This window comes from Engraulis encrasicolus, chromosome 17 (genome assembly GCF_034702125.1).
Source record: "Engraulis encrasicolus isolate BLACKSEA-1 chromosome 17, IST_EnEncr_1.0, whole genome shotgun sequence".
Taxonomy (NCBI): Eukaryota; Metazoa; Chordata; class Actinopteri; order Clupeiformes; family Engraulidae; genus Engraulis; species Engraulis encrasicolus.
Genome location: NC_085873.1, coordinates 12,783,006 through 12,855,094, shown reverse-complemented (window position 1 = coordinate 12,855,094; position 72,089 = coordinate 12,783,006). Strand labels below are relative to the sequence as shown.

Here is a 72,089-nt window from a genome sequence, read left to right as displayed (position 1 = left end):
CCAGCCTTGGGAGAGAATGTAATGGGAAACAGAGTCGCCACTTCCCCGGATGGTACTGCACTATAGGGGCGCCAACGGAGGCGTGCAGGCTCCATTCAGGGCTGTGCTCTTTCGACAGCGACCCCTAGGCGAGCTGTAGGCACGGAGCAACCGGAGTGAGCAGGCTTTATGTATGAGGCTTTGTGCTGTGTGTGTACCTGAGAGTAGCAACCAGCTGATAGCTAAGCTAAGCTATGTTTCGGACCACCAGACGTTGCTTGTTTTGAAAACAAGCAGAAAAAAATTACTCGACATGTTTTTAGATAAATGGGTCGATATAAACCTTTGTGGGCAACGCCTTCTTTCGACGTGACGAAACACAGAAAGGCTTTCGTGATTCGCTCGTTTCTCTGCATTATTGATGTAAATTGGGAAACACCGGGAAACACAGCCAGGAGAGTTGACGCACCGCTATGAGAGCCTTGCAAGTGAGTTTAACTTGGGGTGACCGTCCGATCTTCGAAAGGAGTGAGTAAAACTGAGTTTTATCGGAAGTTGGCCTTTAAATGGTGGCTCTGCTTTGCATGCATGTTGTCTCTTCAGGAGGCCTTGGACAACCTGATGCTGGAGGGGGATAACATCGTCTCGGCGGCTCGCAAGGCGATCCTGCGTCACGACTACTCCGCTGTGCTCAGCATCTTCCCCATCCTGCGGCACCTCAAGCAGACCAAGCCAGACTTTGACTCCACTCTACAGGTGTTGTATAGTAGGGTCAATTGATATATACACGAGATGACGTTTTGACCACTCCTTTGTAATGGCTCAAGTCAGATCACAAGCATTTTTAGCCCGTATGTGGATGCCATCCATCGGGTACAAGGAGCTACCCACAGCATTTAATGCTGCCCATTCACAAATGTTATCTTTTTCATGAACATTTACCACCACCGTCAATTTCTAGACTTGGTCATTTACCCTTTTCATACATTAAAATGTGTCTCTTCTCCATTTAATTTTGAAAAATCAGTCATCTTTGTAATTTTCCTTAGTCAAACTAGTAAATATGAGTTAATTACTTCCACATGATTGCTGTCCAGGGCACAGCTGCCAGCACCAAGAACAAGCTGCCCACCCTCATCACCTCCATGGAGACCACGGGAGCCAAGGCCCTGGAGGAGTTTGCAGACAGCATCAAGGTCAGACGAAAGTGTCACTACAGTATTTACTATTGGTAACACTATAATAATGTCTGCTTATAAAGCATTAATAACACTTAGTAAATAATTAACTAATAATGCACAAAACGGATGTTTGTAAATTACTAGGAAATGTGAACAAATGTTTGTAAATGACTAGGAAATGTTATGTAAATATTTTATATTCATCAAACATTTATAAATTGCTTGTAAATGAATAAAATACTTTGTTATAAGGTATGTCAAATCTGGAATATATTATTTTTGGATATTTTATAAAGCATTAATGCAACTTAGTTAATAATAAAAACATTTAATGTTTTGTTCATCATTAGTTAATTATTAACTAAGTCGTTACTAAGCAGACATTATTATAAAGTGTTACCTTACTATTTACTATACTATATACTACCATAAGGGGGCGCTGTTGTGCAGTACATTAACCCCAACCCTAACACCAAGGCCCTGGATGAGTTTGCAGACAGCATCAAGGCACAGCACGCTACCCCTAACTTTAACTTCCACTCCTTGGAGTAGTTTGCGTCTAGGAGAGACAACATCAAGGTCAGACAAGGACTTGACTACAGTATTCCTTAAAGTGATACTGTCCTATTTTTTTTACACTTCCTCTTGAGTTAAATGATAGGGTTTTACCTTTCTCCTGTACTTTCAACCGTTCTCTGGGTATGGCAGTTAGCCGCCAGCTGGTCTCATAGGACCAGGCGGGTGTTAGGGGAGCCTAGGGGGCACTGAGAAGGATACAGCTGAGAGGAGATTTGCTCAGTTGCATTCTAGAAGGCAATATAAGAAACTAAAGTATAGCCTCCATAAGGGCACGCTGTGGCGTAGTATACTAATGCACCTGGCCATATAGTGTACTAGCTATGCCCATGGATACCCAGGTTCAAAATCAGCCTGGGACATTTCCCAACACTACCCCATCTCTCACTCTCTATATGCCGAATAAAGGCTCAAAAAGTCCTTAAAGGCCAACTTCCGATAAAACTCAGTTTTACTCACTCCTTTCGAAGATCGGACGGTCACCCCAAGTTAAACTCACTTGCAAGGCTCTCATAGCGGTGCGTCAACTCTCCTGGCTGTGTTTCCCGGTGTTTCCCAATTTACATAAATAATGCAGCCTTTCTGTGTTGTGGCACGTCGAAAGAAGGCGTTGCCCACAAAGGTTTATATCGACCCATTTATCTAAAAACATGTTGAGTAATTTTTTTCTGCTTGTTTTCAAAACAAGCAACGTCTGGTGGCCCGAAACATAGCTTAGCTTAGCTATCAGCTGGTTGCTACTCTCAGGTACACACACAGCACAAAGCCTCATACATAAAGCCAGCTCACTCTGGTTGCTCCGTGCCTGCAGCTCGCCTAGGGGTCGCTGTCGAAAGAGCACAGCCCTGAATGGAGCCTGCACGCCTCCGTTGGCGCCCCTATAGTGCAGTACCACCCGGGGAAGTGGCGACTCTGTTTCCCATTACATTCTCTCCAAGAACTGGAGGACTGAGCCAATCAGAGACGCGTTTCTTCGAGAGCAGGAGGAGTGAGCCAATCAGAGACGCATTTCCACGAGAAACACGGAACACTCTCTCGTTTCTCCACAAGCCACCTTGCCAGCTTGCAAAAACGTCTTGAAACAAAGCAACCAGAACGTTTTTTAAAACAGGACCAACGCGTAACACATTCAATAACAATTGGGAACACGGCAATATTAATTAAATGACGTTGAGAGGCCATCTTTAAAAGAATTGTGGGAGAATTGTTTCCAAGTGAATGGTTTGTGCATTGATGTGCTATTCAATAATGTTTTAATTGTGAAATTCTTCACGCAACTCAATTTCACTATTTATTTTTTTAGAATGACCCTGATAAGGAGTACAACATGCCAAAGGATGGAACCGTCCATGAACTGACCAGCAATGTGAGTGTGACGTTATCGCTACTGTACTTCTTAATGTACGTGTATATCCAGCACCCTGAATTTTTTACCACCTGCCAAAATGGCTAGTAGATGTAAATCTTACTATCCAAACACACACTCACTAATGGGTAAGAGTGGCTAGTAAGTTGGTCTTTTGTACAGGCCAAACTGAAAATTCACCTGCCGGCTGGTTGTTTGGTGTCAATTTAGAGCCCTATGTAGATCTATGAACCATAATAACATGGGTGGTTCCTCTTCCTGTCTCCCCACAGGCCATCCTCTTCCTGCAGCAGCTGCTAGACTTCCAGGAAACAGCTGGAGCCATGTTGGCTTCACAAGGTAACGCACAACAACGATGACAGTAGAAGTAGAAGTCTTGAGGTTCTCCTTTCTATTCACATATCTAGTGGCATTGTTTGTTGTTTTTGTGTTATTCTTATATGTAAGTAAATATTTATAATGTTAGTATTTAATGTTTACAATGTAAATATTTAGAATTACTTACTAAGTAATAATTTTCAAAGATGACTATTCCTCACTCTGTATAATGCACAAGATTGTTCCATCCCGTTGATGTCAACTATGGTTCATTCATTCTGTTAGCATGTGATCTCATGCTAATGTTGCAGTTGTAACACGAGAAAGCATATTTCACACAAATGGAAACGCCCATAATGTCTTCCCATCTCAAACATGTGGTCAAATTCATCAGCCTTGCACAGGAACCTGTGGCATTTCTATTTTATTCACAGCCTCTAAAAGAGAACGGACATTTGGCCACCAAAGTGGCACTTGTTTCTCTGTTGTTGTTGGGTTATTTAAAACTTTTTTTTGGTATGCTCTTCCTCTCTTTCACTCTCACACCACCCTCTTCCTTCAAACTAACATCCTCACACCTGTCCTGTTTCCTTGTGAAATGTTTGTCCTCCTGTTGTCTTTCGTTTCAGCACGGTGTCATCTCTTCTGATGTCATCGTGTCCACTTGCTCTGCCTGTTTGTTTGTCTGCTCGCTTGGTCATGCATCTTCCCACTTCACTGTTGCTTGGCTCCCACCTCCGCCCATAAGCCTCTGTGACGAGGCAGTGACTTTGAATGCTTGACTCTCTGCACTAACCAAACTTTTCTAACCTGTTTGCTCTTTGCTTTTCTCTCCTTTCTCTTGATTCTCTTTCTCCCTCTCTCTCTCTCTTTCTCTTCCTTTATGTCCGACTTGCTCTTTTTCTGTCTCTCTTTTCTTTCTCTGCTTCGCCTGTGTCCTGTAGTCCTCGGGGACACTTACAATATACCTTTAGACCCCCGAGGTAAGCAAAGAAAGCCACCCAGGTTGAACGCACGCGCCCAGTAAGGGAAGGCATGGGACTAGTTCTTCGCTCTGGGAAAAGATAAACCAGCTGTGTTGTTTGGCCTTTGTATTAACTTAACTGAGCTTGACTGTACAAAGAAAGCTTATTAAAAACAGTTTGTCAAGTTATGTTGATGTATGCCAATGAAAGGGATGAAAAAAGAACAGTGAGTGATGATCTCTTTTTCTCATTATGCCAGACTTCGAATGCTGGACATTTCAATGCATTGGAAGCAGATCTAAGTTGCATCCCGTGACAGACGTATAGAAACCACTTCTTTCTGTCTGAAACAGGAAGTCTTTTTACCTGCTTCGCTTTAAAACAGATCCCATCCAGCTGTGGTCCAATTGTTAAGGAGTTGGGCTTTAGATCAGAGGGTTGCGGATTCGAATCCCACCCTTTCACTTCCTATCACACTCCATGGCTGAGATGCCCTTGAGCAAGGCACCTAACCCCACACTGCTCCAGGGACTGTTACCAGTACCCTGTTCTTAAATTAACTATAAGTCGCTTTGGATAAAAACGTCAGCTAAATAATCTTATCTGGCATCACAATGTAAAAGACCAGAGATGAAGCGGGTGCTGCTGGGAGACTGTAATATTGATTTGTTCAAGGAAGAAAGCTACTGCAGTCTTTGCAGATGCTGGATTTATTCAAGCTTAAATAACACTGGCTGAAATGTTGTTTGCTTGAATAAATTGGGCACCGGCAAGGAGTGTGTGCTGTAAGCTTCCTTGAACAAGGACGGATCCCGCTACCTGCGCCTCGAAAGTTATCTGGTATGCGTTGGCTTCCATCTGCAAGATTGTAATGCTAAACGTGTTCATTTGCAGAGACAAGCTCCTCCGCCAGCAGTTACAGCTCTGAGTTCAGCAGACGACTCCTCAGCACATACATCTGTAAGTGAAGTGTATATTTGCAGCAAAAGCTACCCTACTACTAATACATTTTTTTTACATTTGTGACTATTTTCATTTTTGTGCCACATCACCGTTGTGTATTGAAAACACCATTGTAGACTGTCTTACATGTGCGTCTTTCATTCAGGTAAAGTTCTGGGCAACTTACAACTGAACCTCCTCAGCAAATCTAAAGTGTATGAAGACCAGGCCCTCAGTGCCATATTCCTCCACAACAACTATAACTACATCCTCAAGTCTTTGGAGAAGTAAGCAATCACACTGCCGTAGAACAATGTGCAATTTACATCCGTAGTTACTGTAGGCCTCTATTACTTTTCCGAATCTTGAATCTTTATCGGGACAGACATTGCCATACTGTTGATCATCACCAGCCGTAGAGAATTTTATTTTTTCCCTTGTGAATTGAATTTGTTGTAATGTTAAGGCAAGCTAAATTCATTTCATTAATTCCAACTTCTTTAATACTAATAACTTTAGTTTTATAGCACAAGTCACACACTCCATGTAAAAACATTTGACTTTTCTCTGTAACTTATTTTTCTATATCTGATCCCCAACAGGTCTGAGCTGATCCAGCTGGTGGCGGTGACTAATAAGAAAGTGGAGAGTTCTTATCGGGAGCTGATACAACAGCAAATTCAGGTCTACCAGCGCAGGTAAATAAAAATGAAAGGGGCACAAGGTAGGATGACGTAGTTTGCGCTGTGCCTGTGGCATGTCTGTCTCAAAATCTACAACGTAAGGAAAAAATGCTGTTCAAATAAACTCACTGTGAGAATGTTTTTCACCACGGAATGCCAGCAGTTGATCCAAATCTGAATACGGCATGTAAAGCGATTTTTAAAAAAATGAAAAGTGTTTCCCACGACACTCCTTCGGACCGCTCTGCCAAAAAGTTGCATGTGGGGTTTTCTGACAGTGGACCAAAGTGGTCGCGAGAGTTATCGTTCACTTACTAAAGATTCACATAGCAATTGGCTGACTCTGGAAAGTGATTAACCAAACTTAATCCTACCTGGAAAAAATAATACATTTGTGTGCTCTTAACCTCAGTTTTCCATTTTGCTTCCATTACCTCTCTAGTAGCATTTGATCCAATACTGTAGTATCCAACTAATGTTACTCTTTGCAAGTTATGGTCATACTTTTTTAAAAACTTATTTGAGCATACATGTATGTGAACATACACTGATTTTCTGTTCTGAGACTGTTGGCTAACAAACTGTTCAAAATTCTTTGTTCCTTTGTCCTGTCAGCTGGTACAAAGTCACAGAGCACCTGACTGATCGGAACATGCCCGCATTTCAACCTGGCACTAAGGTAGGCTCTATTACTCAAGACTGTATTAATGGCATTATACGGCACAACAGTAGGGACAAACTACAATTAAGTTGTAGTTGTGGTGTACTAGTAGACTAATGGTTAACAATAGTGCCAAGCTGTAAACATTAAAGGAAAAAGCATCCACCTGATTTGTAACATGAACACGTCAAGACGAATACCTGAAGAAACTCTGATTTACCTTCTATTGTGTGTTTTTTCCAGTTAAAAGACAAAGAACGACAAGCAATCAAAGACAAGTTCAAGGCAAGTTCTTTATGTGTAGATTTAGCCATTTATTTTGTTGTTGTCATGCTTGTAAATCCACAACAGTCATATTCTTTTCAATGATAATCAAACAATCATAATGCATTCATTGAGGAATCATTCATGGATACCTCACTCTCACCATCCATCTATCTCTCTCTCTCTCTCTCTCACTCACTCACACACTCACTCACTCACTCACTCACTCACTCACTCACTCACTCACTCACTCACTCACTCACTCACTCACTCACTCACACACACACACACACACACACACACACACACACACACACACACACACACACACACACACACACACACACACACACACACACACACACACACACACACACACTGCCTCGTGTGACCTGTCAGGGTTTCAACGAGGGTCTGGGGGAGTTCCAGAATATCCAGAAGGGATGGAACATCAATGCACATAACACACACACATGCGTGCGAGCGCACACACATTACTAACTAACATGACCTACCTGTGTGTGTGTGTGTGATCGCTCAGGGCTTCAACGAGGGTCTGGAAGAGCTGTGTAAGATCCAGAAGGGCTGGGCCATCCCAGATAAGGAACAGCGAGACTTCATACGACACGCCCAGAGGAGAGTGGTGTCAGAGGCGTACAAGGCCTTTCTACAGAGGTGAGAGGACCAAGGCCAAAAATATGCAATCCTCAGCACAACGGGTGTTTATGCTGTTTAGTTATCAGTGATATGAGTAAGGTTTGGTTACGAGTTGCCAAGATGCTCCATTCATAATGTTTATTAATTTTGACTCGTCAAAAGTGGGCGTGGCTAAGCGGCGGGTAGTCAGGGTGACGTAAGCCTGCCCTGTTTTTTCGATTGGCCAGGCTTAGCCGTTTTGTTATTTTCATAAACTACAACAATCAAACGAAATAAAAAATTTCTTTCACATTAACACGACCAGGAAAACATATTATGAACTGTTATAACACATAACCACGCAAGAAGGTTTAAAAAAATTGCCATGGCCTCTTTAAAATTTTATCACTGTATAAGACACGCCCAGTGGTGAGTGAGGCATACAAGGCCTTCCTCCAGAGGTACATAGTATATTCAATAGGTAATTCATGAATATGAGGAGAGAGGCGTCCCAGATACAGTATACAAGGCATTTCTCCAGAGAGGAGGGGATGAACATTCATTAATCAGATCAACAAAATTAAAATCCAATCCAAAATATTTTTTTGGAGGGCAGTATTCGAGGCGAACAAGGCTTTACTGCAGAGATGAGTGGCCGTGTTCTTGACTTTTTTGTGTGGTGTCCAAAGCCTAAAAGGCATTCCTGAGGTGATGGGGGGACATTATTACCAGTTTTCCACCTACACCCGGCTGTGCTGTGCCGTTCTGTGTTGTGCTGTGTTGAGCTAAGCAGGGCTGTCGAATCAGAATGGTTTGCTTTTCCCTTCGGAAACGTGCAGCCCCCAAGAATGTGGCACCTAAGGTAGCTCCTAAGGGACCATCTGACATTATGGAAAGCTAAAAAGTGTCTACACCAGCGAAAAACATTTGCAGAGCATTTTTTCAGTTTTCCTTGTTCTATTTTGCACTGTTTCCACATGCACTTCTGCAGATAAAGTGAGCCAATGATGAACACATGATATTGATGGTTGAAATGTACCCTCACTGGCATGGGTTACTGTTGAGGATATCCAGCTCAGCTGCTTTTCTTAAGCAGCGGTTCTCAAACTTTGTTTTCCTGCGCACCCCCTTGTATATTTGAATGGTTCGCTTACAGCCTAACTGCCACAACCCACTGCACAACTTTGATTAATATTAAATATAATTATTGGGATTTCATTCGTTTGACCAGCATTGTGGACTTCGCACAATCACATGGCATATTTTTGCCTACGAGGGTATACCTGTAGATAGCGAGCCACACTGTAAAAAAATCATGTCAAATTTACAGTGAAAAATCGGCGGCTTTGGTTGTACAGTGACAATGTATTTGGCTTTATGGTCAAGAATGTTAACATCTACAAAAACAACAGTGCTCTCACCCATCCGCCTCATCTTCCTGACACCATCACTGAGGTACCCTGACTGTGGTACTGATCCCCTCCCCATCCCACACCATCTCTGAAGTACCCTGCCTGTGGTACTGCTCCCCCACCAGAGTACTATGTGACTGCAGTAATCAGGTATTTGGCAAGTGCAGGCAATAATTGAATCATGGCATATCAGCCCATAGTACTCAGGTGAGGGGAGTCGCTGATTAACAGACTGATTGGAATGGGCAACTTTTTGCTGGCAAGAATGTAACAAGTTAGAATGTTTTATACTCAATATCATCACTGTCTTACATGGCGTAAAACTTAAGTTTAAAAAAATATATATAACAAAGAGAAAATAAAGAATAGTCTACAAAATTCAGGTGCAATGTGCTATTCTTGTGCTTTCGTTGACAATGATCAACAATGTTGGGGAACATAACAGGCTACATGTCACTCTCGGGCAGAAACTCCACTTTTATTATTTTATTATCTCCACAATTTTATTCATTTATAAATCACTATTTTCTAAATAAACATTTCAACATCAAAGTTGGTTAGCCTATTAAATAGGCTAACTTATCAAATATATGTCCATGGAGACTCACCAGTAGAGCTGATTTATATTTTAATAACAGATATAGTAATACAAAAGAAGTGGAAATAGGAATGTGGACAAAACGACAAGACTATACTTTGTCGGAGAAAGCAACTCGCAACTGCAATCGTTTTACTCTTTCTGCCTACATCCGTAGTTTGTTATGGTGCCTTTTTTAAAGTCCCGGCGTGAAGACATGGGGGGTGAGGTCACGCCTCTTGACCAATCAGTGGGCTGGTTGTCAACATACTGTTCAGCTCACTTCAGCCAGCCAGCTGATTTTAGAGCTGAGTTGAGCGCAAGTCGAAATGCAAAATGTTGGCGGCTGAGTTGAGCTGTACTGGGAAAATATGTGCAGTGGAAATGACCCATAGGTTATCTCTGAGAGACTGGAATAGACTTCTGGTTAAAAAAAAACCTTGTCATTTATATGCATCAAGTGTAAGATTATAAATTGTACTTTGCATGGCATGGCACTACATCTTGCCTGCTTTTCCTTCACAGATATGCCAACATCTCCTTTACAAAAAATCCAGAGAAGTATCACAAGTATCGCCCGGACGACGTGGAGGATATGATCGAGAGGCTCTTCGACACCTCGGCTTGACGGCCTCCATAGGTTGCCATAGAAACCACCCCACCGCTTTTTGCACATCGCTACGCTAACGTCAACCTCCAGCCTGTATAGGACACCTTGGAAATCTCCATTTATGTGTTTTGTCTTGCTTTATTTTCTTTCATTTTCTTTTTTGTATAGTCACTATTTATGTAAATTCCACATGTGCCCTTTGGTTCAATACACTAATTGAATAAACACAGAGATGATGATTCCTGGTGTATTACATATTTATTGTTAATGTAATTGATATGATAAGGGGTGTTAGAGTACAAAGAATGCACTCCATAATTTCCAACACTAGAGGGCAATAAGAGTCAACTGTAACCCTTAAACACAATCTTATATTAGTGATTAAGGTGTACTTGATCACTGACAATGTTTTGCAAGGAAATTGAAGCATTAAGAATAAAGAATAAATTAATGCATTAAGAGCATTAAGACCCTTTTGGTGAAGAGACATCAAAGCTTAGAAATGTCTGACTGACTTTCTCAAATAACATAAGGATGTTTCATGGCATTGTTCCTGTATGGCAGTCATTCTCAAACTTCAGAAGGCCAAGGCCCAGTTTGAAATGTTAAAGAATTCTGAGGCCCACCAAACCATATAGCCCACTATAATATAATATAATTTATTATATGGTTGTGAGGTCATCGGTTGAATGCTCCATTCATTTCAACGGGGCTCCCCAACGTTCGCACGTCTGTTATTTTTCGATAACGGACGGGTTGGTCTATAACAGACCGCTGTCAATGGCAACAAGACTTTTCACTGCTAAAGCGACTTTTCAACAAGACTCTAATCAGCTGCTGTGATAGACAACACCTGTTGTCCTGGCTACCTAGCTGTTGCCTAGCGGTGTTCCACAACGGCACTGTTTTGTTTTGCGCAGCAACAATCTTAACATTAAAAAGGCCTAAAGAATTGTCCCCGCCATGTGTGAATCATTTAAGTATATCCATATAATAAGCGGGTTAACTTTCGGCGAGTCGGTCGCTTTGTGGAATAGCAGCACTTCAGAGAGAACAAGACCCCTCCGCTCCGCGTCGGGGTCTAAAGATTCTCTCTGTCGTGCTGCTATTCCACGGTAGCGACCTTCTCGCCGAACGTTAACCCTTAGCCTACATAATATAGGCCTAATATAATATAATATAATATAATATAGGCTAATATAAATATAATGTAATGTAATATAATATAACTATAATATATAGTTGTGGCCACTGAAATGCTGAATATGGAATTAGCGTGGAATAAGCCAGCATGCACAGCTCAGAGAAATATGCATTAGTCTGACATAGGCTACAGTAAGCTTAATAGGCTACTAAATGCACCATTTAAAGGCTATAGTAGGAAATAGCATACTGTAGCAAGCCAAAACGGCAATGTTTCCCCTCACAATCGACTAAAAAATTATTTGAAATATACATTTTACACATAGCCTAGGCCTACATCAACACCATGAAAATAGGCCTAGGCCTAGGCTACACCATATCACGAGGGCAATATAAAATGTAATTCTGTAGCCTACCTCGCGGGTTACTCGCGCTAATTAATTCGCGGTAGAAAATTAAGCTCAGGCTACCTCCGCGATTGAAATGAAACAATGTTTTAAGTTTATCATAAATCCTGCCTAATAGTAGGCCTACAGCACAACACATGAGAACACCAAATAAGAAAGTGCGTAAATATTATTTTTTCTAGGACCTCTCTAGTCGCAGCCCACAGTTTGAGAATCACTGCTGTATGGTAGGCCTAATGTAGGCCTACAATATGGCAGGGTTGGACTGGACCCAAATACCAGCCCAGGCATTTCAGTCTTAGAGCAGCGCCTCAAACAGGACCACTGATAATTGGGCCATCAGCCCCTGCATACGGTACCAGATTGATAGGTCAGCAATGTAATATTCAGGAGAACATGCCCTGTACACTTTCAAATACAAACAAGTGGAAGGAGAAGTTTTGCACTAACCCTATTTCCTATATTCATTTTTCAGTTTGTGTTTGTGCTTTGTAAATGCCATCTAGTGTAAAATTCCAAATAAATTCTGAAACTTAATTTTTTTATATTTTATAAATATGTTCCATAATATGCCATTATTGCAAAATGCAGCCTTCTGTCTGGTCGCTTGAATAATATTACAGAAGTAGTAAAAAATTATTACAACCGTTTAATTGTTTAAAGGACAATTGACAATTTTAGGTGAACAAGATAATTTTATTTCATTGATAAAAGAAGACAACAATCAAATGTATAGATCATTTCTCACAACATATTGATAACATCACACATTGATCATGTTTCCATTCATAGATGATAGAAAAGGCATAATTTGCTGATATACCTCAGATTACAATTGTAAATAGGAATGTAAAACACACTGTAGGCCTATTACATTAGCTGAGAAATTGTAAATTAAAACAGCAGATTACATTTTATACTATAATAAGTAGGCCTAGTCTATAATTGATGTGAGTTTCCACCCCTCAGATTGTTAATACTGTTAAGGCAAAATATATACTGGTAAAACAAATATTTTTCATGATAATTTATAGGCCTAACTGTTTGCTGCATTTTGGCTTCAACATATTTACCTTTTATTATAATTGTATATAAATATCTTAAAATAATAATAACCTGCATGTGAATATAAAACATAATGAATTCGACGTGTAGAGGCCTTCAGCAACTGTGCTGAGTGCAAGACTGAATGTGCTATATACAGTAGATGCAGTGTGGTCCATTTAACATGTATAACCACAGAGCTGTCATTTGTTATAGGCCTATCCTTAGGATATAGTGCATTCCCCCCCTTGTTTTGCTCTCAGACTCTTAATTTCTTCCTGGAGGTTTTTAACCTCCTCCTCTTTTTCAGACATCCAGTATGTGATAAAAGCAATATCATTGGCCATTTCTCTTTCCCTTTTGATCATTTTCTCTTTCTCCCTGATTTGCTGTGCTAGTTGGAAAAGAGCAGATGTATAGCAGGTGCGATTTCCATCAGCCAAAACTTTCACCTTCTGTAGAAGACCAGTCACCTCCTGAGGATTAACTGCTATATTGTTGACTGCATAGTACCGTTGACCACACTGCTGAAGAAGAGACCTCAGGGCAGGTCCAGCCCTGCTGACATAGTCATCAATGGTCCGTCCTCTTAGGGAATCTTTTCTGGTGAATACCACAATGGAATATTTTCCAACATCAGCACCAAATATTTCTGTTATTTTTTGCACTGTTTTCTGTTGCTCTTCGGTGAATCGTTCCGTCAAAGAAACCACAACAAGGAAGACATGAGGACCTGGAGCAAGCATAGTTACACATTTCACAGTCTCTTCGACAACTGTGGCTTCAGAGATTGATGTATCAAAGAAGCCAGGAGTATCAACAACACTGACATTAAAGCCATAGGAATTGGCTGCCCTTTTTGAGCATCTTATAGTTATTGAAGTGTCATCTGCTTCTGATCGAAATGCTTCTTGTCCAAGAATAGTATTTCCAGTTGCACTCTTACCAGATCCAGTTTTCCCCACCATTACAATGCGCAACTCTAACAAAAAAATATAAAGTACAGAATGTGAATGTACAAAGTACTGTAACAGTTTCCTATTATCCGTACCATTTCATTCCCTATTGCATATAAAAATGTTTTAAAACAGTCATAATTTAACTTGGAAGTCTGTGAATGTATTCACATGCTTTTGCATTAATGTCTAAAACTATTAAATTGTTGTGTCGTGTCTATCTTTTTGTATCGTTATAAAAAATAAAAAAGGTGAAGGCAGTTTGGTGTGATCGCTTGCAGAGGTAAGATTTGTAACATTTCCCAAATAAATATGTAGGAGGCAAGAGTATTGTTGCGCTCTAGATGTTTCAAAAAATAACTAGGTGGGTGGACCCAAAAAAGTACAGTACAAAGTTGGAGCAGGTTTGCACACTAAACAAGACACTAAGGTCAAGCAAGGAGTCATTTTATTGTAGTCAGAGCATGGTAGAGCAAACGTTTCAGGCTGTTGCCAGCACCAGTGCTCTCTGACTTAAATAAAATAACTCCTTGCTTGACTTTAGTGTCTTGTTTAGTGTGCGAACCTGCTCCAAATAAATATGTAGCCTATTGTTTTCTGCAACATACTACATGTAGCCTAATTGAGAGCTGTGAACTGTTCATTCATTTTTAGAATATGGACACCATGAATACAAACTCATCAGAACATAAACAGGAACTTCAACTTATCCTTGTGGGAACTTCTGGCTCTGGACGAAGTGCAACTGGAAATACAATTCTTGGTGAAAGTAAATTTGATGATTTGATGTCTGATCAATCTGATACAACAGTGTGCCAAACGGAGAGAAAAAACATTCATGGGTTTGATGTCACTGTCACTGACACGCCTGGGTTGCACTGTACAAGTCTGTCTGAAGAAGAGGTCATCAAACAACTACAGGACCTCACCTCCAACCTGAAGCAGCCATATGCGTATCTTTTGGTCGTCAGTGCTGGCTCTTTCACTCAGCAGGATATTCAGACCATATCTAAACTGGAAGAGATTTTTGGGAATTCCTTTCTGTCACATACAGGCATTGCCTTCTCACACAGTGATGGCCTACATCACTGGTCTCCAAACAACGGCCCGCGGGCCAACTGCGGCCCGCGGGCAGCACATTTCTGGCCCGCCATGAGGTCCTTAAAAATGAAACCATAAATGCGCCTATTTGTGGCCATGCGCGATTTTCGATCACAAAAACGTCAGTTATCTCTCCTAAGCATTCACAAACAGTTAAATCTTATAATAACAGTCTCATGACAGACATTGACAATGAGGGAAAATGGTGAAGTGCAATCTGTTGTCTCCTAGACATCTAGAGAAGCCGTTATTCATCATTGCGTTTACCTCGGTCATCAGACCATTCGCAATTGTGCGGTATCGAAGCACTCTCCTCTCTTCTGGTTGAAAATGAGGACAATTCTCTCCTTCCCTATTTTTATGTATTTAGCAGGCCAGATACATTGTGTCTTTTGTTTACTCACATTTATGTGAAGTTTGGATGACAATTATCCCGTATTTTGGAAGTATCATTTATGCAAGGTAGTAGCCTACATGTAGAGACGTTAACGCAATTCAAGCTCCAGAGAACAGTCGTTACCAAAAGAAGGGAGGACAAAAACGAAACCAGTTCCTTTAAAATGTCTTGGAAATATAGAGCCAGGTAGAAGATTAGCTGAGTACTCCTGAAGGTCAAACTTGCTGGGTGCAGCCTGCGCGCCGCGGTGAGCCGCGCCCTTTCTATTAAACCTGGAGAGTCATGAGGCGCGAAGCGCACAGTTATTTAAGCCAAGTCGGCAGAGTTTTCTCAACTCTCTTCTGTTTGCAAATGTAAACGATTCTCCTTTGCTTCTATTGTATGTTTTTGTTATATCAGTTTTGCTTTGTCTTGCACTCGTAATATTCAAGGTCTGGCTGACCGTATCATTTCTGTATCGCACGTGTATAACTGTATCGCATTCCTAATTTAGCCTATCTGAAGGCGCCACGGGAGCATCTGAGAACAGTAGGCTACCTTGCTCCACCCTACCCCTAACCCGAATTTCAGAAATGTCCAGGAAACATACGTAGGCTAGTAGTTAGGCAGAATAGGGTTTAATATTCCTGATGGCCCACCTCATCTCCCCGACAGCCCCGACGGTGCACGGTGCTCATGAGCGTGTTTCCCTTTGTTCAACCAGAAGAGTCTTGAGCGCTCAGTTATGCAGTTAGAGCACTCACTCTGTCCTCTGTTAAATCTGGACGATTCTCCTCCCCTGCACTATTTTTGTGTATTTGTGATATCACCCTCTTTGCATTTTAGCTGGCGTACTGTAGTAGCCCATTCTAAATGTGGAGGATATTTTTCCCCCGTAGTTTGGTAGGGGCGCGTTATGCGAGATCAGTTGAGCAGAGAATGCATGATACATCGGGAATGCGTTGGAGGAAAACTAATATGATTTTCGAAAACGACCGCAATAAAGAAATATATAGACGAGCATTCCTGGAAACTAACTATTTCATCTGCCTGGGTGCCACCTGTTGCATGGGCTTGCGTCTTTTCTGTTCTGTTCTGAAATGAATTTTGTTCCTCGATCGAATTGGGATTTTAGCGCACATTGACCTATATTTGTTTTAGGTCTTGTCATGTAGCCTAAATCTCTCTCCCCCTCCCTCCCTCCGTGCCGTGACTGAAGTGGCTCTGCTGGAGAGCACGTTCAGCAGTTGAACATGCATTCAGCAGTTGAACGTGCTCTCTCTCTCTCTCTCTCTCTCTCTCTCTCTCTCTCTCTCTCTCTCTCTCTCTCTCTCTCTCGTTAACCTGTCCACAGTTGGTCTTTATTTACATTCCTCCCTGGCACTATATTGCAACAGCTAATATTTTAATATTTCAACAGTGTTTCTATTATTTATTTTTATTTTTATTATTTTTTTTTTTTTTTTTTTTTGGGGGGGGGGGGGGTCTGGCCCGCGGCCTCGCTTGCTCTACATTATTTGGCCCTTGGGAAAAGTTAATTGGAGACCACTGGCCTACAGTTCAAAACCCAGGAGGAATTCATTGCAGGAGGAGGGAAGGAGTTACAACATCTGATTAGAAAATGCAACGGCAGGTACTATTTTTTCAACAATACTTCTGCAGAGAGTTCATCAGACATGGAAAAACTGATAGGAAGCATGATGACAATTGCAAAGGTGAATGAAACGACACCAAATCAACCCAGAATGCATCAAACTACAGGTAGGCCTAATCATGACGACCGTACAGTAAGTAGGCTAACTAAGTTTAACTTTAAATCAGATGTGGAAATGTTTTATTTTATTTTGTATTTGTGATTTGACCTCTATAATTAGCTTATCTTATTTCTCATAGCGGTGGCAGAATAACACAGAAAAAGCCTACTGACGACCTTCAGGAGTTAATGATGGAGGAGGAACAAAATGGACGTGCGGATTCATTTGTCTGTGAGGGGATTTTTCAGATGACTAAAATATAGTCTTCAATAAAGGAATCAAATGATTCATGCATGTAAATGAAACATAAATTAGTAGTTTATGTACTTAAAGTGTTAACATGATCAAATAATAATGAAATATTATTGACTGTTTACATAATCAAAACTGCATCCTTAACTATTAAATTGTTGTGTCGTGTCTAACTTTTTGTATCATTATAAAAAATAAAAAAGTAAAACTGAATGTCAACACACACAGTCCAATTTTGCTTTTTTATTTCCCAGTTTTCGAGTTACTCACTCTTTATTAGACTTATACAAAGTTAGACACATGCCACATTTAAATAATAACATGGGTCACATAATACACCAATCAAGTCATGATAGGATGTGTAATACAACATAATAATATAACATATAACCATGACATGGTATTCTAGGACCTAGAATGTAGGTTAAATCCTGGTTCTCTATGGATCAGTGATGCGCGGGCCGACCAAAAAACAAGACACACCCGACCGCTTTTTCCCCTAGTCCGCCCGCTTGCCCTGTCCGCAAGAAATATTCATGAAAAATATTGACCCGGCCCGCTTCCCGACCCGCCTTTGAAAATAGTAGCCGTGCGTCTTTATGAACACCCTAGCGTCATTGGCAAAGCGCGATCACGTCAATAAAGGTCTCAGCATGGTTTACTTCCGAGGGGTCTGGATACACTTCACATCACAGAAAATGCTGAGCTGCAGGTAAGTTCGCTTAAATGGTTGATAGGGAACAGGTAGGCTATGAAAACACCCATAGTGGCAATGTAGCCTACACCACTTTGTCTTCTTTTGGTTTGGTAGGCTACCGAAGTTGAGGGACAGGATGCCAAGGCCACCCCCTCCTTCACCAGAGACCAAGCGGTGAATTTGGGAGTTTGGGAAAGATAATCGCGTCACATGTGTTGCACAAACCACAAACGCAACCTGCGCCGCCTGGTGCCACTGTAGGAACTGAAAGTGTGATTGTTGTGTATTGTGTTAACTGCAAGTCCCAAGATGCTTTGTGTGTTCGATTGGCAGAGATGCTTTTGTATTGTATCCGAAGACACTTGGGTAATTTGGGGAGTCTGGGAAATGAAGAAGTAAAGTATTGTCTTTTCAGTTCGAGCTCGTATGTTTGTGAGTTATTCCAGTAAGAACCCATTCTTGAAATTACTTGGTTTTACACTGGTGGCAGCGGTGCTCTACTCACGTTCGAGTTTCGTCTGAAGTTTTGTTGTCAATTTGGTAATCCGACGTAAATCAGCCCAGATGTCCGAGGAGCGAGCTAACGTTGCCGGTCAACCTGCCGGAGGTGAGGCGGCCCCTCCACCCCTGCCTCCATCGGCTGGACAGAGGAATGAAGCGGTACCGCAGCCAGCAGTACGGGCACGGCAAGTGGCGCCAAAAGCGCGGGATGTTCCCCTTCCCCCTCCGTTTCAGAATGACGGCACGGAATCGTTCCAGTTATGGGCCAGACGCTATGAGGTAATTCAACAAGCACGTTACAGAGACACTACTGTTGATTTGGATTTAGTTATGGCACTGGAGTTGCCTACCAGATTGCCACCTGACCTTTTCATTGTGTGGGATAACCTGCCCTCTGTCACAAGAAATTCGTTTGCTGCTACAAAGAAGCACTTGCAAGAGGTTTTTGGCAGAACGGACGTAATCGCGTCTTTTCAGGCTTTTCCTAATTCACGTTGTAGAAAGCCGAATGAAGCCATTGACGTGTATGCAGCCGATGTGTGTAGGCTAGTGAAAGAAGCATTCCCAGATTTCGAACCAAATGCCTCTGAATATATGACACTCACACGGTTTTTGGCTGGTCTGGATCAAGACCTTCAGATTAAATGCCACGAGAGAGGAGTGAAAACATTCAAAGAGGCGTTGGCCATTGCAACCCAGGCAGAACATGCCCGTCAAGCTGTTAAACTGCTACCCCCAAATCCATACACAAGCAACAGTTCTGCCAAAGCTCAGTCTGTCAATACAATCTCAGAGGATCCTGCAACTCTCCACAATGTGGTGAAAGACCTTACAGACACAGTTAGACACTTAAGTAAGGATTTAACTGACTTGAAACTCACAATCAATGCTCAACCCCCCACTCAAAAATACAACACATACTCACCTTCCCGTGCCCCAAGGTCCCCTTCCCCACGGCACAGAAGCCCTGAATACTCAACACCAGCCCGGCAGGGTCGCGGTTTGTCACCTACCCGTTACCGTCAGCCATCCCCGGCCCAATATCATAATCAGCCTGCGCGTTATGAGGTAGACAGCCGTCATCAGGGTTACTATGAGCCTCGCAGTCGTGGCAGGGCATACTCCCCACACAGGATAGAGACACCAAGAGACAACCGCTACTACAGATACTCACCTGAGCGCCATACTGACTACTACAATGACATGCCAAGACCTCACTATGCGAGACAGGGTGGTGACCTCATGCGCCGTCGCAGCAGCCCAAGCCCAGTGCGCAAGCGCGTCTCATTCCGTGATGACAGGAGAGGTGAGCAGCAACACCACCAAGAGCATCAGGATGACCACCGGCAGGAAAACTACAACTAGCTGATGCAGTGGGGCATTCATCAGCTAGTATACAACTAGCCCCTGAAGTTGGATCACTCAATGTGCCTGTTTGTCATGACTCAATGGTGCCCCCTTGTGGTGGACAGAATTCACATCGCAAGGATGCTACTGCTTACATTAGGGGTACAGTGGAGGGCACAGACATGCACATTCTGTTAGACACTGGCTCAAGTATTTCATTTATCAGTGAGAATGTCAGAATGGCCATCCCATCTCTGAACAGACGGCCTATCAATAAAAACCTGATCCTATCAAAATCTGTAACTGGGCAGAGTTTGGACACCCTAGGCACCGTAAATATTTCACTGCGCCTAGGTCCACTGCATCTACAGCATGAGGTACAAGTCATTAGGAATGTAAGTCAGAACATGATACTCGGCTGGGATTTCCTTCAGCAGCAGGGCGCTGTGCTTGACCTAGGTATAGGTGTGTGTCGCCTACACAGCCACAGTCTACCTCTGCTGTGCGCAACAGACATGGTGCCAGACAGCTGCACAGCCCTGGTTGCAGAGTGCACCACTATACCACCTTACTGTGAAATGCACTGTGCAGTCAAACTTACACCTCCTACTGCTAACCTGACTGTCCCTGCTGAATACAGTGGCCTTCTAGAGCCTTATCCGACTGACTTGAATGGGCTTGCAGTAGCCCGCACCCTGGCAAAGGCAAATGAGGGTTTCACTGTTGCCCGGGTTCTGAACCCTACCAATTCCCCCATTGAGCTCCACCCTGGTATGCAGTTGGGTCAGTTCACCCCCACGACAGAGGATGACATTAGCACAGATACTCAACCTACAGAGAATGACATCAGTACAAGTGCCCCCACTGTTTGTCAGGTGTCGACACCATTGTCACCATCACAAGCCTTACCATTCGCTGTGAAATGTGGCAGCCTTTCAGATTCACAGTCTTCTGAATTAAATTCCCTGCTCTTGTCTTATTCTGATATATTCAGTAAAACTCCAACCGACTTTGGGAGAACCAATTTGGTGCAACACAGAATCAACACAAACGCCGCTTCACCCATCAGAAAGCGTGCCTATCGTACCTCTCCTCATATGCAGTCTGTGATTCAGGCACAAGTGGAAGACATGCTGGCCAAGGACATTATCGAGGTCAGTCACAGTCCATGGGCTGCGCCTGTGGTTATGGTGAGAAAAAAAGACGGAAGCTGGCGTTTCTGTGTTGACTACAGGGGTTTAAACTCAGTGACAGTCAAGGATGCTCACCCTCTTCCCAGAACAGATGACACTCTAGATGCACTGAGTGGTGCCTCTATGTTCAGTACCATGGATTTGTCCTCAGGCTATTGGCAGGTTCAGCTTGACCAGCAGGACAAGGAAAAAACAGCCTTCACAACTAGCCGTGCTCTCTACCAGTTTAAAGTAATGCCAATGGGATTAGTCAATGCACCCCCCACATTTCAGCATCTTATGCAGCTAGTACTACAGGGCCTGTCCTGGAGGACATGTTTGGTGTACTTAGACGACATATTGGTGTACAGTAAGACCTTCACCGAACACCTGCTGCATTTGAAAGAGGTGTTCGAACGACTCAGAACTGCCAACCTCAAGTTGAAACCCTCCAAATGTGACTTTGCGCAACCTCAAGTGACCTTTCTGGGACATGTCGTGTCTAACACAGGGTTAAAGCCAGACCCCAAAAACATTGACAAAGTACTTCATTGGCCAGTCCCAGAAAATCCTACTGAGGTTAGGGCATTCCTCGGGCTCTGCTCTTATTACAGAAGATTTATACACCAATTTTCAAAGATTTCGCAACCTCTACATGCCCTTACGCAGAAAGGAAAGTCTTACTCATGGACTGAGGTAGAGCAAAAGGCTTTTGACACACTCCGTCATGCCCTTACGCACACCCCCATTCTTGCCTACCCAGATTTTTCCAAGGAATTTTTGCTTTTCACTGATGCATCTAACTTCGCAATTGGATGTGTGCTCTCACAGCTAAATGACAACAACAAGGAACATGTAATTGCCTATGGCAGCCATACCCTCACGGCAACAGAGAGACGGTGGTCAACATTTGATCGGGAGCTTTGGGCAATTGTGTGGTCGATACGGCACTTCCGTCAGTACCTCACAGGCCATTCATTTCGAATCATTACAGATCACAAACCTCTCCTTGGATTGAGGAAGATGGCCCTGGATTGTGATCCCACAGGACGGCGAGCAAGGTGGGCACTTGAAATAGACAGTTATGACTGGACTATTGAACACAAACAGGGCCTCAAACACAGCAATGCTGACCCCTTGTCACGACGCCCATGCAGGGCTGATGAACTCATGACTGCAAGCAACTCCAAGGCTGCGGATTCTGTCCTAATACAAAGTCAGATTGCTGGGAAGGCCAATACCACTACATCGTTAAAACCTACAGCTCAAACACTGGCAGTGCACCCTGTGACAGTGAGCCTCCAACATGATGAGCTTCTTGGTCTCGGCCTGGAGAAAACCACTCTGGCCGATGCACAGAGACATGATCCAGTCTTGCAGGCAGTGTGTGAGTGGGTTTCCGGGGACAGCAGACCCCCTTTTGCACGACTACGAGGAAAGCCCTTCGAACTACGCCACTACTGGAAAGAATTTCCAAGGCTGGTCATGGTGGACTCCATCCTGTGCCGCAGAGTTCGCCATCCACCAGGTGACCCTGTGTTCCAAGTGGTCATACCGAACCAACTGCGGAAAGAAGTATTTAACATGCTGCACGGCCACTCGCTGGCTGGTCACTTTGGCAGTAAGAGAATCATTCAAAATGCAGAACCACGTTGTTACTGGCCACACATGAATCGGGATCTCACAGAGTGGAGTCTTCAATGTAAGGCTTGTGAGGCCCGCAGACCACCAATCCCACATCTGCAGGCCCCAATGCAGAACATAGTGACATCAATGCCTTTTGAAAAAATCGCTGCTGATCTAACTGAACTGCCAGTCAGTCACAGAGGCAATCGTTACATACTTGTTGTGATGGATTATTTTACAAAGTACATGAACTTGTATGCACTCCCTGACCAGAGAGCGACAACTGTGGCAAAGTGTTTGTTTGAGGACTACATCAGCAGGCATGGAGTACCCCACAGTCTCCATACTGACCAAGGACGCCAGTTTGACTCGGATCTGGTCAAAGAGCTGTGTGCACACCTTGGAGTTCACAAAACCCGGACATCTGCTTATCATCCTATGTCAGACGGTATGGTGGAGCGAGCGAACCGATCTATTAAGGATCAGCTGGCCAAATTTCTCTACACAAAAGGGGGTGAATGGGATGATCACCTACGCCATGTTGAATTCGCATACAACACAAGTGTGCATACCTCAACTCACCACACACCTTTCTTTTTGACCCATGGCAGAGAAGCTCGCTTGCCTGCAGATGTCATTCTTGGGGACTTACCAGCATCCTCTAATGGTACACCTGGAAGCCCTAGTGAATATGGAGCGTCTCTCAGACAAAGACTTTATTCAGCTTTTAACATAGTGGAAGACAGCATTGCTGTGGCCGGGGCTAGACAGAAGCAGTATTATGATCGCCACATGAGGCACAGTGCTTACAAGCCAGGCGACCTGGTGTGGCTCAATCTCCCAGCACTGGCCAGACAGAAGTTGTCCCCCAGATGGACTGGGCCTTTTAAAGTGCTACAGCGTTTGGATTCCCACTCCGGGGAAATTGGGGTGGATTACAACATCCAAGACCAACTCGACCCAAGGGCAAAGCCTAAAGTGGTTCACTATAATCGCCTCAAACCCTACCGCTCACCTTGGTCCGAAGACTCAGCTCCCACGACACCGGAGAACAACCAAGCTAATCGAGCAGCAAGGCCACAGCTCACAGCCCTTTCAGCATCACGGCCATATGCTTACCGCGTTCCAGATACAGCCGCCAGCCATCCTGCACCTCCAGATGGTGCACCAGATACACCAGCAAGCCACCAGGCAGCTCCAGACCAGGCCCCAAATGCAGCAGCAACACCAGGTTGTGCGCCGCCAGCGCAGCCAGCTACACCAGGCCGTGCGCAGCCAGCGCACCCAGCTACACCAGGCCATGCGCAGCCAGCTACACCAGGCCGTGCGTTGGATCCAGTGCCAGTGGCAAGGCTCCCTGCATCACCAGTCGGTGTTCCAGAGACACTAGCAGACAATCCTACAACCGAGGGACACGCGTCTCACGAGCAGACAACCAGATCAGGTCGTATTGTCCGTCTTCCTCAACGTTATAGGGACAACACCTAGATGTTTAAACTATTTACTTTTGTCTTGCTATCTGATTGTTTTGGATAGGGACAGCATTTAATTGCATGTGTACATGTGATGTGTTTTCTTCTGTCTGAGCATGTTATTTTTGTCGTTTCAGAGCCTGTTCCAAGTGAGTTCAAGAGCACAAGGCCGTGACAGTGCTATAATTACATAATAGTGATTATTATTGATTTTTTTTTGTATGTGTAGGACATAACGGTTATTTTGCTAAACTGTAAAACGAGGACGTTTTAATTTCAGAGGGGGGAAGTAGTGTAGGAACTGAAAGTGTGATTGTTGTGTATTGTGTTAACTGCAAGTCCCAAGATGCTTTGTGTGTTCGATTGGCAGAGATGCTTTTGTATTGTATCCGAAGACACTTGGGTAATTTGGGGAGTCTGGGAAATGAAGAAGTAAAGTATTGTCTTTTCAGTTCGAGCTCGTATGTTTGTGAGTTATTCCAGTAAGAACCCATTCTTGAAATTACTTGGTTTTACACTATTATAGTCAACGCTTGTCTTTCTAGCGCAAATTATCATTTAGCCCAGTGGTTCTTAACCTTCTCAACGCACCCCCTTACCTGTGCCCAAAACAAGCCGCGCACCCCCAACCCAAACTTCTACAGGTGAATACGCACTAAAAATGATTGAAGTGATTCATAACAGTGAATTGTTTGAACAATGAATTACTTGAGACATTAATCAATACCTCAATACCTTTACATGTTTAATTTGGTCTTGATTTGGCCTAATTACAATGTTCACAAGCAGAATTTTAGTCACAACCTCAACACAAACAAAATTCCGCGCACCCCCAGAAATCTCTGACACGCCCCCAGGGGGTGCCCGCACAGCAGTTTAAGAACCACTGATTTTAGTCCACACAAAGCGTGAACTTTCGTAATCTTAGATGACTGCAATGTAAAGATCCATACATGATCCATACACGTAGGCTGCAGAGCCCTTCTCAACTGATTGACAGTTGCACTCACGATGCTATCGCGACATGCCCTGTCCAACAAAGCCTAGTCTATGTTGAATAGTAGGCCTAGATAACATTTTCTCACAAATTATTATTTTCTAGTATGAGCATTTCGATCATAATATGTTTGTCTGTTACCCAGACTACCAAGATTGCTCTTCATACAATGCTATTTTATTATTTAGGCTATTTATTAGCCTATTTATTTATTTTAAGTGGCGAGGGCATTGTTCTTCCACTGTAGGCTAAAATACTCAAATGAGCACTGCATTCAAAGGGAATATGCTATATGTAATGGGAAAGGCTGCGCTCATGTGCCTTTTGACTACACGTTACCGTAATGACGTCTGAGCTGAAGTCCTCCTGACACACTACCGTAAGGATGTTACACCCACGGCGGGTGGTAATCAATTAGTGATCAGGAGAGCTTTTATTCTTTGTTTAGGCTGTGCGACCGTGATGAGTGACACTGGTTGTGTTTGACCATTCGCTTGATCCGATCTGATTCGGTTTGTGCTCCGCGTTGGAAGTGGAGCTGGAGATAACCTCATTGTGTGGAAGGTATGTTGAATCTTTGTGCGCCTATCTGTTTAGCGTGTAAGCGTATGGATCCTAACGTGAGTTGTTTGTGCCAGGGGTAACTCACTCAGCGCTTTCTCTGCTTGTGCTCCGCGTTGAGAGGCGGTTAGGGACTGTACGTTATTTACCGGGGGGGGAGGGCTGGCGCGCTGGAAGTCCGGTCCAAAAAAAAAATCATGGCCCTCCCCCACCACCTCAATTTTTTCCCCATGGCCCTCCCCCCACTTCAATTTTGTTTTCCCATGGCCCTCCCCCTACAGGTACAAAAATGTAATTGCTAAATATCATTTTTGGTGCTGTGATATCCTACGGTGGCTGTAGCAATCATCACACTGGAAAGGTTGTCTCATTTGGCTTCGTGCCGTTTAATGTTTCACTCACACATTACAGACAACAACCTAACATGTCTCTAGCCCGTGGCTTGATCTTGACTAGTGAAGTAGTGATACTTCTTCTCTGTACTGACTTATATAGGTTCCCATAAGCACTTACATTAGTATAGGTAGGTAGCTCCCCCTAGAGGTGTTAACCATAAATGTTAATATATGTAGTCAAACTACCACATCCCTCCCCTCTAGATTAAAGCTATTTAATTACTCTCAATAGCAATTTACACTAGACATTTTCACTTAACATCCTGGAACCCTTAGTTAACCCTTAACTATCAGTTACTCACTATAATTTCTTTAACACATGTGTCATACATATTCGTTTTCTTTTTTCAAAAACAAAGACAACACAAAACACTCTAACTAGGGATTCGGGTAGACTGCCTCCTCCCTGTGATGTTCCAGGACGCATTCTTGTCCATTTGCTGGGGAACTCACTCCTAACTATGAGTAAAGTCTTTTAAGTACTCTGGAGCTTTTCTGGTACGCTGAGATCTTCTCACAGCTGGAGATTCAACTGCAGGTAAAGACTCAGGCTGCTCCACAGTCGCTTCTGCTGCAGTGCTGCGGTCAGTAGAATCCGTGGAGACCGCTACCTCAGGTGCTACCTGAAGTGGTGGTTCAACGACGTCGTCCTCAGGTGAGGTGTCAGGCAACACCTCCGGTGTCGTCGCTGGTGGGGTGCAGCTTCTGCCACGCACTTGATCGATGTGTCGCCTCACAACTTGTCCATTACCTAAGGTAACTTGGAATGACACAGGGCCTGTTTTCTCTGTTATTTCTCCTGGTACCCAGGCTGGTCCTGATCCAAAGTTGCGAGTGTAGACCAAGTCTCCCTCTCCAAGTATTCTCACTTGAGCATGCATGTCATGATAACTCTTTTGTTTCTCTTGTTTGTCATGAACTCTTTTTGTAAAGTCTGGATGAATTAAGTCAAGAGTTGACCTCAGCTTCCTACCACACAACAGCTCGGCTGGTGACTTGCCAGTTGTAGATTGGGGTGTTATGCGATAGCTGAACAGAGCTCTGGACATTCTAGTTTCAATAGAGTCTCCTGTCATTTTCTTCATGAGTGACTTGAACGTCTGCACGGCCCTCTCGGCTAAGCCGTTAGAAGAAGGGTGGTATGGCGCAGTCGTGATATGACGTATGCCATTCTTCTCAGCAAACTCTTGGAACTGTTCACTCGTAAAACAGGTACCGTTATCAGAAACTATGATCTCTGGTAAGCCTTGTTGACTAAAGCTCTTTCTCAGGCATTCTATGGTAACAGTAGATGTTGAGTTACTCACAGAATATGCGTCGATCCACTTTGAGTACGCATCCACTATGATCAGGAACATTCTTCCCATCCATGGACCCGCATAGTCGATGTGGATTCTCCTCCATGGTCCATCCGGAACTTCCCAAGGGTGTAATGGGGCTACTGGAGGATTGTTACGGTTCTCCTGGCAGATCAGGCAATTTTTCACAAGCGCCTCCATCTCTGCATCGATGTTTGGCCACCACAGGTAACTTCTTGCCAACCCTTTCATTCGGGTCATACCAGGGTGTGCTTGGTGTAGTTGCTTGAGTAAGGATTTGTGTCCAGGTGGTGGAATGACAACGCGTCCTCCCCACAGGATACATCCTTCTTGGGTACTGAGCTCATCCTGGCGTCGGACGTAGGGAATGAACTCAGGACTGTTCACCTTTGGCCAGCCTCGCAAGATGTATTCGCGCACTCTTGCCAGTACAGGGTCTTTGTCCGTCCACTTCTTTATTTGCTGTGCGTTCACCAGTGGCACGCCGATGTCCTCAAACAACAGCACTCTCTCCTCCTCCTCAGGCGTGCTTTCTCTCCTTCTATCCAAGGGTAGCCTACTGAACGCGTCCGCGTTGGTATGTTCTCGGCCCGCCTTGTAGATGATGGTGTACTCATACGCTGCTAATGTGACTGCCCATCTCTGAATCCTCGGAGATGTCATCTGGGGTATGGCTCTCATTTCACTGAATAGTGAGATTAGTGGCTTATGATCAGTCACTATTGCGAACTGTCTCCCATAGAGATATTTATGGAACTTTTTCACTCCGAAAACGACCCCAAGGCCTTCCTTGTCTAACTGGGAGTAGTTCTTCTCAGCTGCACTGAGAGTTCTTGAGACGAACCCTATGGGTCTCTCTGAGCCATCTGCCATACGATGAGAGAGTACGGCTCCCACACCGTAGGGTGAAGCGTCACACGCTAAGATGAGAGGCTTGTTTGAGTCATAGTGTACTAGCACACTACAAGACTGAAGTAGCAATTTGGACTCTTCAAATGCTTTCTGCTGCTCGGCCCCCCATGACCATTTCTCTTCTTTCCTGAGCAGGGTATGTAGCGGCGCTAGCAGCGTGGAGAGCTTTGGGAGGAACCTATGGTAGTAGTTCAACAAGCCAAGGTAAGCTTTTAACTCACTAACATTTTGTGGCTCGGGCGCCTCCGCAATGGCTTCCACTTTCTCTGTCAGAGGGTGTAGACCACTGGCGTTGATCTTGTGGCCTAGGAATGTCACCTCTTTTCCCATGAACTCACACTTGCTTCTTTTCAACCTCAGGCCGCTTTTCTCCAACCTCTGAAGTACTTCCTGCACCGTTTTCAGGTGTTCCTGTTCATTTGGACCTGTGCAAAGTATGTCATCCAAATAAATGGCAACATTTGGAATGCCCCCTAAGATGCCCTCAATGGTTCTCTGGAATATAGCAGGACTGGAAGCTACTCCAAATGGTAAGCGTGTGTAGGTATACAAGCCTTTGTGTGTATTGATGGTTACATACTTCCGCGATTCTTCATTTAAGACAATCTGTTGGTATGCATGACTCATGTCAAGTTTCGTGAAGTGTTGCCCCCCGTTCAGCTGGGCGAAGTGGTCCTCGACTTTGGGAATTGGATACTGATCCACCCGCGATGCTCTATTGACAGTGAGTTTATAATCTCCACATATTCGAATGGAGCCATCCGGCTTTCGCACTGGGACTATGGGCGCGGCCCACTCTGCAACCTGCACTGGCTCGATTATCTTGTCATCCAGGAGCCTCTGTAGCTCACTTTCGACCAGTGGCTTGACTGCATAGGGTACAGGTCGGGGTTTACAGAATCGTGGTTGAGCCTCCCTGTCCACATTAATCTTCGCTGTGACACCTTTGAGCTGTCCTAACCCTTCTTTGAACACCTCAGCGTGTCGTTCGAGGATCCCCTCGAGCTGCAATTTGGGCTGCAATTCAACCTTGTTCACGATCTCATTCATCATGGACAGTTCTTGTAGCCAACTTCGCCCTAGTAGATTTGGTCCTTCTCCTCCCACTACTACTACAGGTAAGTTCTTTTCTTTGTTTTCATGCTGCACTTTCACTTGTGCTATGCCCAGTACTCCTAATTTCTCTCCTGTGTATGTTTTTAATTTTAGCGAGCAGGGCTTTAATTCTGTGGTGTCTGTTTTCTTCCACAGTTGTGTGTATTGCTGTTTGCTTAGTATGGTTACTCCACAGCCTGTATCAACTTCAAATGTTACTTTCATTCCATTCACATCCATGATGCGTTTGATAGGCGCTACCTTGGTCAGCTCTTCTGACATGTTGTAAATTGTGTGAAAACTTGTGTCCTCTGTATCACTTTCTCCCTCCCCTCTAAGTTGATTCGCTCGCTGTTCCTTTCCTGGGCCCTTGCTTTCGCCTTTTTGTCCCTTGAACGTTGCCTTTTGCACATGTGAATTGCCTGCCTTTGATCTACAAGCCTTCTTTATATGCCCACTCTTGCCAGAATTATGACACAGTTCAGTGGCAAACTTGCATTCTGCGGCATTGTGCTGGCCTTTGCAGCGATAACAACTGGAGAATTTGCGTTGCATTTTGTCAGATACTGCGTGGACACCTACGTGAGTTTTAGGCACACGTGCATGCAGTGCTGAGTCCTCAGCTAGCTTTCCTTGCATCTCTCTCACATCTTTCGACGCTGTTTCAATAGCTTGGCACACTTCCAAAGCCTTTTCAAAAGTTAGTTTCGTTTCAGACAAAAGTCTCCGTTGCATACGGTCATCATTCACTCCGCACACTAATCTGTCTCGTAACATTTCAGACAATGAATCTTTGTAGTCACAATGCAGTGCTATTTTCCTCAATTCAGCCACATACTCAGCTATTGACTCACTGCTCTTCCGTATGCGTGAATTAAATTTAAATCTTTGCACAATTTCACTCGGTGTGGGGTTGTAGTGCTTCTTGAGCTCAGCAGTTAGCTCGTCATACGTTTTTGCTTTTGGCAAATCCGGACTGACTAAATTCCTCAGCAAGCTATAAGTAGTTGCACCAACGCTACTTAAAAGTACAGCCTTTCGTTTTTCTGGCTCTTTTATGTCATTAGCTTCGAAGAAAAAGTCCAACATTTCATTATATTCTTCCCAAGACTGAGTTGCATTATCAAAAGGGGTTACCGATCCGATTACGGCTGCCATCTTTACTTGCACTTGCCCTTGTCCTACTTGCCCAACTTGCCCTTCTTGCCGCGGCGGTGGGGGTGGTGGAACTCGGCGCGGTGGGGAAACGCTTTCCTCTGGTGAGTTGGAACCGCGGTTTTCCTCTGAGCTCGCACCTTCACTCATCTGGGAGTTTCAATCCTTGAAATCCTCGTCGCCAATTGTGTGATATCCTACGGTGGCTGTAGCAATCATCACACTTGAAAGGTTGTCTCATTTGGCTTCGTGCCGTTTAATGTTTCACTCACACATTACAGACAACAACCTAACATGTCTCTAGCCCGTGGCTTGATCTTGACTAGTGAAGTAGTGATACTTCTTCTCTGTACTGACTTATATAGGTTCCCATAAGCACTTACATTAGTATAGGTAGGTAGCTCCCCCTAGAGGTGTTAACCATAAATGTTAATAAATGTAGTCAAACTACCACAGGTGCTCTTGTGTGAGAAGACCTTGCGCCATTTAACCCCGACGCAGGGCGCCCTCCAGCTCTGTTTCGCTATCCTTGTCGACTTAAACATTTGGTCATGTCAGTGCATGGCAATTGTCACAGAGAGATGTGCACGAACAGTGTAGCCTATTAACTGTTCTGTTCAACTTTGGACCGAGAGATTCGAGGCGGCTGCTCAACTGCGGAATCTCGAAGTGAACCCCCCACCCTCTCTTCTCTCTCGCTCTGCCCGCATGATTGACAACCTATAGCCTACTCTAGGTTGACCAAGCTGCGTGAGCGGTCTCACCTGCAGGATGACTAGAGTTGGTGGGATTACAGGGTTGAAGTTGGCGTATGGCTCCAAACAGTAGCCTAGCTCTAGCCTAGACTATTTCAAAACGTGTTTTTATTTTCCCAAAAGTAAACATTCTTGTGGACACCGATGAACAATTAAACAAACCGCTGCATTTTTAGGGTGGCGCGCTCCACTTTGACAGCTGATAATGCCGGTTCGAAGAAAATAGACTACATTTCACTTCGAGATTCCGAAGTTGAGCAGCCGCCTCGAAGCTCTGTCCAAAGTTAGTAGGCTTGTTCGTGCACATCTCTCTGTGCCTTGCGATGCACTGACACATCACCAAATGTTCAAGTCGACTATGATAGCGAGTGAAACAGCTGGAGGGGCGCCCTACGTTGGGCACGGTGACCGCAATTTCCTCGGGTTACCCTTGTTGCTGGAACGACATCGCAAAGTTGGTCCTGGATCAACATCTGGTATGTTAGCCTATTCTAGGTCTGATTCCAAAAATTAACGGACATGCCAAGTGCCGTCACGGTGGTATTAGGCTCTGGTTAGGTAGGCTATTACAGTGGCTATGTGGAACTGTGCCTAAACTAAAACTAATTCCTAAACAACCTGTCAGTGAAAATGTGTGCACCAACCTAACAACATGCCAAATTATGCCTTTACCAACATATTTCTAAACTTAACCTGTCAGAATAATTGTATTTTGTAACAGCATGGCACTTCTGCATAACTGATCTTAATCCATAGGCTACAGAAGACGTTACTGGCGCGAAATCTGACATAAACCACTCAAACCAGATGTTGATCCAGGACCTTTGCGATGTCGTTCCAGCAGTAGCCTAACCCGAGGAAATCGCGGTCACCGTTATGGCACAAGGTCTTTTCCACACAAAAGCACCAAAAATAATATTTAGCCTAGGCTAACGCATACTCGGTATGCCTACTACACGCATCCCTAGGTATGCCGAGGGATGCTTACAGATACACGCGTCAGTGCTAAAGTAGGCCTATGCACCCGGGACCTCGCAAAGCGATGTGTTTCAGAGAAGTATTGCATTTTTTATTATTATTTCAAAAATAATAATTTAAAAAATCGTTTTTTTCCCATAGCCCTCCCCCTAACTTCGATTTTTTTGCCATGGCCCTCCCCCCACCTCATTTTTTTTCATCATGGCCCTCCCCCCCCTACGCACCAGCCCCCCCCCCCCCCCCCCCCCCCCCCGGTAAATTACGAACAGTCCCTTAGATCTTTGAGTGGCATGTGGCATGTGTCAGTGACATGCGGAAGTGCCGCAGTGACATGTCCATTGATTTTATATTAACCACAGACTTATACTAATTATTATCAATAAGTGTAATAATATTTATTAATAAAAAAGTATTATTTTAAATTATTTATGTATTCTAGGTCTGTAATGACATCAGTTAACTGGCATGTCAAGTGCCGTCACGGTTGGCATGTCACGGTTGGTTACTACGATGTCAAAATGTGGCTAACCCTAAACTTTTCCTAAACCTAACCTGTCAGTGAAAAAATGTGTGTAAACCAACCGAACTGTGCCTAAACCTAAACTAATTCCTAAACCTAACCTGTCGGTGGAAAAATGTGTTTTATAGTTGCATGCCAGTGATGCCACTTCCGCATGTCGATGTCGAACTGTGCCTAAACCAAACTCATTCCTAAACCTAACCTGTCAGTGAAAAATGTGTGTACACCAACCTATAAACATGCCGAACTGTGCCTAAACCAAAACTCATTCCTAAACCTAACCTGTTAGTGGAAAAATGTGTTTTATAATAGCATGTCAATGATACCACTTCCGCATGTCACTGGCACATGCCACATGCCACTCAAAGATCTAACTACTGTCCGCGTTTGAAGTGGAGGTTGAGGACATCTCCCGTTTGTGAAAGGTATGCTCGATGCCTTTGTGTTCATGTATTTTAAGTGTTTAAGCGCACAGCTTCATGCAAATCCTCTGTTTACGGCAGGGGTTGCTCAGGTGGCTACCTCCCCTGTCTCTGGTTTCTCTGCTGCGTGTGGTGGTCGCATTGAGTCGTGGTGCAAAAGCGAGGACTAGGCGTCCGTGACCTAAACCCGATTGACGGTATGTAAAATGGATGTGTTAACTTTAGTTGGTTTTAATTTTATTTACGCGCATTCAACTAAATCGCCCTCACTCCACAGGTTGCGTTGGGGCGGAGCGCTCGTTCTCTACTTTCTGTGCTTCAGCGACATCATCTGCGGTGGTAGGGTGAACTAAGGTAATTTGGGACATCAGCCAAATTGGGACAAATAAGGTTTTGGGTTGTTTTCTTTCTAAATATTAGCAGCCAATCACAAAATGGGATGTAATATTGTTACTGCAACTGTCATGTATAAGGAACAATAATTGTATTTGGTGTTAAGTATCATAAAATAAATGAGCAAAGGTTTGAAGTGACAGTGGATCCAACACTTGTCAGTTTAGCTAGCTGACATGTCGATTATGCTATCAGATCATAAGGATATTATGGCTGAATTAGTGATTATATGGTACAAAATATGATTGAAATATATGTTGTTTTACTAAAGGTTTAACTCAATATCAAAACATTTACACATTTGTCTTTACTTTATTAAGGAGACATACTTTTAGTAAGTATAGTGGAGTGAGCTAATTTGGGACAATATTTTAAGCTAAAATGGGACAGTTTTCTCATAGCAACAGAATGGGCTTCTGTTAGCTGTTAGCATAACATATTAGCACGCCATAGGCCTGTATTGTAATATGCATCCCACATGCTAATGGCCATGGCCACAGTCACACATGCCCTACTCCTTCAATATTCTCTTGAAATGGAAATGTTTCAGGGATGTTATATCATTTTTTAAATAGTTAAGATCCTAGTCTACTGTTAACAAGAGAAAAACGATATTATTCTTCAGTTTGTGCAAAAATAATGATAATCAAACAGACTGTCCCATTTTACATTAAAGGGTGTCCCAAATTGCCATAGCATTTTCTCACAACGAAGTTGGTGTCTCACTGTCTTTAAATGTTAATATATTATAAAATATCATACTTCAAAAACTAATTCCTACATGGAAATGTACCCAAGACCCATATAAAGACATACAATTACTAAATGTCGGTGTATATTAAACTTAAAGAGGGTTTTTTTTTGCGATCTACCAAAAGTGTCCCAATTTACCATAGTTCACCCTATATGATTAATGATGATGATTCCACCGGTATGTCTTAAATCATGTTACTTCTAGTAGTAATTTGCTTCCACATTCATAGGTGCCTGACTCCTTGGTCAGTTGGAATCCTCAGTCTACCAGCTGATAGCTGTGCCGCTGTTTTGTCTCTGTCCAATCCGTACGTCTGCTGCTAACTTTCGCTGCCCACAGCTTTGGGCCAGTGCCCTCTGGACGCAGACGTGTGTGTGTGTGTGCGTGCGCGTGTGTGTGTGTGTGATCGTAGCTTTTTGTTTGTTTCCCTTCTTCTATTTGTATTTTGTTTTGTTTGTCTTGTCAATCCAGTGTTTGGCTCTGTCTGGCCTACTTTATGCATGGCTCTTGGCTGCGCTTATCTGGGTGTGCTGGGTTAATTTAGCTTGCAGTGCTGTATTTCTTTTGGGTTTGCCTCGTGTGACTTATTTTTGCTTTGCTTGCCGTGCCATTATTTTGCTTGCTTTGATTTGCTTTGCCGTGCTATTTTGCTTGCTTGGCTATCTGCCTTATTTGTCACAATTTAACCCTTGCATGCCAGGTGAAGCGCATTGGTCCAAGTGGCCTATGTGTTTTTGTTTGTCCCGCTTCATGTGTCATTCTGTCTCTTATTCCAGGAGTGGAGCGGGTTCTCAGAAGGGAGGCTGGTTACCTAGTGGCAGGCGCCCTCTTGTTGTGGTGTGTTGCACTCTTTACAGCGTGTAGTAGTGTAGCTTCCAATTGTGTGTTTGTAGTATCACTATAGTCCACGTGTGGCCTCTTGGGCCTCTGTTACTGAAGAGACACCTCCCTCTGGTGGGTCCCTCCTCCACCCCTGTGAATGTTGTATGTATACATCATGTCTGTCTGTGTCTTGGCCTAATGCCCTATTGTCAATAAACTATTAGTTAACTGCACATTCCTTCCCTCTCCTTACCATACCAGGTTTTGATTTGTCTTTAAATAAATTATATCATGTGAATGGAATTCTGTCTCTGCTCTTTAATTGCAACGAACCTGTGTGCTTAACCTTCTGGTATTACCAAGTGATTGAGGTTTCGGTTGGTTGTTGGGGCTATTCCCCATGGCGTAGTCGACTACTTATTGAACTTTACTCCGCCCCACTACATTTGGCTTATAGTCGGGCAGGATTGGCATAAAAGCAGAGACAGATTCTTGTTTTGTTTTACTTGAAAAAAAAATTGGTTTTGTTTCCATTTGTCTTGTTGTCTGTGTGTATGAATGTGTTTGTGAACATTTGTGTGCAAGTTATATTTCAGAGACAAAACAGCGGCCAGTTACAGGAACTGACAACCCGGCTGGTGACTACCCTCCATCTATCGTGAGTTATCTGTTTCTGATTTGAGATATACTGGTGGAATTTTGTGCTTTACAGCAATGGCTGAGGAATTGCAGCAGCTGAGGGATGCGCTAGCTCAATTGAGAGCTGAGAACGAGCGTCTCCAAAACCAACCCGCCGCCGATAACCCGTCAGGTGAGCCCTCACAAAGTGCTACAGCTAACTCTAGCTCGTCACGGCAGACTAGTGAGCGATTTGTGTTTATCCCACGTGACAAGAAATGTCCGATATTTCGTGGCTACTTGGGCATTGGCATAGATGACTGGGTAGAGGAAGCGAAGGCATGTATGCGGGTTCGCCATTTGTCCACGGTAGACCAAGCCTTCTTTTTGTTTGACCACCTGGAAGGGGATGCTAAGGAGGAAATAAAGTACCGACTCAAAGCGGAAAAAGAGGATCCATAGAAGATTATTGCAATATTACAAGAGTTGTATGGCTGCCCGCAGTCTTATGTAGCATTGCAAGAAGCCTTTTTCTCTAGGAAGCAGCAAGAAGAGGAGACTCTGCTTGAGTTCTCCATCGCATTAATGGCATTAATGGAGAAGGTAAAACGGCGGGCGCCACAGGGTCTCTTTAATGCAGATGTTTTACTACGCGATCAGTTTGTTGAGCATGTGCGTGATGGGGGTCTTCGTAGAGAATTAAAACAAGCTATTCGCCTCAAGCCAACAGCCACTTTGATTGATCTTCGTAAACAAGCCATTCAATGGGAACAAGAAGGGATGCCGGCTGCACCCAGGGCACGAAGTTTCTCACTTCCATTAGGGGGAGATAGGCTGGCTGGACTTACGGGGGCCTCCTGTTCTGTGGCCAGTGATGTCAGGGGTGGAACATTGGCTAACGCCGACCTACAGGAAATAAAGGACATGTTAAAACAACAGCAGCAGCAGATTAGCCAACAGCAGCAACAGATTAACCAACTCACTCGTAATATGGCAGCAGTTCAGGTGCCACCCCAGCGCAATCGTTCCCCTCGTGATGGGCCTATTATCTGCAGACGATGCCAAGGAGTAGGACACATTGCTAGGGACTGTGATGGGGAGAGGGTGGCTGCTCCACCTCGTGCTAACTCTGGTAACACGCCGCTAGCGTCTGGTAACAGTCAGCCGCAGGGAAACTAGCACCTTCCGGACCAAGGAGCCACAGTCCGGGAGGGGTATTTTCTGGCTCTAATTTGGCTTTGCGCTCTGCGGGTGAAGTGCAAGGACTGATGTCCACTTGCCCGCATCTCCGTGTTGTGATGGGTGGGATTGACGTTCCATGTCTGGTAGACACTGGTTCGATGGTATCCACGATAACGGAGAGTTTCTTCACCAAAAATTTCGAACCGTGGGGGCAAGAACGGCTGCGATCCTGTCAGTGGCTGCAACTTCGGGCTGCCAATGGGCTCGATATCCCGTACTTGGGGTACTTGGAGCTGGATGTGCAACTTTGCAGTATGACCGTGGAGAAGTGTGGGGTTTTGGTGGTCAGAGATCCTCCTGGCGGCATGTCTTCCCAGGTCCCTGGGGTCCTTGGCATGAACATAATCAGTAAATGTTACCAGGAATTGTTTGGCCAGCATGGACCTTCACTGTTCAACATGCCCTTTGTTTCTGATGCACCAGGTGTAGTTTTCCAAGCCCTGCAGCACTGCCACCAGGCTGGCGTTGAGACCTCTTCGGAACGGGTTGGTACGGTTAGTGTGCGGGGTCGGGGACCATGTCGGGTTCCGGGGGGAACCATAACGATGGTGGCCGCCACATGCTCTAGTCAGTATTCTGGCTCTCCTGTCTTGTTCGAGCCCCCAGATTCTGGATTGCCCGGTGGGCTATTGGTCTCCCCAGCTATGGTGACCGTACAAAAAGGAACAGTGTACATTCCGGTTGTTAATGTGAGTACTATCGCAGTAGTGTTATATCCACGTACAAGACTGGGGTCTGTGCACGATGTGTCAATTGTTAGTCTACCACCCGGAGTTGTGGAAGTTCGATCGATTGCGGCCACACCTGCTGGCCCCCGGACAGCAGATTCTGGGGTTGAGGCCCTGTGAGAAGGAGAATTCTTCCACCTTCTCACTAGGCTACACTCTCAAGCCAGCTCCTAAAATGTTTTTAATATTTCGTGCACTGGTATTGACATGGGACATTGTTATGTTGAACTGAACTTTCTTCAATGTACGTCGCGGAGCACACACACACGCACACACGCATCCACACACTCGCACTGGCCCGCACGCACGTCACTCAAAGTCTCACTGCGAGGCGGAAGCGCGCACCGCTTCAGCAGGACAATTTCCATCGGTGACTTTGGGGGAGAAGAATGTTTGGAGGGATGTGTAAAATGTATTTTATTTTCATGTGGCAGCTGTATATTTTGTGTCTGATCTTGGGGTTGTGGGATATATGCAGAGGGCAACTGTTTTTGTGTTTTTGTTAAGTTAATTGCATTGCGTTACCTGCAGCTGATTCTGAGACGGTCTAGATGTGTGGACCAATTGAGATGTTGATTGAATAATTGTTTGCCCGTATTGAAGGGTGTACTAAATCCCAGTGTTAGATGGGGTTGGGGAGAGTTAGGAACAGAGAAGCAGCTGTGATTACTGGCAGAAGCTGACTTCAAAATGTGTCATGTAAAACCTGCTGTTAACCAGAGTAAGCAGAGTTTGTATTGAGTAGCTGTTTGGAACCACTGTAGTTTATTTTTCATGATTGAGTCGCCTTCAGTTTATGATTATTTTCTGTTGCCCTCGTGCACGTTTTCTTTCTGTCGTGGTGAGAATAAAAATGGCCATATATTTTTGATACATCTGAGTTCCAACTTGCGTTACTTCAACCCTTCAACCACCAACACTCCAACCGCAAACGTTATCCTGGCAGGAGAAGCATCCGCTACTCCACAGGCCCAAATCAGGAACGTTGACCTCTCTCCACTGATGGATTCTGAGCAGGAGCAGGTACGGTCTTTGTTGTTGAAGTACTCCTCTGTGTTCTCAGCACATGATGGAGACTTGGGATGTACCACCCTCATGTCCCATGACATCCCCCTGCTAGACAATGTTCCTGTTAGACAACGCTATCGACGCATTCCTCCTTCCGACTATGAGGCGGTAAAGACGCACATCAATCAGCTCCTCCAGACTCAAATCGTTCGAGAGAGTCGCAGCCCATACTCCTCTCCAATAGTTCTTGTGAAGAAAAAGGATGGGAGCCTTAGAATGTGTGTGGACTATCGGCAGCTGAATGCCAAGACTCGGAAAGACGCCTTTCCATTACCCCGCATTGAGGAGACTCTGGATATGCTATCAGGGGCGCATTGGTTCTCAACTATGGATTTAGCTAGTGGTTATAACCAAGTCCCGGTAACTGAGGCAGATCGAGCCAAGACCGCATTCTGCACTCCTTTCGGGCTTTTCGAATGGAATCGGATGCCGTTTGGGCTCTGTAATTCCCCTAGCACATTCCAGAGATTGATGCAGCGGATGTTTGGAGACGAGCAGTGCCAGTCAGTACTCCTTTACCTGGATGATATTGTGATATTTTCAGGTTCAGTTGAACAACACCTCCAGAGACTGGAAATGGTCCTTATGCGCTTACATAATGAGGGACTTAAGGCCAAGTGGGAGAAATGTGCCTTCTTCAGACCTGAGGTGCGTTACTTGGGTCACGTTATTTCTAGGCATGGCGTGGCAACTGATCCTAGCAAAATTGAGGCCGTGGCCAATTGGCGCTGTCCCACAAATGTCCCGGAGCTACGATCTTTTCTGGGCTTCGCAAGCTACTACCGCAGATTCGTAGAGGGATTTGCCCGACTGGCGGCCCCTCTACACAAACTGGTAGCAGAATTGGGTGGTAGTAGATTGCGGAGAGGTGCTGAGCAAGGATTTCTGGGTGCCTGGTCTGAAGAATGTAAGCATAGCTTTGAGGCCCTCAAGAAGAAGTTGGTTACTGCACCAGTCTTGGCATACGCAAACTTTGCCCTTCCATTCATACTCGAAGTTGATGCAAGTTACAGTGGTTTGGGAGCCATTCTGTCACAGGAGCAGGATGGAAAGGTGCGGCCAGTTGCATACGCCAGCAGGGGGTTGCGGCCAACAGAACGAAACATGAGCAACTACAGCTCGATGAAGCTCGAGTTTGTGGCCCTCAAGTGGGCGGTCACCGAAAAGTTCAGGGAGTATCTGCTGGGAAATCGATGTGTGGTGTACACTGATAATAATCCTCTGAGCCACTTATCTTCTGCAAAGCTGGGTGCAGTGGAACATCGGTGGGCCGCCCAGCTTGCCTCATTCAATCTGGAGATCAAATACCGCTCTGGCCGGTCCAACCGCAATGCAGATGCCCTGTCCCGCCAGTACCAACCCGAGCAAGGGGAGATTCAAGACTTTGTGCCAGGAACACCAGTGCCTCAATGCCTGCAGAAAGTAGCAGCTACCGGACCTAGCATCCAAGCAACCCAGCTCGTGGTTTCAGTATTGCCTTCGTATGCTGCTCCTGACCTGGGCTCTATGCAGGCCGCTGATCCCACCATTCAAGCAGTGTTGGCCTTCTGGAGGGATCAAGTGTACCCCAATAGAGAAGAGCGTGAAAAACTCTCACCCCTGAGTCTGTTACTGCTACGGCAGTGGGGTCGTTTCACAGAGTGTGAAGGAGTGTTGTACCGTAAGGTGTTCCGCCCAGATGGTGGGGAGGAATTTCGTCAGCTGATTCTTCCTATGTCCTTACAGACAGAAGTATTGACTCAGCTTCATCAGCAACATGGTCATCAGGGGGTCAACCGGACAGAGGAACTTGTGCGCCAAAGGTGTTACTGGCCTGGTATGGCAGCCGACATACAGCGTTGGTGCAAGAACTGTCCCAGGTGCGATGTGGCCAAGGATACCGGGCCCCCGGCAGCCAGTTTCATGGGCCATCTGTTGTCCTCTCGTCCTAATGAGATCATAGCGATTGATTTTACACTCCTGGAACCTACTAGCAGGGGAGTGGAAAATGTACTTGTTATGACCGACGTGTTCAGCAAGTATGCGATCGCTGTCCCTACTCGTGACCAGAGGGCTGCAACTGTAGCACAAGTACTGGTGACTGAGTGGTTCTATCGATTCGGAATCCCCAGCCGGATACACTCAGACCAAGGCCGGTGTTTTGAAAGTACCCTCCTTTACCAGCTTTGTGGCATCTATGGCATTGAAAAATCTCGGACCACGCCTTACCATCCTGCTGGCAATGGCCAATGCGAACGCTTTAATCGCACACTGCACAACCTCTTGCGGACCTTGCCAGAATCACGGAAACGAGATTGGGCTGCCTGTTTGCCACAAGTTGTGTTCTGCTACAATACCACCCCTCACCAGTCTACCGGTGAATCCCCGCACCTGTTGATGTTCGGACAGGAGCCTCAACTGCCAGTGGATTTCCTTTTAGGGAGGGTACAAGAGCCAGTAGCTGGTCGGGTCGTGGACTGGATCCAGGAGCACCAGGCCCGATTACAGACTGCCTTCGATGGTGCAAGAGATCGACTCGCTACAGCCGCAGCTTATCGTAAGCAAAGACATGACAAACAGGTTCGTGATCCACCCCTTGCCGAGGGTCAGTCAGTTTATGTTCGTGATCTAGGAGTACGGGGCCGGCATAAAATCCACGACCTATGGAGCTCTGAGGTTCACACAGTGCTTAAGGCACCATCTGATGGAGGATCTGTCTACACTATTGCACCAACGGGGGATCTGAGTAAGGTAAAACGTGTCCATCGCAGCCTGTTGAAAGGCGTGACAGGAAAAGAGACCTTGGCCATTTCACCCCCTATGAATGACCTGGTTGAAGCCGAACCTTCCCCTCCACCTCTTGAGGAGCAGGATAGTGACGGGATTTTGTGGGTGGCAAAATCTGTAGGGATCAACCCATCAGCTCCGCAACAGTCAGGGTCTACGGGCGAACCTTTGGCAGGAGGCAGCACATCAGAGACTGGCGCACAGTCCCTGGACCCTATACCAGACTCACCCCCGAGGGGTGAACTTAGCCCAAGCGTTTCGCCGGTACGTCGCTCCACTCGGACGACGACAGGGCAGCACTCGAATCCTCATCGGCTACCACGATCAATCCAAGAGAGAGAATTGGGAGACGCCGCTTCAACGTGTACGGAAACTTAATTGTGGCCTTCATGGTGATAGTGAGAGGTACCCAGTTGGGCGAATCCTTTACCGTCGGGACGACGACAAGAAAAATGGGAGTAAATTGTAATGGGAAAGGCTGCGCTCATGTGCCTTTTGACTACACGTTACCGTAATGACGTCTGAGCTGAAGTCCTCCTGACACACTACCGTAAGGATGTTACACCCACGGCGGATGGTAATCAATTAGTGATCAGGAGAGCTTTTATTCTTTGTTTAGGCTGTGCGACCGTGATGAGTGACACTGGTTGTGTTTGACCATTCGCTTGATCCGATCTGATTCGGTTTGTGCTCCGCGTTGGAAGTGGAGCTGGAGATAACCTCATTGTGTGGAAGGTATGTTGAATCTTTGTGCGCCTATCTGTTTAGCGTGTAAGCGTATGGATCCTAACGTGAGTTGTTTGTGGCAGGGGTAACTCAGCGCTTTCTCGGCTTGTGCTCCGCGTTTGAAGTGGAGGTTGAGGACATCTCCCGTTTGTGAAAGGTATGCTCGATGCCTTTGTGTTCATGTATTTTAAGTGTTTAAGCGCACAGCTTCATGCAAATCCTCTGTTTACGGCAGGGGTTGCTCAGGTGGCTACCTCCCCTGTCTCTGGTTTCTCTGCTGCGTGTGGTGGTCGCATTGAGTCGTGGTGCAAAAGCGAGGACTAGGCGTCCGTGACCTAAACCCGATTGACGGTATGTAAAATGGATGTGTTAACTTTAGTTGGTTTTAATTTTCTTTACGCGCATTCAACTAAATCGCCCTCACTCCACAGGTTGCGTTGGGGCGGAGCGCTCGTTCTCTACTTTCTGTGCTTCAGCGACATCATCTGCGGTGGTATGTAATTAATGATGATGATTCCACCGGTATGTCTTAAATCATGTTACTTCTAGTAGTAATTTGCTTCCACATTCATAGGTGCCTGACTCCTTGGTCAGTTGGAATCCTCAGTCTACCAGCTGATAGCTGTGCCGCTGTTTTGTCTCTGTCCAATCCGTACGTCTGCTGCTAACTTTCGCTGCCCACAGCTTTGGGCCAGTGCCCTCTGGACGCAGACGTGTGTGTGTGTGCGTGCGCGCGTGTGTGTGTGTGATCGTAGCTTTTTGTTTGTTTCCCTTCTTCTATTTGTATTTTGTTTTGTTTGTCTTGTCAATCCAGTGTTTGGCTCTGTCTGGCCTACTTTATGCATGGCTCTTGGCTGCGCTTATCTGGGTGTGCTGGGTTAATTTAGCTTGCAGTGCTGTATTTCTTTTGGGTTTGCCTCGTGTGACTTATTTTTGCTTTGCTTGCCGTGCCATTATTTTGCTTGCTTTTATTTGCTTTGCCGTGCTATTTTGCTTGCTTGGCTATCTGCCTTACTTGTCACAATTTAACCCTTGCATGCCAGGTGAAGCGCATTGGTCCAAGTGGCCTATGTGTTTTTGTTTGTCCCGCTTCATGTGTCATTCTGTCTCTTATTCCAGGAGTGGAGCCGGTTCTCAGAAGGGAGGCTGGTTACCTAGTGGCAGGCGCCCTCTTGTTGTGGTGTGTTGCACTCTTTACAGCGTGTAGTAGTGTAGCTTCCAATTGTGTGTTTGTAGTATCACTATAGTCCACGTGTGGCCTCTTGGGCCTCTGTTACTGAAGAGACACCTCCCTCTGGTGGGTCCCTCCTCCACCCCTGTGAAGGTTGTATGTATGCATCATGTCTGTCTGTGTCGTGGCCTAATGCCCTATTGTCAATAAACTATTAGTTAACTGCATATTCCTTCCCTCTCCTTACCATACCAGGTTTTGATTTGTCTTTAAATAAATTATATCATGTGAATGGAATTCTGTCTCTACTCTTTAATTGCAACGAACCTGTGTGCTTAACCTTCTGGTATAACCAAGTGATTGAGGTTTCGGTTGGTTGTTGGGGCTATTCCCCATGGCGTAGTCGACTACTTATTGAACTTTACTCCGCCCCACTACACTAATAATTTGGACATTGTAGGCTATAGGCTATAGTAGCCTATTCTATTTCGACAATGTAGGCATAGCCACTCGAATCCCTACCTGTGGAGGAAATTAATCTGTAGGTTGGTGAGCAGACGGAGCCAGCCGTCAAGTGGATTGCCTCGTAGTCGTGGTACGACACAGGAAATGAAAACAAACTCTGTAAGCAACACATGAGTGCGAAACCATTACAATTGTATAAGAAAATATGTAGGCTATATCCATCACTGCATTGTTTAGAGAGCACCCTCTGTGTTCTTCAAAATGCACTCAATGGTTGCACCTGCTGCACCAGTTGCGCGCAGAAGATATTCGGCCGACGCAGGAGCCATTAAGTCTCCTGCAGAGCGCGTGGCACCATCGTAGTTATTCAGCCATATAAACTTTGATCTATTTCGCAAAAAATGTCCCTGTCTGCTAAAGTAAACTACTTTAAAATTCGGCATCATTTCAAAGGTCCTGACCGACCGCACCCGACCCGAATTTCATTAAAAAATATTATTTCATAACCCGTGCCTGCGGTTAACTGCAAGCGCCCGCTGATTTCGGGTCAGCCCGCGCATCACTGCTATGGATTGTGTCATTATACATCATATGTATTACATTATTATTAGGCCTACATATGTTAAGTGTAATTATTCTCATACAAACTCAGGGGAGGTCAAAGGATAAAGTAGGCCTAGTGCAGGGCCGCTGACAGCTTTGACCAGGCCCGGGACAAAGTAATTTGAGAGGACACCCCTACCTATGTAATGAATACAATGTAATGAAGACGCAATTCTGGCCCCACTCTCTTCCTGGACCTGGGACAACAGACCCCTTAGTCCCCCCTTGCAGTCTTTCCAGCCTATTTTCACACCTCTTAATCTGATGAAGAGGTAATAATAATAGGCCTAATAATAATACATAGGCCTACGTTTTTCATGATACTCAAAGTTGCTTTACAGATGAGTGGTGAAACTAGTTAATCTCCCGCTTTATGATGTGCATTAGGCTGCTGTAAAAGGCTGTTATACAAAAATGAAATTATATGCCAAAATCACAACCTGGGTGGACAACCTGTTCAATAAAGCTTGCAACAAGCATTTAAATAATGCCACTCCAATCGCATACGCATGTAACTTGCAGAAGTTGACTGATTTGAGTATGGCTGAGATTCATTGTTGACATTGATTTTACAGCGCAGTCAGTTTGCATACTGCTGGAAATGCACAATACAGTTTAAGTTCTTATGTGAGTCTAGACAGGTAAGCGAATACTATGGTGCATCTCCCATTTGGCCATCCTGATTATTGTTGTGACATCAGGCAGAAATATCTGAGGCCAGTAGTGTCACACACACACACACACACACACACACACACACACACACACACACACACACATACACACACACACACTACATGCGTGTTTGGGCAAAAATGTACATCTTTATTTGCATGCATTATATTACAGGCCCTATACAGAGCAAAAAATCCAGTAGAAAAGAAAAATCAAGATCGGCTTTACATTTTTAGCACAGTTAAGGAAACCAAAGAACCATTACATGTAGGCTAATTAATCTAAACAGGAGTAACAGATTTATGTAAAGGTAATTTAACCCATTTTAGCCTAAGGCACCTGCAAAAACACCTGCTGAATGCTTAGGCCCTTTTTGGGAAAAGGTGTCCTCTGCCTATTAAAACCTAAATATCTCAGCCTCCGAAGCACATAAAAACATGAAATAAGTTGCATTTAAAAGCTAGAACCTTCATTTTGCACTAGAATGCGTGAAAAGGTCAAACAACAGATACGCATCATCAGGCTAAAATTGGTTAAGCAGCTCACATTTCCCCTTATCTCAGACATGGAGTGGGAGCACATTTTGGGTACAGGCAGAGATACACCATTATGTGACCTATCTCTTTCTGATTCCCTGAGTTGGAGTGAATGTTACATACTGAACAGCATGTGTCCAGAGAAGGTGGTATGGTGGTCTCGATTGTCCCTCACCCAGGCACTGGCCCTCAGTTTCAGATACACAACATCCCCCACCTCCATCAGCAGAGAAACCCCATTAGATGATGCAGCATGATAGCCGGTGACAGCACCATAAGTGTAAACAATAGGATCTCCATTTTTATACAGGTGAGCTGCGGCCGGTCTACCTCCATGGCTGTCTGCGAACAAGTGGACATCAAAGTGGTATACGCCCCTAACTGGAGCTGTGAAGACACCTGAGACAGAGAAAGCAACGAGTAGACAACCAATGAACACCCATACAGATGTATATGTCTACAACACCAAGTCACATTATTTGCAACCAGAAAAACAACACCAAATATTCAATGGAACATAAAAAATCAAATCACAATTTAGAATAGACGTCTCACCTGTGTGTGGGTTGTAGGCATCACCTGTATTGGTGATGACATGCTTGAAGACCAGAGTCGTTGCTATGGGTAGTGGGCCTATATGTGTATCCTCCGTTGCCACTAGTGATGCAGAGAAAGACACCTTGCTCTTGTCACTTCTCTCTTGTAGCTCCTTAATATCTGCTCTCGTTGCCTCGTCTTTCTCTTCAAAGGCTTTCAGCTTGGTGTCCATGGTCTCCACTTGCTTCCTCATGGCCTCCAGTTGTTGTATGAGCCCCTCTCCATGCTCTGCCACCAGGGTGCACATCGCTCTCAGCCCAGTGTTGCGGTCGGGAAGGCAGCTTTGTTGAGTTGAGGCTTCCTTTTCATCTCTGACCTCTCCAGGCTCTGCTGCAACCACAAGCAGACCTGACCAGAACAGCAGCAGAAAAGATCCCAGGGTCTTCATGCTCAACGCACAGTTCAGTTCAGTTATCTACGGTAGCTTTGGGCTATCTGCCAGTGTCAGCGATGCACTGTGTGAGAACAAGGTGCACACCGATTTATAAACTATTCCCAGCCAATGAGGAGTGCAGGAATAAGATAAGATAAGATAAGATAAGATGAAAGCTTTATTGTCTGTAACACATGAACATTGTCTTTGGTGTGGCTCATTCTCACAGACATTAGACAAGACTTGACAAAACAGGACATAACAAGACAAGACATGTATGTTGAGGCTCAGACATCTTTTTGTGACTTGTACTGACTGATATAATCAAGGCTGAATGTATAGTGTCCTACCCTCATATGTAAACCTTTCCTAGTCGGTTTCTCCCTTATAATATTGGTGTCAGATTCACACAAATGCAGTTCTGGGGTGCTACCTTGCTACTAAAAAGACACACCAAGTATGATTGAAATCTGTGTCTGTCGGGTCCCAAAGTGTCTGATTTCATGTGAAATGACTCATACAACAAATGAATAATTGTGTATTTTTAACTGATTTTCTCTTCGGTGAAAGAACTTCTTACAGTTTTTCTCGATTGGTTTGGCTAATTTCTCAAAACTGAGATGACATTCTCAAAACAACACGGACAAATCCCCAAACCAACAATTTCCCAAAAACAGAATGGCATTTTTCATTGCTTTAATCAAATATCAAATTCTTTGTACATGTCTCAAATGTTTACATCTCTGCAGATGGCGATGTACAAGTACCCTACAGTTGACACATTGAGCATACATTTAGCTCATTTTCCAAATAAATTGATCTTGCTTATCTAAACGAATTAGACAATTCTCAGTCTAATGGTTGCCCTCTCCAAAACATGTCAGCATGATTTCATTGTGTAAGTCATCATATGCAAAGTAGTCTACACAATTGTCAAAACAGTCAAGGACATAATATTTTAAGAATTTCATTAAACAGTAAATTCATGACAGTGTTCAACAGGCCAGATGATATTGTAACTTTACTAGTTTGTAGAAAATGATTTTACGACCGTGTATACTACAATTTCCTCTGTTATTTGGCTAATTTCTTGACATTTTTCCAAACGACATTCTGTTTTGAACAATTGCTACACAGTGAGTTCTGCAGTGCTCATTTAACACTCATAGAGTTGATTTGACATCATCTGGACTTAAATGAACTCTCTAAGTGTTGAATTACAGTTTTTCTCGATTGGTTTGGCTCATTTCTTGAAACTGAGATGACATTCCTATAACCATTGGGTCATTTGGCCAAACATTCTTACACTTCTGCAAAACAGTTCAGATAACTAGCAAAATGTCATATACCTCCTAAAACACCTCATTCTTGCATCAGCACTAAACCGTCTCACATATAAATAGTCAGTACCATCAAAATGGCATAGATCCTTCTCAATTGCTTTGGCTCATTTGCATTCATTTAGCCCTTCTGTCAAAATAAACTGGATGGTTCAGCATAACTACATGGATCCTCATCACTCGCTCATATCACCCCAAAAACAGTTTACCCATGTGTCAAAACTAAATTTCTTCCCCACATATATCATCAGTACCCCCAAAATACATTGTCCCTTTGCCATTGTGTAAGCACTGCCAGTCAAAATGGTTAGGTGTTTTATCTACGTTCAGCTAACAGATTTCGACTATGTATAAAAATGAAAAAGTGAGTGAAACCATTGAAGTTTGACAACACAGATAATTTACCAAGGATATTTATCAGTAACTTTCTTTACTGTAAATTCATATACAGAAAGTAATGCCCATATATCACAGGTTTATCATGGGTTTGGCTCATTTCTCAAAACAGAGATAACATTCTCAAAATAACATGGACAAATGCCAAAGCAACTAGCAATTGTTCAAAACAGAATGTCGTTTGAAAAAATGTAATGAAATTAGCCAAATAACAGAGGAAACTGTAGTATACACGGTTGTAAAAATATTTTCTACTAACTAGTAAAGTTACAATACCATCTGACCTGTTGAACACTGTCATGAATTTACTATGTAATGAAATTCTTAAAATATGATGTCCTTGACTGTTTTGGGAATTGCGTAGACCACTTTGCATATGATGACTTACACAATGAAATAATGCTGACGTGTTTTGGAGAGGGCAACCATTACACTGAGAATTGTCTAATTCGTTTAGATAAGCAAGGTCAATTTATTTGGAAAATGTGCTAAATGTATGCTGAATGTGTCAACTGAAGGGTATTTGTACATATCCATCTGCAGAGATGTACTAAACATTTGAGACATGTACAAAGCATTTGATATCTGATGAAAGCAATGAAAAATGCCATTCTGTTTTGGGAAATTGCAAGTTGGTTTGGGGATTTGTCCGCGTTGTTTTGAGAATGTCATCTCAGTTTCGAGAAATTAGCCAAACCAATCGAGAAAAACTGTAACACCGCAACATTTACTGTGTAGTTGTTTTGAGATTTGTCCATGTTATTTTGAGAATGTTCTCTCTGTTTTGAGAAATGAGCCAAAACCAAGAGAAACCTGTATTATATGGGCATTACTTTCTGTATATGAATTTACAGTAAAGAAATGTACTGATAAATGTCCTCGGTAAATTGTCTGTGTTGTCAAACTTCAGTGGTTTCACTCACTTTTTCATTTTTTTTACATAGTCGAAATCTGTAAGCTGAACGTAGACAAAACATCTAATCATTTTGATTTGCAGTGTTTACCCTGCCAAAGGGACAATGTATTTTGGGGGTACTGATGATTTGCAGTATGTTGGAAAGGAATTTGGTTTTGACACACGGGTAGACTGTTTTTGGAGCGATATGCGCATGTGATGAGGATTCATGTAGTTATGGGGAACCATCCAGTTTATTTTAACACAAGGACTAAATGAATGCAAATGAGCCAAATTAATTGAGAAGGATCTATGCCATTTTGATGGTACTGACCATTTATGTGGGAGAAGGTCTAGTGCTGATTCAAGAAGGAGCTGTTTTGGGAGGTAGGCTATATGACATTTTGCTAGTTATCTGATCTGTTGTGCAGAAGTGTAAGAATGTTTAGCCAAATGACCCAAAATGTATAGAAATGTCATCTCGGTTTCAAGAAATTAGCCAAACCAATCGAGAAAAACTGTAAAGCCAAATGGGTAAAATGCACTTGGTGAAAGATTACAAACACTGCAAAAAAATATTTCCAAATGCCTTTTACAAGAACATTTTAGGTTTGATGAAGACCTTAAATATAGCCCTTTACTATGTTATGTAGCTTATTTCAGTTTTTTAACGTCATCTATATGTTTTCTGCATTACCAACTGTTAAACACCGTATTACACTGAATGACATTTTATGGGTAAAAATGGGGTAAAAATGCATGTTCCTTACATTTTATGAACAGAAAATAATAACTTAATCACTCTACACTCCAATGTACCCAAAAAAGTTGAAGAACGGTGTTAGGGAACAGTTTTATTTTTTTGAATCCTGAAAACTCTGTTTTGTCTTTGACCCACTGCCAGGTTTCCAATGAAACATTCCTCTGCAGGGAAAATGTCAGACCTGGCACGCAACAATGTGGTATAGGCATATTCAGATCCGATCATCAAACATCATAAACACTTTCCTCTTCTGGGACCTATGACATGCCATTTAGTCAAACCCTTGCACTGAAACATGAATGTATAATTGTATTAAACAAATTTTCCCATCGTCCTGCACTTGCCCGAAAACTGAAACTATAACGGTGCATACACACCGACAGCGCGGACATCGAGTTAACGTCCACTGAAAGTGTCCGATATCAGTCCGAAACGGCTAGAATACATGTAAACAGATCATGCCTTGCACACAGGAGCGCAGTGTAAGCGCGGTGCATGTCCATCCCGACCAGACATGTCCATGTTGCTCCTTGAAAATAGAACTTGAGTTTATTTTCCTGTGCGGACGTCCGCGTTCAATGAGCGGGCTCCATTGAAAATGAATGGCTGCCTCCCGCGGATAGAACGTGGACACTGACTGTGCAGTGTGCAAGGCAGCTCTCGAACCTCTCGCGATGCCCCTGGACACGTTAAGCGAACACGAATATCTCGGTGTGCATGTACCATAACAATGCTGGTTAAACAAATAAGTTTCTTCTAATTCATTATTAGTCATATCAAAGGGAACTTAAGTTATAAAGTTATTAAGAGTGGGTTTCATCATATTCATATTTCGTGTGTGTGTGGGTGGTTGGGTGTGTGTGTGGGGCTGTGACAGCTGAGGCGATATACAGCTTCAGTATTCAGTATACCTAATTTCCGAATCTATTTTCACATAAAAATTTGCATGCAGTTCATGAGGGTGAAACTCAGTTACGTGACTCTGGTGTACCACATGTGCCCTGTGCTGAGAGGGAAGAGTGTAGAAAGCTGCTCTACTGGAACAGGTGAATTCATGAGAACTAAGAGATAAGACAACACTCATCCATTGTCAACATTTCACAATCACCGCCTAATTAGAGGGCATTCATTTGATGTGGTTCACGTCCTCTGCAGAGAGTGCATTAATAGCGTTTGCATACTGATAAACTGGTTTTGCAATGCCAGGTTTCCTCTGCATATAAAATATCAGACCTGGCATGTAACAATGTGATATATGGGCATATTAAGATCCAGAGATAAGACGATACTCATCCAATGTCAACATTTCACAATCACCACCTAATTAGAGGGCATTCATTTGATGTGGTTCCTCTGCAGATAGTGCATTCCTGTTTGGTGACTTTTAGGATGTTTTTGATTGGCTGTCTTGGCCAAACGAAAAAGGTCAGCGCAGGATCCAAAGGATAACTTTTGCTAAGCTTGTTCTAAAGAGAATGTGTACTGACATGAAAAAATCCCATAATTGAGAGAGGAGAAGCATTTTATTAATTTTCACAAAATTCAGAATGGAGGAAATTCTATTTGGGTGGACATGACATCATAGGGTGCGTTGAATACGTCTAGGCCCAAGGATTCCAAAGATGTTTAATGTTGGGCATGCAGTTCAAAAGTTACAGGCAGAAATCTGCTGTTGGCACTACAGGGTTGGGGTGGGGACCTAAATATTTTTTGTGAGAGTCATGATTCTATCTAGAAGGCGAGTGGGTCATTTCACGTGAAATCAGGCACTTTGGGACCCAACCGACCCGGATTTCAGTCTTACTTGGTGTGCCTTTTTAGTAGCAAGGTAGCACCCCAGAACTGCATTGGTTTTAATCTGACATGAATATTAAGGGAGAAACAGACTAGCGAAGGTTTACAAATGAGGGTAGGACACTATACATTCAGCCTTGATTATATCAGTCAGTGTTAGTCACAAAAAGATGTCTGTGGTGTGTTGTTTGAAAGCTCTGGCTCTACATATTACGCAATCAGTTTGGAATACAGCAACCCTCAGAATATGAATTAGGATAAATTAAAAATTGAATATCTAAAAAACTTATATTTTAAAACGATCAGTTTCTTGTCTAAACATAGCCTGTAAGGTCATCAACAACACCTGAAAATGAGGTGTTTGGTACTTTTTCATTTGAGAGCTAATGGGACATAAAGGTTGAAATGAGTTGTAATGAAGTAGTAATAAAGTAGTGTCAGGGACAGGACAGGTCTGGCCATCTGGCATAACAGGCATTTTCCCGGTGGGCCCTGCACTCTCGTCGGTCCCTATTCCAGGTACTCAAAAACTACACAGCCTCTGCCCATTGTCAATGGACACAGTGGAAGCTAGACCATTTTCAGCGTTCAGAGAAGGCAGGGTTGAAAAGGAATGCTCAGTAAAGGAATGTTCTAAGTGTTCAAGCATCAAAGGGTATGTTTAGCTGTATATGATGGCAACTAGTGGCTAGAATGTGTTGAGGGATGTATGCCAAGCACTGGAGAGGTGAAACTGAACTTCCTGCATCCTCATGGACCATCTCCATCCTTTTAGTAGAGAAAGTGCGCTCAACTCCGAAAAGTTTCTTACAAGGTCTTTGGGTGCGAGCAAACAGCAAAGGTCATGTATGGTAAAAAAAGCCGCACTCCCCGATGTTGACAGACAGACATTTCGGCCTAAGCTTTCTTCAGCGTCTTTGCTTTGCAGAAAAGGCTTAGGCCAAAACGTCTGTCTGTCTGCCATGCTAACCCAGTGTTAAAACTGCAAGAAATTGATCCGGGAGTGCGGCTTTTTTACCATACCATCTCCATCCTTCACATATTCCGATAGACATGCTGTCATGTGATATTACTATGGCATTACCATTTCGTTACTACCGGTTGGTGATTTGTATGATGCCATATTTTTGAGTCCCATTATCTCTGATATGAATAAAGAACCAAACACCGGCATTTCAGGTGTTGTTCATGACATTGCAGGCTATGTTTAGACAAGAAACCTGTCCTCAACAGGAAAAGTGTTAAATGGGCACTGGCCCAAGATTTTACCTCACTGTGTCTCTTTCCAACGTTTTTGTTGTGCTTTACATAAATAAACCCTTCTCAACCTTTTTTTGAACTAACACCCTTTTGACCTCATCATAAACATGCCAATGCCGCCCCTTGATAAAACATATAATAATAGACTAATGCCCCTCATTTGCAGCCTGAGAGTGCCCCCCATCTCAGCTGTCTCAGCTGAGCTGAATACTGACCTTCAGCGTTCAGGATGAAGGAAGACATGGGATGGGCAGTTGTATGGTCATGGAGGAGAGCAAAACTTAACCTGAGATGATGCAAAAGGAGGAGACGGTTCATAAGGAGGTACTCTGACCATTCAACTGTCCCTTCTGCCCCCCATTGTTCTCCAGGACCAAGGTAGACAGAGCATGGTACAGTATTCGGCTGCAGTTGAAATAAAAATATTGCAACCAAAAGGGAAAAAAACACATACATACCTTAAGGTGGACAGAAACGAAATAAAACCACCTGAACAAATAGGCCGGACACAGCGCGTGCATGGACCACCTGCGGATGAAGCCATTGCTATGTAGCCACACGCACAGTGTTGTTGTCGTCACATCTGCACAAGAGCCAGCCACCAGAAGCAGACACAAGGAGAGGAGGCAGAGAACAGGAGTGGACAAAACAGCAACACTGAATTACAGCAGCATGCCACAGGCCGTAGAGGAAATAAAAACATTTTTTAATTGCATGTTCCACCCCACTATAACAATTCAGCTTTGTTGATTGATTGTTTGTTGATGGGGAGCATGTCTTTTCTTCTCAGAGGTGATGCCAATAGCAGACGAACTCTGCTCCCGGGGCATCATTGACCTACACCAACATCCAGGCTGCTGCCACAAGTCAGTCCAAGATGAGGATGCTGTATGATGGCCTGCACTCACCTGGTGCTCAGGGCAAATTGGCCTTCTACAGGGTCCTATGGCACAGGAGCCCCACCTAGTGGAGGAGCTATGGACTGCAGAATGAAAGCCTTCCAATATACAGTACCACAATATGCTCTCTTGAAGGAGACAATCAGATACCCTGCCAAAAATCGCCCCCCTCCTCTCAAATGGTTCTAGAATTTTGGTGGCATACTCTGGCTCATACTCCCGGTTTCTGTTGTGGTGTCCTGCCAAATAGGCCTACTGCTCCTCCTCTGCAGTATCGTATGGTGTACACATAATGCTCATATTCTCCTATGGCGTCCTGCCAAATTGTGCACCGCTTTGCCCTCTTCCAATTACTGTATTTTTCTGCCACGCCTTTCCCACAATTGCTTATTTATGCTAGTGGTGGCACAGTGTTATCATGTGTAATTAATGGCTGAAGTGCCCTTGAGCAAGGCACCGACCTTTGTTTTTGGACTATCTTGGCCTCATTGGGGCCAAATCTTGACTTCCAATGCCTTATCATATTATACTTAATTTGACAGCTAGGTGACTTGTGTTTTGTAATGTTGCCACCGACACAGATTTTAAAGTTTTTTTGTTGGGCGCCAGCAGCCGTCAGACTGCGGTCGGTTTAACAGGGTGGTGGGGGGGGGGGGTGAGAGAAAGAGCCAGGTGCGCAAAGTCCACCGCTCGTTACCGTGCTCTTGGTCCGACGTTATGTCCTCGCCCAGATCTGGTTGCGTCCAGACAGTAAGGTGGCTTTGGGGATACCTCCGGGTTTGCACTGAACAATACCTCCTGGTGACAAGTCCGTGACGAAGTCTTGTAACGTCCTGGTCCCAAGGGGTTTTCTTGTCGCAGACGAGATTCCTTTTCACCCACGTCGTCTTCAACCTTCGGGAGCGCACCATTACAGTGCTGTAAACGACATTCAAAGAAACGCTTCTTTCGTGGCACACACTCCTTGGGCCTTTCTCAAAACCTAGGACAGTGTCCTTCCAAGTGTATCAGCCTAAGTAGTCACACCCAGTGATTGGGTACTCTTTATTAGTCACACCCAGTGATTGGGTACTCTTTATTAGTCACACCCAGTGATTGGGTACTCTTTATTAGTCACACCCAGTGATTGGATATTCTGTACACTGTGTGCAGAATTATTAGGCAAACAAGTTTTTTGACCATATCGTCCATTTTATGCATATTTTCCGCCACCACCCTTTATGGACATGAACACATATTGGATTTAAGCATTCCAGGTCATTCATATTTGAATAAGAGATGGTGTGATCGGAGGAGCCCAATACCCTATATCAGGCCATAATTAATGTGCATAATTATTAGGCAACTTTGGTTTCCTATGGGAAATTGGGCCACAAAAGAGATCTAACAAACTCTGTGAAGACTATAAACAATTTTGAAGTCTTCCAGAGGGGTGTGGTTGTCTTGAAATATTGGTCACATCCATCTAATGCACCGTTACAAAGCCATCAGTGTCACATTACATGTGCACACAAAGTCCTGCCAGACTGAGAAGAATTGAACATGAAACTACCACAAAACTATTACCCTGTAGTACTGTTATATTCCAGAACTGAAACCTACATTAAGTGTCCACAAGAACATTGTATTCAGCATTCAGAGACATGGCCAAGGTAAAACAGGCTGAAGCCTGAAGACCGCTCAACAAGAAACTTAAGTCAAGACTGGGTCAAGAAATGTCTCTGGACAGTTTGTTGAATGGTTTTATGAAATAGTGAAAGTGACTGTTAATGGGCCAGGTAGATGAGCCTATGGCTAGATCGGTAATGTGCACACTCAGATGAGTTCCTGAGTTCCACCCAAATGACAGCAAAGTACTGCATAAAAACCATTGTCTTCTTAAAAGATGCAATTTTTTTCCTCTCAAAGATCCAAGCTCATCCACCCTGTCTGTCAAGAGTCATTTTCACAAGTCCATAATACCTTTGAAAACTCTTTCCCCAGGTATTTTTGACCGAGTTTTTACTTAATTAACTTTAAATGGTTGTCTGGCGTCATCACTTCTTACCTTGGCCATGTCTCTGAGTGCTCAATACCCTGTTTTTCTGGACACTTGGTGTAAGTTTCTGTTCTGGAATATGATAGGACTGCTGGGTAATATTTTTTTTGTAGTTTCACCTTAAATTCTTCTCAATGTTTGGCAGTGACATTTCTTATAAGACTGATGACATTGTAACGATGCATTTGATAGTTCTGTGGTAACATGACCAACACCTTGCCAATTTTAAGACAGCCACATCCCTCTAGAAGACTTCAAAATTGTTTATAGACTTTTTAGGGTTTGTTAGATCTATTTTGTGGCCTATTTTACTAGAAGAATACAAAGTTGCCCAGTAATTATGCACAGCTGATATAAGGTGTTGGGCACCTTCGACCACACCACCATCTTATTATACAAATATGTATGGCCTGGCATGCTTAAATCCAATAGGTTTTCATGTTCATATAGATTCCTGTTGGACAATATGCATAAAGACAATATGGTCAAAAAACATGTTTGCCTAATAATTCTGCACACAGTGTAGAGTTCACCAAAGAGTATCCAATCAGTGGGCGTGACTAATTAGGCTGATACACTTGGAAGGACACTGTCCTAGGTTTTGAGAAAGGCCCCTTGTGTCTCACTCGGGTAATCCACTGTGTGTGTGTTGATTGTAGACAGATCTCGCCGCCATTGAGCTTGAACTTGGCTTTATTTATAGCCACACCCCATAACTAGCGAGTGGCAAGGTTGTGTGTGGGTAATGAAGGAAACGCGCTGCGCCGGTCCAGGAGAGCGAGATGCGCGTTCCGTTACAGCATAGAAATAGGCCTAATACAATATGTAGGCTATATATATCACTTTATTGTTTTCTCCACGGAGGAGGGGCAAGGAGGCGGGGCGAGGCCACACGCACAAGTGGAGGAAGCAAGGTCGCATATTGGAATAACGCACACAAACAGTAACGGCATACAATTTCGGTGGACGTTGGCGCCAGAGATTTGGCGCGCTGGAGCGATGTTGGCAGCATGGTAGGACTGCATTCACGTTGCGTGAGTTGTCTGTGTGACAAAAGTTTACAGCAGAGACGGAGAATAGAGAATCTTTGGTTACAGCAGAGACGGTCAAAAGAATATTTGGTTACAGCCCTTCGATTTTTTCGGTCAACTCCGCAGAGTTGAGTATTCCCATTGGTTAACTTCGATGGACATCGAACTCGGCCCATTCTCCAAAGCGCATTTGTATCCACGGAAACCATGCGATGGCACGCGATATGGAATTGTGTTTGATGTGTTTGGAATTGAAGTTCACTTTTGTAAACAACTCGGTAGGGAATGTTTAAAAAAAGGATGGATGTCTTCTTCTGTTTTATCCCGTTTTGTGCCGACAAACAGGAAAGTAATGATGACACAGGGGGAGAAGAATACAAAATTTGCCAAGAATCTACACAGACTGCCCGACCTCCGTTGTGCCAGGAGAAGAGAAGTGGGCTAACCTCTGCTATTCTCTCTCTCTCTCTCTCTCTCTCTCTCTCTCTCTCTCTCTCTCTCTCTCTCTCTCTCTCTCTCTCTCTCTCTCTCTCTCTCTCTCTCTCTCTCTCTCTCTCTCTGTGTGTGTGTGTGTGTCTTTTGGGGGAGAGGGTGTGTGATGCTGTGAGAAAAGAAAACTAGGCCTGCGTTACTAGCTTAGTTACTACTTTTTTCTCAACAGCTCCTGTGCAGTCTCCGAATAGGCCTGCAGAAATGAAGAAGGTGGAAGACATTTTAAACCATAATTTTGAAAAAGTAGGTGAGTAAGCAAACAGCCCATGATTAAATTATGTTTTTCTTACTTGATGGGAAAGCTGCGGAGATTTTGTTATGACATTCCAAGAGAAAGTTTAAGACTATGTCAGTGGGTCTACCCTTTCATGGTTGGTCAGCACTAGGCCTATAATAGCTACAGGCCAAGAAGGATGGAGGATTTTAAATTATTAATATAATTTAGAAATAATTTCATTCATTCATTCATTCTTTCTAAATTAATAGGCCTAGGCTGCTGGCATAGGCTCTAAAAAATAATCCGGAAGATTTTCAAATTATAATTTTAAAGATGACTAAACCTTTTCCAGATTACTTTCCTGTATACGTATTCTCTATTTATTAATTATTATTATTATTTCATTTTTTTTCTTTTTCCATGCTTCTCCTGCTGTAGGCCTATAGCTGACATTCGTAAGGAGATTGAGCGAGTTTGACACATTTTACTCTGTCTGTCTGTCTGTCTGTCTAGCTCTCATTCGTAAGGACATTGAGCGAGTTCGACACAGCCATGACTTTGCCATGTTGTGCGGCCGTGGAGACCAAAGCCCCTCCCAAGCCAAGCAAGCACATGAAGGTTGTGAATATTGCTTGCAGTTCTATAGTTAATTTCGTAGTACAATGATGGTAATTCTTTGTCATTGTAAAGAGTTATACTTTGTTCATAGGCCTAAATGTAAAAAAAACGTAATAAGACTTGGACAGCACATTATCATAGGCCTACATAACTGTCATGCAATGTGCTTCAGAGGAAAGAAAGAGAAGAGAGAGGAATAATGTTGTAGAAAGTAGAAAGTGTAGGACATATTAAGACAGTAGATAAAAAAAGAATGTCTTCTCCCCCTGGCAGTGCAAAGAGTGGAGGCCAAACTTGAGGACCTAGAGAGGGACATGTTATTGTACAGAATAAGACTGGGTGAGTTAGCCACCTGTTTTTTTTTGTTTGTTTGTTTGTTTTTGTTTTGTGGTTTTTTTTTTTTTTTTTCAGAAGGTGCCCTCAACTCCAAACTGGGTCTTCGGGTGTGAGCAGGCAGATTTTGAACAACCTTGTAGAAAACTTGTTTGTTTGTTTGTTTGTTTGTTTAGTGGGTTATGGCAGACAGACGTTTCAGCCTAAACCTTCTTCAGTATCTTATGTAATGAGTTATCCACATGGACGTAATTAATATCGGTCAAAGAATCACTCTATTACTTCATATCTGTCTATCATCCATGGGCATAAAGTATAGGCCTATTTAAAGTCTAGTTGTAAGACAATAGATTAGGCTACTACTCATGAAGTGAAAGCGAAAGCCCATTGGGAAACTCCAACTCCCATTGTCATTGTGACACAGCACTCCACAGCACACAAGTGAACACTGCACACTGCACACAACGAAATTGCATTTACCTGTATGCCTCACCCGTGCAAGGGGGCAGCCCTCAGTGGCGCCCCATGGGGAGCAGTGCGGCGGGACGGTACCATGCTCAGGGTACCTCAGTCATGGAGGAAGATGGGGGAGAACACTGGTTGATTACTCCCCCCACCAACCTGGCGGGTCGGGAGTCGAACCGGCAACCTCTGGGATGCAAGTCTGACGCCCTAACCGCTCACCCATGACTGCCCACTCATAGTCATTTGCTGAATTTGCGAGCTATTCAAACAGAAGAGTCAAACAATCATAACCACATTGCTTCATATGCAGGCGCGCGCACACACACACACACACACACACACACACACACACACACACACACACACACACACACACACACACACACACACACACACACACACACACACTCAGCAGTTGTTATGTCTCCTCCAGATGCAATGCGCAGGAGCTCCTCAAAGTAGCGGTAAGAAGATGAGATGTCAGATAGACAGACAACAGACAGACAGGCAGGCAGATGAGAGATGTCCCAACATACTGTACAGTGCACTTACTGTAGCACAGTGATGACCAATTTTCATCTATTTGTTTTATTTTTAATGAAAAGAATAAAAAGATAAGTAGGCCTATGTTTCATGCTGTTAATCGTGCCACCACTGAAAAAAACTGACCCTCTTCATCGCAACTGCGTGCGTGGCGTGCGTGTATGTGTGTGCCCATTTCAGTGTAAACTCGGTCTAAATGTGTATTTACTGTATTGTGGCTTTGAGGGGCAGTACTGCTGTACTTGCACACCTAAATATACTGCTTTGGTATAACTCTGCATCCGTCCAGTTCTGTAAAATATCCATGCAAATCCACTAAATCAAGAGCTCTTTCCCAAAACGACAGTGTTGGATTTTCTGAGCAACTGAGTGATCCTTGACCTCGTTCAGTAGAGCTAGTAGATACTGTACGTACTGAATGTAGCCTATACTCCACAGCAGTGATAAGCCAAAACCAAATCAATACACCAAAAAATGGGTCAGTGGTTCTGGGCTCAAGGAGAAAGGGGGATCAGAATGGGTCCCCATTACATTGTATGTATTGAGAGATGATTTTTTCCTGGGCCTGGTTGAGGCTGTCTTTCCTGAAAAAAAATGTGCCATCTCATACTCGTAGTGGAGACAACAGAGAACAGTCTGGCTGTCCAGCAATCTGCTGTTGAAAAACACTGCACTGCACTAGCGGCCACTTTGGGGCATGGAGACAATTGTGCAACCAGGGCACTTACAGCTTCGTCCGGGCCCAAGGGTCCTTACCAACCAATACATACAATTTAATGAGGACCCAATTTTGGACCCCCTCTTGCCCTGGGCCCAGAACAACAGACCGCTTTGTTCTCTCAGTCGGCTTCCCTGTGTGCAACAATGTGCCAACATTTGCAACATTCAGGCTGTATGCATATGGGGAATCTGATTTAGAAGTGACATGTATGATTTGGCTTTGATGGGTGCTTGCTTTGTTGAAGTTTTTAAAGGTGCACGAGTCTTTGTAGAATGGTGACCAGAGTAGGTATTGCTACTCATTGTTGCTCGTTGGTTTTCATGAATACTTACTAAATAATAAACTAATATTTCTTAGTACGATGACCAGAAGACAGTAAGTTTTGCAGTTAAAAAAATCTATTTCTGAATATTCATAATGGCGGACAAGGAGAAGATCCACCTTTGCATGTATGAAAAGTCCAGTCATTATAAATACTTAGAATTTGATGGTGGGGGTAAGTATTTGTGAAAAAGTGACATTTGTGAATAGGCAGCATGAGTTCTGGGAGTACACTACTAGAAATATTACAAAACGCACCTTTAAAATGTGCTGCCTTGCGCTATTTTGTTTACCTTCCTAAAGTCCAATGACCTCCCACAGTTTGGTTTTCAAAGGTCTACTCTGTGTTTATGGCCTGTGTGTGTGTGTGTGTGTGTGTGTGTGTGTGTGTGTGTGTGTGTGTGTGTGTGTGTGTGTGTGTGTGTGTGTGTGTGTGTGTGTGTGTGTGTGTGTGTGTGTGTGTGTGTGTGTGTTGGCAAGGTGAAGTAGACCCATGTATAATGTGTTTAGTGGTCAGTTGGTAGTGGTGAGGCAGCAGCCATGATGGGTCCTACTCTGCTTCTGGCTCTGCTGGCCCTATCTCAACCTACACAGGGGGTAAGTCACCAAGCTAACACAACCATTCACTAAATAAACTACTTAGGCCTATGTTTTACGTAGTGTCCATTTAGTACAAATATATAGGCCTACAAATAGACTTACATACACAAATACACTTACATTGGATAGTGTACCTGCTCTTTGTCAATTATTTTGAACCATTGGTTACATTCAACACACCTTTTCTAATTGATGTGTGCAAGAGAGCCCGATGGTGAACATGTTATTCCTTTAGGGAAAAGAGCAATATATGTCATGTCTTGGATTTGTACACAACGTGTGCATACAAAACAGGATGCTGGTGAACTTTTGAAGGTGCAGAAGCGTTTTATGAATTACAAAGGAAAACACGTACTCTGCACTTCTAGTGACAATCCTATGCAACCAATGAGGGACCAAACATGAATTAAAGGGAAGATAATCTGGTGCCACATGAATGTCTCATTTATTTTGTTATTATTTTTGATGTCTTCATTTGTTTTGAGTGCATAAGACTAACGTTTTGACAAAGCATCTCCTTCAGTCTTCGTCACAGACCAAAGGCTCTCTGAAGGGTGCTGTACTTAGTGTTTAAGTTTGTGTTGAGTTTGTGTTGTGACGCAGTATAGGTGATGATGCAATAGGCAACATTTTGAGCAATGCTTTCGGGCAATGATACTATTAAGATTTCGCTTGGACCGTTTATCACCACATCAATGTTAACAGGAAAAAGAGAATCAACAGTGTGCATTTTTTGTTTGACAATCTGCCCAGGAGCCAATCATGTTTTTGCCCTGTTTATCATCAGCTTGCTAGTCCAATTAAGGGGAAAGGAGAGTCTGTCATTTCCTGTTCTCTCCTGTCATCTTTCATCTGTTTATCAGGGCCTTAATACAGAACTTTTCTCGGACATTGCAGATGGTATGTAACAACCTTTACAGATACACAAAAACATAACACAAAATCATCAGATTTAAATGGGATCGATTATCTTGCCATTCCTGATCAAAGTAAATCACATGATTGAATTAATATAATTTATTTTAAACCAATTCACCATCACTATTACAGTATAATACAATAGATTCCCCGGAGGCTCTATGAGAGTACTTATACGGCTACTATGACTACTATGCAAACAAATTAATCATTTGTGTTTATATAACAGTGATATGCCTTTTGAGTATAACTACAGAGGCATTCAAACATCAGGGTGCCGATGTAAATGTATAGATATATAAAAACAGCAGTATGCCTAGGCTATATGGTTTTGAAATGGAATGCATAGAAAAACAGTGTGTCTCGACAAATGTGAGCGGTTCTTGGCTGGCATACGGTATGCTGCTATGGGGGTCCTTGTCATGGTTAAGTTTGGGAAGCAACGCCCCAGGTATATTTATACTTTGTGTCAGTATGACTGCAGTATGCCGTTTGAGTATTATTATAGCAGGGCTGGGAAAAAAACACCTGGGTATTTTTGTCTTAAACTACCTGCAACATCCCCCCTAATCTTACCCTACCTCATTCCATGGGTGGCATGCCTTTGAGCAGGGCACCTAAGCCCCACACTGCTCCAGGGGCTGTAACCAATACCCTGTACATAACATGTAACTAAGTCACTGTGGATAAATGTGTTAGCTAAGGTTAATGTAATGTAATGACATCTAACATCATCTAATACATGTAACGGTGGCCTTCTCCAACAGCCCTGTATGATTACGCCTACTATGATTACACTGAATCGCCGGATTCCACCGCAACGGACTATGACTTGAGCTGGCTGACAGACCTCTTTGATGAGCCAAGTGAGTATAAAGATATAAGACACGATACAGGATGTTTTATTGTCATATACATATTGTATGTCTACAGGCCTTCTCAGGTCATGTCCATGAGCCATATTGGACATGTCCATGAGCCATTATTTTGCCAATAAAAAAGGAGAAAATGTAGGAAAGGTCTAATCAGAAAAGGGTAGGTTACAAAAAAGAGATGTGAAAAAGAATTCTGCGACATGACTCGGCTCTGCTACACTTGCTCAGAAAAATGGCTTGTTCAGGTACATTCAAGTCAAGTTCCCCCCGGTAGGGGAACTCCAGCCACTTTGACGGGGAGCAATCAACTTTGAGCATCACCAACGGTCCTGGGTTGAGGTTTTGAGTGATGTTGACTATCTTTCTTTAACAACTTGTATTCATCTATTTATTTTATATTTGTCCTGTATTGACAGATGAATGTGACCCAAACCCGTGCCTGAATGAGGGCACCTGCGAGCCCAAGTCCAGAGGTGGCTACACCTGCTCCTGTCCACAGACATACAGCGGCAAGCACTGCGAGAAATGTGAGACATCTATGCAAGGCTTTGTAATGGGACCTCTACAGTATGTGAGGAATTTAGTGGGACCTATACTATACAGTATGTAAGGTGTTTAATGGAATCTCGATAGGAGGCTTTTACTCCATATAGAGCATGTAATTATTCATGAACTTTTCACAAATGATGAAAACAGCCATCGATCAAGATAGTTGGAATGGATGGATGGATGGATGGATGGATGGGTTGATTGTTTATTTGATTGATTGATTGACTTTTGCCTCTGTGCAATGTGCTCCTCTTGACAGCATCTGTGTTATGATCTGCTATAACTTACTGTAGATGTGAATCCCTGTAAGAAAGTCAACTGTGGCTCTGGTGAATGTGTGTTGACCAGCACGGCTCCCTTCTACGAGTGCGTGTGCAAACCTCCATTCCGACCGCCAAACTGCAGAAAAGGTAGGATACTTAATTTGCCATATGCTTAATTGAACTGCATGATTCTTAAACTGCCATAAATATCATCCCAAAAATTGCCAGTGCTCTGCTGTGAGGTGTCTGTTGATGTTGCGTAACATTTGGGACGATATTTGGAGTGTGTTATAATGTTTCAAGCACTTAACAATCCCTCAGTTAGCAGGCTAGAATCTTACTGTAGAAAGGGCTAGACCAAAACAATGTGTATGCCAAGGTTTAAAGAAAAACATTCTCAGTGTTGCTTTGATGTCTTTATATGTGTTTGTCCCTCAGCTGCAGCGTGCAAGACTAACCCGTGCCTGAACGGGGGGAGTTGCCAGAAGGGCCGCACCAGGTCCCAGTTCACCTGCCTCTGCCCGGCCGGATACAGCGGCAAGCTCTGCCAAGTCGGTAAAGTCCCCTCATCCTCACTACCCAATCATATGTACATATCTGTCATTCTTTGTTATTCCTATTTATTACCTCTGCCAAGGAGGTCATGTTTTCTTTCATGCTGTATTTTATGGGGTTTTTATGCTTTTATTTCAATGTGATTGTCAAGAGATGACAGGCAGTGAGACAGTGGGTGAGAGAAAGAGAGAGAGAGAGAGAGAGAGAGAGAGAGAGAGAGAGAGAGAGAGAGAGAGAGAGAGAGAGAGAGAGAGAGAGAGAGAGAGAGAGAGAGAGAGAGAGAGAGAGATAACTAGAAGCTAGAAAGCTGTGTGTCTACTTTACGAATAATGTATATTTATTCTGAAAAGGAACAGCATGTCAAATCCAAAATGCCTCATCCAATAACAGCAAAGTATAATATACTGATCACAGCTGCTGCTGGTGTGTGTGTGTGTGTGTGTGTGTGTGTGTGTGTGTGTGTGTGTGTGTGTGTGTGTGTGTGTGTGTGTGTGTGTGTGTGTGTGTGTGTGTGTGTGTGTGTGTGTGCGTGCGGTGCTGAAGAGTGTGCTATATGTTAAATGTGCCATAATGTGTAAAGATTTTTGTGCATTTTTGTATTCTTGTTTTCATGTCAGGTCCTTTGGGATGAATTCTACTATACTCACTCTCTCTACTATTATAATGTGATATGTGTGCACAGCGCCTGGTGATTGCTATAGCGGTGACGGGGAGTCGTACAGGGGCATGGTGAGCGTGACAGAGGAGGGGAAAGACTGCCTTCCCTGGAACTCCCACAGGGTGCCCTACAACCAGCTCGACATGCTGGAGGGCCTCGGACCACACAGCTACTGCAGGTACCGCAGACAGCACTCCGTAACACTTTACATGACGTGTTGCTGCCTGCACACATTCATAGAAGTTGTTATAAAGTTTGCGTGAGTAAATCATACACCCACATTGGTTGCAATCAGGACAGGTTGTATTTTGACAAGCTACTGTCCTTTTGTCTTCCATGTTTATGGAACGTTTGAATGTCTCACAAAACAGTCATGAATCCTTCATGCAAAGTGTTTAACATCTGCTATGAATGTGAATGTGGGCTTTCTGATCCAATTAACTATTTTCCTGTTTGTCTGCAGGAATCCTGATGGGGAGGCTGCCCCCTGGTGCTTTGTGAAGGCCAAGAAGAGGGTGGAGTGGGAGTACTGCAACGTCACCTCCTGTGACCACGACAACGGTAGACATATACTGTGCAGTACAGAGTAAACACTCAACTGGCTTGCCACAGGCTGCAATGTCCCCCAGTAGGGCTGCACGATTATGGAAAAAATCATAATCACGATTATTTTGGTCAAAATCATAATCGCGATTATTAATCACGGTTATAGATTTTTGCAGATTTTTTTGAAAATTATAACAAGATGAAATATAACCAAGAATGAATTACATACGGGATGAGCAAAATAAAATGAATTGTAATAATTATATAAAGTCAATAGCATGAAACTTAAGTGGACAGATTTCAGGCCAGAAACACCAGCCTGTCAGTATGTTCTGGGTTCAAGGACGCTCTCAAAAGTAGGTCACTATTGCCACGATTAAATCACGATTAAAATCATGAGTTCGATTTCACTATGTTATCACGATTTTGATTATTTTTCGATTAATTGTGCAGCCCTAGTCCCCAGTGTAGCTTTGAGAAAGACAGTACAGCCTTGGTGTCCAAACAAAGGCCCATGGGCCGAATACGGCCCGGGCATGGCACACATTAGGCCGCCATGAGGCCAGAACAAATGAAAACGTAAATATGTGTTTTTTTCGATCACTAGAACTTGAGTGGGTCATATCTCTCCAAAGCATTTACAGAGAGTTCGATCTTATGCTAACAGTCTCATAACAGACATTGACAAGAAGGGAAAAGAGAAAAGCGAAACTCTGTTCTCTGTTCAGACATCTAACTTGTTTCTCTTTGGGTTGGGGCGTTGGTTTGACCCGCAGCCTCACTTAGTCTACATAATTTGGCCCTTGGATAACAATAATTGGAGACTACTGCGGTACAGAGTGAACACTCAAATGGCTTGCCCCACACCCGGTATATCATGGGAGAATACAGTACTACATGTACACACCTTTTAAAGGTCCACTGTGGAACAGTAGTAGTATCTGTAGCTGGTCTTCCACAAAATAATTCAAAGTAAATGAACTTTAAAGTTTAATGGCAGAGTAGCTGCGAGTGTTCGCAAGAGCCTCACATGCGCGCGCGCGTGCACACACACACACACACACACACACACACACACACACACACACACACACACACACACACACACACAATAATAACCATAATGTAATTATACTCTCATCCTCTCTCTCCCACCCCTAGTCCACCCCACCGTAGTTGTACCTACAAAGCCCTCCGGTCCCGATCCCGTGCCTTCCCAGAAGCCCACCACACAGCAGTTTGCCACGTGTGGCAAGCCAGAGCCGGGTCGAGCCTCCAGCCGGATATTCGGTGGCAGCAAGGCGGCACCCGCGGCCCACCCATGGCAGGCCTCGCTACAGGTGTGTGTGTGTGTGTGTGTGTGTGTGTGCGTGTGTGCGTGCGTGCGTGCGTGTGTGTGTGTGTGTGTGCGTGTGCGTGTGTGTATTTGCTTACGTGTGTGTGTGCATGTGTGGGTGTTAGATGAGATGCAAGTGCTCCAATGCCCTTTGTGACTGTGTTTGTGTCTGTGTGTGCCTGTGTGTTTGTGTCTGTGTGTCTGTGTTTGTGTCTGTGTGTGCCTGTGTGTTTGTGTCTGTGTGTGTGTTAGGTCAGACGCAAACGCTCCAACGACGAGTTCTCCCACCACTGTGGCGGCATCCTCATCGCCTCCTGCTGGGTCCTCACGGCCGCACACTGCATGTAAGAGGCGACTGTATTACTATACACTATTACACTGCATGTAAGATACCCTGTGGATAACTGTAAGTCACTTTGGATAAAAGCATCAGCAAGAGTGATGTAATGTAATGTAATGTAATGCAATGCAATGCATATTACACTGCTTGTAAGATAATTACTCTGCATGTAGGGAGCTACACAGTTGCATGTACAGTAAGAGGCTGCTGTGCATTCTGGAATAAATCATTACACATGCAATGAGAATAATGCATAATTCTGAAGAGATTACATCTCACTCAGCTGCACATTGTATGTAAGGGGCTAATAGAGTTGTAGTTGTAAAAATAAGCCATCGGAATGACTCAGCAGTATTCAGCACTAACTGTCAGTAGGCAGAATTAGACCAGGTGTTGCCAATTCTCAACTGCCATGTTTTGAGGGCGTACTGGGTCAAACGCTGGCCCAGAACATTTGTGAAAATTTCAAGTGGGCCCCAAGCTGGAATAGGCTGAGAACCCCTGCTCTAGAATAAATCATATGCACACCATGAGAATATCACATCAATTACAAAGCGATTATATCTGTTGTACTGTACCAGTGAGAATTCAGAGCTCCTTGTGGCTTATCAAGCAAAATAACACAAAAGTCCACAAAACCAGGCTCCCATCTCTCTTTTTGGGGCCCCAACGTCATATTAACAAGACTTTAATTTTGTTGTTTCAGTTGACTTTGCTTATGGTCCAGCACCCATTTGAGACTGATGTGCATGTGTTCTTGGTTTTACTTGATTGTCTTCCAGCCACGCTTTATTTTTGCCATACATTTGTCTCCTTAATCAATTTAGTCTATTTTTACTTGTTGTTATTGTTGTTGTTAATCTAACTGTTAACCACACTGAGCTGCATCTCTTGTATGAATTGTGCTATATACAAAGTCATTAATACTTAACAAATAAAGTTTTTATTTTGTTTTTTATAATGTTATTATTACTTGTCCAGCAACCGTATCCATGAGATGCAGGTGGAGCTGGGTGGCGTGATGCTCTATAAGAAGGAGGACTCGGAGCAGATCATCCCCGTGGAAGACTTCATAGTGCACGAGAACTACAAGGAGTCTAAAGTGGCCCTGCACAACGACATCGGTGAGAAGCTACAGCCACCTAAAGAGTGCAGTGCACCAGCCTTGCTCTCCTGTCCTCTCTTGAAAAGATTTCTTCCCCAATTTTGGCAGAATATTACTAGCCGGGCTATCGGAACTGAAAAGGTCTTCTGAGCTTCTAGTCTGGGCAAGCTGCCATGTTATACTGTTTTACTGGAAGTTCACAGTGAGCAGGTTCTGCTACTGGTCAGACCTACTGGTCAAACTGTGGCAAAGCCTTATGATCTAAATGTGTCCTGTTTTAGAGATATTGCTATGCCAAATTTACAGTGACCACAATATCAAACCTAATACTATGGCTTTGAATGCATTTTCTCACCCAATGTTGGCGTAGTTACTGCACCTAGCCTTTGCAGGGCAGTAGGTACTATGGGCTACAATCAAAGATCATTCCTTCCTTGGACTTTGCTACCAGTGGGACCGATTCCAGAACTAGTTACTGAAACCCACCTCGGTTGAGCAGTTAATCACTGTATTCAGTGAACTACTTCAACAAATAAGTTAAAAGTCGAATTGTACTAGCTTGAGAAAAAGAGTATCAGCTAACACGGGGGTTAAAAAAAAAATCGAACCTGAATGCTTTCTATGTACCCAAAACACAAACAAGGGTTAAGCATTCTGAATGTTCTGAAAAGTCCAGTCAAAGCTGATTGTTTTGCTTTGTCTTTCTTCCCTGTTGAACTACAGCTCTTCTGAAACTACAGGGTCCTAAGGGCCAGTGTGCTAAGGAGACGAGGTACGTGAAGACAGCCTGCCTGCCCCCTGGACCACTACCAGACTCCTCAGAGTGCACCATATCCGGATGGGGGGAGACAGAAACAGGTGTGTGAGTGCGTGTGCATGTGAGTGTCTGTGCATGTGTGTGTGTACGTGTGTGTGTGTGTGCGTGTGTGTGTGCGTGTGTGTGTGTGTGCGTGTGTACGTGTGTGTGTGTGTGTGTGTGTGTGTGTGTGTGTGTGTGTGTGTGTGTGTGTGTGTGTGTGTGTGTGTGTGTGTGTGTGTTGCTCATTTACACATGTGGAGGACAAATTGGATGCGAGTCCTTTATGGGGGTCCACTAATCTAAAAGTTGCTTCTTATTATTATTAGTTATTGTTACTGCCATTATATCATACCATGTATCATATATCATATCATATCACATATCATATCATATCATATCATATCATATCATATCATATCATATCATATCATATCATATCATATCATATCATATCATATCATATCATATCATATCATATCATACCATATCTATTATTTTCCATGTCCTCCAGAGTACTGGAGCTCGAGGCTGTTGTCAGCGCAGGTGCGTCTGATCTCGCAGCAGCGGTGCTCGGCCCCTAACGTCCTGGAGGATCGCCTTGACGACAGCATGCTCTGTGCAGGCAAAATGCAGGGAGGAGTAGACACCTGTCAGGTACGCTAGGGCCAGTGTGTGTGTGCGTGTATGTGTATGTGTGTGTGTGTGCGTATGTGTGTGTGTGTGCATGTGTGTGTGTGTGTGTGTGTGCGCGCGCTCACCACGCCAAATTCTTGTTGAATCAAAATGTTCTCTATTCCGCAAATCCGTAGTCTATTCCTTCCAAATCTGTGATTCACTTTCTAACAAAATACATTATCTCCACTACTTCAACTTTTCTGCGTATATGATGCTTAGTGTGTCAGTGAATTTGTATTAATGTGCGACATCTGCTGCTATGCTGTGATATCTAATGTGTGTTCAACAGGGGGGTAATGGAGTGTGCATGGGTCCAGCTTTTTTGCGGGGGAGGGGGTTATTATTTTTCAGATAGGACAGTGGAGGAGAGACAGGAAGTGAGATTGGAGAGAGATGGGGAAGGATGAGGAAATGAATCGAACGGGAACGGGAAACGGGAATCGAACCCTGGTCGCCCGCATTGCAGTCAAGTGCCCAGCCGCTAGAGCCACAGCTGGGCCTGCATAGGTCCCACTTCCTCCCGTCATTTTTTCCTTTTGCTTTTGGCATCTTACATCGATGTCCCGATGCCTCCATGAAACAAGTTTCCCTCCTGTCAGCCTAGACAGACCAACTTTTGGGAAGCTTCTCCCGATCCAACATCCCAATTGCAAATGAGAAAATGACCTTTGAATTATGCTTTTTTGCAAGATATCGAATACAACAAATAAAACTTTGATCCTCTATGACACCTTGCCTATCATCACGAGGTCACAAGCAGCAGGAAACGGCAGGAGGAGCTAGTTTGATGTGTCTCCTATGTGTTGTGCTGTGTGTTCCACAGGGTGACTCGGGGTAATACAGTGTGTGTGTGTGTGTGTGTGTGTGTGTGTGTGTGTGTGTGTGTGTGTGTGTGTGTGTGTGTGTGTGTGTGTGTGTGTGTGTGTGTGTGTGTGTTCGTTCCACAGGGGGATTCTGGGGGTCCCCTGGTCTGCCAGAAGGACGGCGTCCACTACATCTACGGCGTGGTCAGCTGGGGCGACGGCTGCGCCCTGAAAAACAAACCGGGAGTGTACGCACGAGTCACCAAGTTTGTGGACTGGATCAACGAGAAAATGCGAACAGGCTAAAGGCATGAGAGAGAGAGAGAGAGAGAGAGAGAGAGAGAGAGAGAGAGAGAGAGAGAGAGAGAGAGAGAGAGAGAGAAGAGAGAAGAGAGAAGAGAGAGAGAGAGAGAAAAAAGTGAGTGAGTGTAATTTCAGCTGCAATGTGCTGACACTATTTGTCTAAATAATAACTGGCTTCATAGGATACCTCAAGGATAGAAGATATACTTTATTTTCTGATAATGTGAATAATGCAAGATATGAAGTCATAGCAATATGAAAATAAAACAATAATGTCATCAAGATCTTCCCTTTCATGTCTCCTAAAGCTAATGTTCAGTGGTCATCTTCTCATTTCATCATCCTTTGGAAAAACATTATATAGCACACACAATGAAACACGATGCACACAATGAAATTGCATTTATGCCTCAGCTGTGAAAGGGAGCAGCCTCAAACAGCACCCCAAGTGAGCAGTGCGGCGGGATGATGCCATGTGAGGCGGGAGTGTACCTCTGTCATGGAGGACAATGGGGAAGAGCATTGGTCAATTACTCCCTCCACCAACCTGGGAGTCAAACCTTAGTGCTACAAGCATGACACCCTTACAAACTTCTTACCAATGGCCAACCTACAGCATATACTGACCTGAATACTACAGTATGTTGCATTGGGAAATACATTTCAATATATGAGAAATATCCTCTTATGTTTGACATAAGAAGATGCGGTAACACTTCCAAATAAGGGGCCATAATTAACAGTAAAGTAGCTACAACCTAATACTTAAGTAAGGGTTAATAATCGTTACTTAATGCCACATTAGACACATATTAATTGTTATTAATGCATATGTTGAACCTTAGTAAGCTGTTACTTAACTATTAGATAACTCTTACCTTGTGTTACAAGTTAATGGATAAATAATACATAAATAGTGGGGTTTGGGACCCTTATATTAGAGTTGGTCGAGGATAACTAATGGTCAGCCAACT

General features: G+C 43.9%; 2 protein-coding genes and 3 long non-coding RNA genes across 6 annotated transcripts in view; all 5 read left to right on the top strand.

Moving 5' to 3' along the window:
- The window catches only part of exoc7 (exocyst complex component 7), a 20,775-nt gene extending 10,366 nt beyond the window's left edge, over positions 1-10,409 (top strand). Inside the window, exons 11-22 of the mRNA XM_063221772.1 lie at positions 583-735; positions 1,077-1,175; positions 3,040-3,102; positions 3,375-3,441; positions 4,365-4,403; positions 5,280-5,345; positions 5,494-5,614; positions 5,930-6,025; positions 6,626-6,689; positions 6,915-6,956; positions 7,477-7,610; positions 10,086-10,409. Of these exons, the coding sequence (XP_063077842.1) occupies positions 583-735; positions 1,077-1,175; positions 3,040-3,102; positions 3,375-3,441; positions 4,365-4,403; positions 5,280-5,345; positions 5,494-5,614; positions 5,930-6,025; positions 6,626-6,689; positions 6,915-6,956; positions 7,477-7,610; positions 10,086-10,188 (1,047 nt within the window). The 3' untranslated portion in view covers positions 10,189-10,409. The remainder of the gene's footprint in view (positions 1-582; positions 736-1,076; positions 1,176-3,039; positions 3,103-3,374; positions 3,442-4,364; positions 4,404-5,279; positions 5,346-5,493; positions 5,615-5,929; positions 6,026-6,625; positions 6,690-6,914; positions 6,957-7,476; positions 7,611-10,085) is intronic.
- A 22,677-nt stretch (positions 10,410-33,086) lies between these two features.
- Positions 33,087-33,467, top strand: LOC134467248 (uncharacterized). The gene is made up of 3 exons (XR_010038491.1): positions 33,087-33,130; positions 33,209-33,324; positions 33,405-33,467. It is a non-coding gene; the product is annotated as an uncharacterized LOC134467248 (long non-coding RNA).
- An 8,882-nt stretch (positions 33,468-42,349) lies between these two features.
- On the top strand, positions 42,350-42,947 carry LOC134467247 (uncharacterized). Its single transcript, XR_010038490.1, has 3 exons — positions 42,350-42,401; positions 42,480-42,595; positions 42,676-42,947. It is a non-coding gene; the product is annotated as an uncharacterized LOC134467247 (long non-coding RNA).
- A 14,370-nt stretch (positions 42,948-57,317) lies between these two features.
- On the top strand, positions 57,318-59,823 carry LOC134467246 (uncharacterized). Of its 2 annotated transcripts, none has more exons than XR_010038489.1 (5): positions 57,318-57,516; positions 57,742-57,815; positions 58,303-58,407; positions 58,681-58,746; positions 59,639-59,823. It is a non-coding gene; the product is annotated as an uncharacterized LOC134467246 (long non-coding RNA). The 2 variants fall into 2 exon arrangements; XR_010038488.1 differs by having other exon boundaries at positions 57,742-57,819.
- A 1,469-nt stretch (positions 59,824-61,292) lies between these two features.
- Positions 61,293-71,195, top strand: LOC134467826 (hyaluronan-binding protein 2-like). The gene is made up of 14 exons (XM_063221771.1): positions 61,293-61,387; positions 62,254-62,290; positions 63,076-63,174; positions 63,600-63,710; positions 64,026-64,142; positions 64,434-64,550; positions 65,233-65,386; positions 65,672-65,769; positions 66,916-67,094; positions 67,343-67,434; positions 68,412-68,554; positions 69,259-69,393; positions 69,846-69,988; positions 70,957-71,195. The coding sequence occupies exons 1-14, from the start codon at positions 61,331-61,333 to the stop codon at positions 71,116-71,118; spliced, it is 1,644 nt and encodes a 547-aa protein (XP_063077841.1). The 5' UTR covers positions 61,293-61,330; the 3' UTR covers positions 71,119-71,195.
- Positions 71,196-72,089: the final 894 nt, after the last annotated feature.

Coding starts and splice junctions, on each gene's coding strand:
- LOC134467826 (XM_063221771.1), top strand. CDS start 61,331: ATGATGGGTCCTACTCTGCTTCTGGCTCTGCTGGCCCTATCTCAACCT. Junction 63,175..63,599: donor AGACCTCTTTGATGAGCCAA/GTGAGTATAAAG, acceptor CTGTATTGACAG/ATGAATGTGACCCAAACCCG. Junction 63,711..64,025: donor CGGCAAGCACTGCGAGAAAT/GTGAGACATCTA, acceptor AACTTACTGTAG/ATGTGAATCCCTGTAAGAAA.